Here is a 72,089-nt window from a genome sequence, read left to right on the forward strand (position 1 = left end):
ATACCTGTCCTCCCCTCCCCCACTATGTGCTCCTCCCTTAACCCAATACCTGCCCTCCCCTCCCCCACTATGTGCTCCTCCCTCACCCCAATATCTGCCCTCCCCTCCCCCTCTATGTGCTCCTCCCCCACCCCAATACCTGTCCTCCCCTCCCCCAATATGTGCTCCTCCATCACCCCAATACCTGTCCTCCCCCACTATGTGCTCCTCCCTCACCCCAATACCTGCCCTCCCCTCCCCCACTATGTGCTCCTCCATCACCCCAATACCTGTCCTCCCCTCCGCCACTATGTGCTCCTCCCTCACCCCAATACTTGTCTTCCCCTCCCCCACTATCTGCTCCTCCCCTCCCCCAATACATGTCCTCCCCTCCCCCATTATGTGACAGTGGGCTATATGAGGTGTATTATTAGTTACAGACATCAAAAATGGAAATAAAATATAAACAAAGTAACCTTTCCCCTCCTCTGCAGCCAGCACGAGCTCTGCTCTTCTCCCTTCCGCTTTCACCCTTTCCGGTCTACCACCACTTCCGGTCTCCTTTTTCCGAGGACAGCAGAGAGCGAGATTTCCCAGTGACGTCACTGCCCCACGTGACCTCCTCTGGGTGATTTGTAACGGAATCATTGGCTGCAGGACAATATACTCCACCCACCATTTTCCAGCCTTCTCATCACTTCCTCTCTGTGGTTCTGTATTTCCGGTTTCTGCGTTCCAGCTGGTGGAGGGGAGCTCGCCATCTTGTGGTCATTCAGCTAACTGCAGCCTCATTTACCAGTCATAGGAAGAGAGAGCAGCCAGGGTGTATCCGGGAGAGAGAGGGGTGTGGCCAGGTATGAGGGCGGTGACAATATCATCTGGGCGTGGTCAGTCAGATAACTGCAGCCTCATTTATCAGTCATAGGAAGAGAGAGCAGCCAGGGAGTATCAGGGAGAGAGAGAGAGGGGTGTGGCTAGGTATGAGGGTGGGGACAATATCATCTGGGCGTGGTAAGTCAGGTAACTGCAGCCTCATTTATCACTCATAGGAAGAGAGAGCAGCCAGGGAGTATCCGGGAGAGAGAGGGGTGTGGCTAGGTTTGAGGGCGGGGACAATATCATCTGGGCGTGGTCAGTCAAGTAACTGCAGCCTCATCTATCAGTCATAGGAAGAGAGAGCAGCCAGGGAGTATCCGGGAGAGAGAGGGGTGTGGTTAGGTATGAGGGCGGTAACAATATCATCTGGGTGTGGTCAGTCAGGTAACTGCAGCCTCATTTATCAGTCATAGGAAGAGAGAGCAGCCAGGGAGTATGTGGGAGATAGAGGGGTGTGGCTAGGTATGAGGGCGGGGACAATATCATCTGGGCGTGGTTAGTCAGGTAACTGCAGCCTCATTTATCACTCATAGGAAGAGAGAGCAGCCAGGGAGTATCCGGGAGAGAGAGGGGTGTGGCCAGGTATGAGGGCGGTGACAATATCATCTGGGCGTGGTCAGTCAGATAACTGCAGCCTCATTTATCAGTCATAGGAAGAGAGAGCAGCCAGGGAGTATCAGGGAGAGAGAGAGAGGGGTGTGGCTAGGTATGAGGGTGGGGACAATATCATCTGGGCGTGGTCAGTCAGGTAACTGCAGCCTCATTTATCAGTCATAGGAAGAGAGAGCAGCCAGGGAGTATGTGGGAGATAGAGGGGTGTGGCTAGGTATGAGGGCGGGGACAATATCATCTGGGCGTGGTTAGTCAGGTAACTGCAGCCTCATTTATCACTCATAGGAAGAGAGAGCAGCCAGGGAGTATCCGGGAGATAGAGGGGTGTGGCTAGGTATGAGGGCGGGGACAATATCATCTGGGCGTGGTCAGTCAGGTAACTGCAGCCTTATTTATCAATCATAGGTAGAGAGAGCCGCCAGGGAGTATCAGGGAGATAGAGGGGTGTGGCTAGGTATGAGGGGGGGGACAATATCATCTGGGCGTAGTCAGTCAGATAACTGCAGCCTCGTTTATCTCTCATAGGAAGGGAGAGCAGCCAGGGAGTATCCGGGAGAGAGAGGGGTGTGGCTAAGTATGAGGGCGGGGACAATATAATCTGGGCGTGGTCAGTCAGGTAACTGCAGCCTCATTTATCAGTCATAGGAAGAGAGAGCAACCAGGGAGTATCCGGGAGATAGAGGGGTGTGGCTAGGTATGAGGGCAGGGACAATATCATCTGGGCGTGGTCAGTCAGGTAACTGCAGCCTCATTTATCAGTCATAGGAAGAGAGAGCAGCCAGGGAGTATCCGGGAGATAGAGGGTGTGGCTAGGTATGAGGGCGGGGACAATATCAACTGGGCGTCGTCAGTCAGGTAACTGCAGCCTCATTTATCAGTCATAGGAAGAGAGAGCAGCCAGGGAATATCCGGGAGATAGAGGGGTGTGGCTAGGTATGGGGGCGGGGACAATATCATCTGGGCGTGGTCAGTCAGCTAACTGCAGCCTCATTTATCAGTCATAGGAAGAGAGAGCAGCCAGGGAGTATCCGGGAGATAGAGGGGTGTGGCTAGGTATGAGGGCGGGGACAATATCATCTGGGCGTGGTCAGTAAGGTAACTGCAGCCTCATTTATCAGTCATAGGAAGAGAGAGGAGCCAGGGAGTATCCGAGAGATAGAGGGGTGTGGCTAGGTATGAGGGCGGGGACAATATCATCTGGGCGTGGTCAGTCAGGTGACTGCAGCCTCATTTATCAGTCATAGGAAGAGAGAGCAGCCAGGGAGTATCCGGGAGATAGAGGGTGTGGCTAGGTATGAGGGCGGGGACAATATCATCTGGGCGTGGTCAGTCAGATAACTGCAGCCTCATTTATCTCTCATAGGAAGGGAGAGCAGCCAGGGAGTATCCGGGAGAGAGAGGGGTGTGGCCAGGTATGAGGGCGGAGACATTGTCATCTGGGCGTGGTCAGTGAGGTAACTGCAGCCTCACTTATCAGTCATAGGAAGAGAGAGCATCCAGGGAGTATCCGGGAGATAGAGGGGTGTGGCTAGGTATGAGGGCGGGGATAATATCATCTGGGCGTGGTCAGTGAGGTAACTGCAGCCTGACTTATCAGTCATAGGAAGAGAGAGCAGCCAGGGAGTATCCGGGAGATAGAGGGGTGTGGCTAGGTATGAGGGCGGGGACAATATCATCTGGGCGTGGTCAGTCAGCTAATTGCAGCCTCATTTATCAGTCATAGGAAGAGAGAGCAGCCAGGGAGTATCCGGGAGAGAGAGGGGTGTGGCTAGGTATGAGGGTGGGGACATTGTCATCTGGGCGTGGTCAGTGAGGTAACTGCAGCCTCACTTATGAGTCATAGGAAGAGAGAGCATCCAGGGAGTATCCGGGAGATAGAGGGGTGTGGCTAGGTATGAGGGCGGGGACATTGTCATCTGGGCGTGGTCAGTCAGGTAACTGCAGTCTCATTTATCAGTCATAGGAAGAGAGTCATAGGAAGAGAGAGCATCCAGGGAGTATCCGGGAGATAGAGGGGTGTGGCTAGGTATAAGGGCAGGGACAATATCATCTGGGCGTGGTCAGTCAGGTAACTACAGTCTCATTTATCAGTCATAGGAAGAGAGAGCAGCCAGGGAGTATCCGGGAGAGAGAGGGGTGTGGCCAGGTATGAGGGCAGGGACAATATCATTTGGGCGTGGTCAGTCAGGTCCTGCAGCCTCATTTATCACTCATAGGAAGAGAGAGCAGCCGGGGAGTATCCGGGAGATAGAGGGGTGTGGCCAGGTATGAGGGCGGGGACAATATCATCTGGGCGTGGTTAGTCAGGTAACTACAGCCTCATTTATCAGTCATAGGAAGGGAGAGCAGCCAGGGAGTATCCGGGAGATAGAGGGGTGTGGCTAGGTATGAGGGCGGGGACAATATCCTCTGGGCGTGGTCAGTCAGGTAACTGCAGCCTCATTTATCAGTCATAGGAAGAGAGAGCAGCCAGGTAGTATCCGGGAGAGAGAGGGGTGTGGCCAGGTATGAGGGCGGGGCCAATATCATCTGGGCGTGGTCAGTTAGCTAACTGCAGCCTCATTAATCAGTCATAGGAGAAGAGAGCAGCCAGGGAGTATCCGGGAGATAGAGGTGTGTGGCTAGGTATGAGGGCGGGGACATTATCATCTGGGCGTGGTCAGTCAGGTAACTGCAGCCTCATTTATCAGTCATAGGAAGAGAGAGCAGCCAGGTAGTATCCATAAGAGAGAGGGGTGTGGCCAGGTATGAGGGTGGGGACAATATCATCTGGGCGTGGTCAGTTAGCTAACTGCAGCCTCATTAATCAGTCATAGGAGGAGAGAGCAGCCAGGGAGTATCCGGGAGAGAGAGGGGTGTGGTTAGCTATGAGGGTGGGGACAATATCATCTGGGTGTGGTCAGTCAGGTAACTGCAGCCTCATTTATCAGTCATAGGAAGAGAGAGCAGCCAGGGAGTATCCGGGAGAGAGAGGGGTGTGGCTAGGTATGAGGGCGGGGACAATATCATCTGGGCGTGGTAAGTCAGGTAACTGCAGCCTCATTTATCACTCATAGGAAGAGAGCAGCCAGGGAATATCCGGGAGAGAGAGGGGTGTGGTTAGGTATGAGGGCGGGGACAATATCATCTGGGTGTGGTCAGTCAGGTAACTGCAGCCTCATTTATCAGTCATAGGAAGAGAGAGCAGCCAGGGAGTATGTGGGAGATAGAGGGGTGTGGCTAGGTATGAGGGCGGGGACAATATCATCTGGGCGTGGTTAGTCAGGTAACTGCAGCCTCATTTATCACTCATAGGAAGAGAGAGCAGCCAGAGAGTATCCAGGAGATAGAGGGGTGTGGCTAGGTATGAGGGCGGGGACAATATATTCTGGGCGTGGAAAGTAATATGAAGTCGTTTCCCAAAAATTTTATTTATTTATGTGAAATGAAATTCTTTATCCTTCTGTAGTGCTGAACAATGTAAGGAGTTAGAGTGTGAGCTCCTCTGAGGACAGTCAGTGACATGACTATGTACTCTGTAAAGTGCTGCAGGACATGTCAGTGCTATATAAATGCATAATAATAATATGGTAGGACATTAGACTATGACTATGGCAGGATTAGATTCTGAGCTCCTCTGAGGACAGGCAGTGACATGACTATGTACTCTGTAAAGTGCTGCAGAAGATGTCAGTGCTATATAAATACATAATAATAATATGGTAGGACATTAGACTATGACTATGGTAGGATTAGATTGTGCGCTCCTCTGAGGACAGTCAGTGACATGACTATGTTCTGTAATGTGCTGCAGGAGATGTCAGTGCTATATAAATACATAATAATAATATGGGAGGACATTAGACTATGACTATAGTAGGATTAGAGTGTGAGCTCTTCTGAGGACAGTCAGTGACATGACTATGTACTCTGTAATGTGCTGCAGAAGATGTCAGTGCTATATAAATACATAATAATAATATGGTAGGACATTAGACTATGACTATGGTAGGATTAGAGTGTGAGCTCCTCTGAGGACAGTCAGTGACATGACTATGTACTCTGTAATGTGCTGCAGAAGATTTCAGCGCTATATAAATACATAATAATATGGTAGGACATTAGACTATGGCTATGGTACAATTAGATTGTGAGCTCCTCTGAGGACAGTCAGTGACATGACTATGTACTCTGTAAAGTGCTGCAGAAGATGTCAGTGCTATATAAATACATAATAATAATATGGTAGGACATTAGGCTACGACTATGGTAGGATTAGATTGTGAGCTCCACTGAGGACAGTCAGTGACATGACTATGTACTCTGTAATGTGCTGCAGGAGATGTCAGTGCTATATAAATACATAATAATAATATGGTAGGACATTAGACTATGACTATGGTAGGATTAAAATGTGAGCTCCTCTTAGGACAGTCAGTGACATGACTATGTACTCTGTAATGTGCTGCAGAAGATGTCAGTGCTATATACATACATAATAATAATATGGTAGGACATTACACTATGGCTATGGTAGGATTAGAGTGTGAGCTCCTCTGAGGATAGTCAGTGACATGACTATGTACTCTGTAATGTGCTGCAGAAGATGTCAGCGCTATATAAATACATAATAATATGGTAGGAAATTAGACTATGGCTATGGTACAATTAGATTGTGAGCTCCTCTGAGGACAGTCAGTGACATGACTATGTACTCAGTAATGTGCTGCAGAAGATGTCAGCGCTATATAAATACATAATAATATGGTAGGAAATTAGACTATGGCTATGGTACAATTAGATTGTGAGCTCCTCTGAGGACAGTCAGTGACATGACTATGTACTCTGTAAAGTGCTGCAGAAGTTGTCAGTGCTATATAAATACATAATAATAATATGGTAGGACATTAGACTATGACTATGGTAAGATTAGAGTGTGAGCTCCTCTGAACACAATCAGTGACATGACTATGTACTCTGTACTCTAATGTACTGCAGAAGATGTCAGTGCTATATAAATACATAATATAATATGGTAAGACATTATACTATGACTATGGTAGGATTAGATTGTGATCTCCTCTGAGGACAGTCAGTGACATAACTATGTACTCTGTAATGTGCTGCAGAAGATGTCAGTGCTATATAAATACATAATAATAATAATATGGTAGGACATTACACTATGACTATGGTAGGATTAGATTGTGAGCTCCTCTGAGGACAGTCACAGTAAAGTGCTGCAGATGATGTCAGTGCTATGTAAATACATAATGATAATATGGTAGGAGGACATTAGACTATGATTATGGTAGGATTCGAATGTGAACTCCTCAGTGACTATGTCACTGACTGTCAGCAGTTTTCAGATCTTGCCACAGATTCTCGATTGGATTTAGATCTGGACTTTAACTGGGCCATTCTAACACATGGATATGTTTTGTTTCAAACCATTCCATTGTTGCCCTGGCTTTATGTTTAGGGTCGTTGTCCTGCTGGAAGGTGAACCTCCGCCCCAGTCTCAAGTCTCTTGCAGTCTCCAAGAGGTTTTCTTCCAAGTTTGCCCTGTATTTGGCTCCATCCATCTTCCTATCAACTTTGACCAGCTTCCCTGTCCCTGCTGAAGAGAAGCACCCCCAGAGCATGATGCTGCCACCACCATATTTGACAGTGGGGATGGTGTATTCAGAGTGAGTGCAGTGTTAGTTTTCTGCCACACAGAGCGTTTTGCAATTTGGCCAAAAAGTTCCATTTTGGTCTCATCCGACCAGAGCACCTTCTTACACATGTTTGCTGTGTCCCCCACATGGCCTGTGGCAAACTGCAAACAGGACTTCTTATGCTTTCTGTTAACAATGGCTTTCATCTTGTCACTCTTCCATAAGAGCCAACTTTGTGCAGTGCACAACTAATAGTTGTCCTATGGACAGATTCCCCCACCTGAGCTGTAGATCTCTGCAGCTCGTCCAGAGTCACCATGGGCCTCTTGACTGCATTTCTGATTAGCACTCTCCTTTTTCGGCCTGTGAGTTTAGGTGGACGGCCTTGTCTTGGTAGGCTTACAGTTGTGCCATACTCCTTCCATTTCTGAATGATCTCTTGAACAGTGCTCCTTGGGATGTTCAAGGCTTTGGAAATCTTTTTGTAGCCTAAGCCTGCTTTAAATTTCTCAAAAAACTTTTTCCCTGACCTGTCTGGTGTGTTCTTTGGACTTCATGGTGTTGTTGCTCCCAAGATTCTCTTAGACAACCTCTGAGGCCGTCACAGAGCAGCTGTAGTTATACTGACATTAAATTACACACAGGTGCACTCTATTTAGTCATTAGCACTCATCAGGCAATGTCTATGGGCAACTGACTGCACTCAGACCAAAGGGGGCTGAATAATTACGCACACCCCACTTTGCAGTTATTGATTTGTAAAAAATGTTTGGAATGATGTATGATTATTGTTCCACTTCTCACATGTACACCACTTTGTATTGGTCTTTCATGTGGAATTCCAATAAAATTGATGCATGTTTGTGGCAGTAATGTGACAAAATGTGGAAAACTTCAAGGGGGCCGAATACCTTTGCAAGCCACTGTATGTGTCGGACACTTGAAATTACCGTCAACACATGGTCCAGGTACAGATACTGTCAAAATGGAACGTATAGAAATGAATCCTATGATAACCAATGGAAACATTGCATATGACTGTTTGTACCAATGCGTAGCACATGTTATGCTGGATGAGGCACAGGTTTACTGTATTATGAAGATTAAAAACTTTTGATCACAACAGAGCACACTTTGAAAACTACTAGGCCAGTAATGGCTGACCTTGGCACTCCAGCTGTGGTGGAACTACAAGTCCCATGAGGCATTGCAATACTCTGACAGCTCTAAGCATAACTCAGGGAGGCAGAGGCATGATGGGATTTGTAGTTTTGTCACAGCTGGAGAGCCATCACTGTACTAGGTGGTTTTGTTATAATGTGAGATTGGAAGATTTTTTTTAAGTACATTGCATTAATGGGCCTAATAGGGTTACAAGCCATGGGGTCGGAGGAGGGGGACATCAGGAGTTGAATGGTGCCTTAGTATGGGTGAGGGAGGGAGTAGCAGCAGCTGGGTGGGTGGGTGGATGAGCAACTCTTAAAATATACCGATGTGAACGCTGTGCCGGTATACAGCCTTGTAGGTTACCTTATTCACAGGATGTGCAATGAGAAGGTATCCATTAAACCGTTGTAGTTTGTATGACTAGTTGCAGTGGCGTTTCTACCACAAGGCGCAGGGGGGCGTGGCGCACTGAGTGCCAGACAGCCAGGGGGGTGTCGCCACGACCCCCCATAGATCAGGCAGGAGGGGAAGAGCAGCGCTAGGAGGAGGGGTGACAGCAGGGATAGAGGCGGGGAGGGGGGACATATTCCCCCCCCCCCTCCCTCACCTGTGTCCCCTCCTTTTGCCTCTCTTCCCCCCCCCCCCTCAAAATGCGGGCAGCGGGTCGGGGGCAGTGGTCAGCGAGCAGGCGGGCGCGGAGAATACTTAGGTCACTTCCGCGTATCAGCCTGGAACGCTGCATCGCCGTCACGTGCCTCTTCTGCGCCGCCAATCATTGGAGGCGCAGAAGAGGCACGTGACAGCGACGCAGCGTTCCAGACTGATACGCGGAAGTGACGCAAGTATTCTCCGCGCCTGCCTGCTCGCTGCCCACTGCTCCCGGCCTGCTGCCCGCATTTTTTTGGGGGGGTAGGGAAGAGAGGCAGAAGGAGGGGACCCAGGTGAGGGAGGGGGATATGTCCCCCCCTCCCCACCGCTATCCCTGCTGTCACCCCTCCTTCTAGCTACACTGGGGGGAGGGCACTATACTACCTACAATGGAGAGGCACTATACTAGCTACACTGGGGGCCACCATACTACCTACACTGGGGGCCACTATACTACCTATACTGGGGGCAGCTATACTAGCTACACTGGGTGCAGCTATGGGGGCCACTATATTACCTATACTGGGGGGGGGGCACCATACCAGCTACAATGGAGGCCACTATACTAGCTACACTGGGGGCAACTATACTAGCTACCTTTAGGCCACTATACTAGCTACACTGGGGGCCACTATACTAGCTATACTGGGGGCAGCTATGGGGGCCACTATATTACCAATACTGGGGGGGGGGGGCACCATACCAGCTACAATGGAGGCCACTATACTAGCTACACTGGGGGCAACTATACTAGCTACCTTTAGGCCACTATACTAGCTACACTGGGGGCAACTATACTAGCTACCTTTAGGCCACTATACTAGCTACACTGGGGGCAACTATACTAGCTACCTTTAGGCCACTATACTAGCTACACTGGGGGCCACTATACTATCTAAACTGTGGGCCACTATACTAGCTATACTGGGGCAACTATGGGGGCGACTATACTCGAGGGCAGCTGTATGGGGCCACTATACTAGCTACACTGGGGGCAGCAACACTACCCACATTGGGGGCAGCAGCTATGCTGCCTATCCTGGGGCAACTATACTAGCTATATTGGGGCAACCATACTACCTTTACTGGGGGCAACTAGCTACCTATACTGGGGGCAGTGGCGGCACCAGGAGGAACTCTCCGAGCACCCCCCGTGTCAGTTCACCGCAGCAGCAGAGCAGGGCTATAGTAAAATGTCCGAAGCCCTGCTCTGGAGACTTTGGGAGTTTCAGTTGCTGGCTGCAGAGGATCGTGGGAGCTGCGCACCGGACGGAGGCCGGAACAGGAGCTCTGCTGCAGGTGAGTAAATGTTTTTTTTTTTTTTTTTTTTTATTTATATTAGCAGCCAGGTGTATCATTTATGTTCTGGTCAGGTCTGCTACACGATTGAAGTGTTTTCTGGACAGGTCTGCCACACGATTGCATGTATTTTCTGGGCAAATCTGCCGACATGATTGCATGTATTTTCTGGGCAAATCTGCACACATTACGTGTATTTTCTTGATAAAACCTGCACAAGTATGTGAATTTTCTGGGGAAAGGGTCACCAAAACTTGGGTCCACTGTCTTTGCGTTGCACTTTTAAAGGGAACCCGAGGTGAGAATAATATTGAGGCTGCCATATTTTTCTCCTTTTAAGCAATACCACCAGTTGCCTGGCTGCCGTGCTGGTCCTCTGCCTCTAATTCTTTCAACCATAGACCCTGAACAAGCATGCAGCAGGTCAGGGGTTTCTGACAATATTGTCAGAACTGATGAGATTAGTTGCATGCTTGTTTCTGGTGTGATTCAGTTCACTACTGCAGCCAAATAGATCAGCAGGGCTGGCAGGCAACTGGTATTGTTTAAAAGAAAATAAATATGGCAGCCTCCATATCACTCTCACACCAGGTTCAAGTTAAATGAAAGTTAGCTCCGCCCTCATCCGGTCATGGCCACGCTCATTTTTTCTTGCCGCGGCGCACCGGGTGTCAAATACGCCACTGACTAGTTGTCCTGCTTTAAATGTGTTGTTGGTACGAGTGGTTAGTATGATGTAATTGTTATACTTACCTTTTTTTCAGGAAACTCCGGATACCCTTGTTTACATTGGCTACTTACACCAGTTCTTATGGTGGTCACTAATGATCCAATCTTTTTCATCCAATCTTACAATTTCTGTGTAATATAAGTCACTGCCTAAATGATCCATTCTATGTATTCACTCCATTTACCCATCTACTACATAGATTTGGTAAAGTTGGATGAAAAGCAATGGATCGTTAGTGGCCACCTTAAGTCCCAGCAATGCAGCAGAGTTCACATATAACGCTGCTCTCAGCAAAACGAGGGTGGTGGTCGAGAGAACATTTGGAGTTTTGAATAGCAGATTTCGGGCAGTGTCAGCATCTGATGGTTATCTTCGTTACTCACCATCAAAAGTCAGCAAAATATTCCTTGCATGCTGTGTTCTGCACAACATGGCAGTAAAGCAGGACTCGACTTACATGAGGATTTTGTTGAAGGTGACAACATGCCGATGGCTCCTGTAGAGTCCGCTTCCCGTGGGAATGCAGCAAGGACCCAACTGATCAATAGCTATTTTTCCTGTAAGTATGTATTGGTATATCTATGTATATGTATTCTGAATATCACAGTGTATTGCAGTGGTGCTCGGATAATCTCCACGATCCCGGAATAGCCATGATTCACCAGCACTTTTCCACTATTCAACTGCCGAATCTGAATTCGTGATCGATTCTGGATCACAGAAACCGGCCACGGAAATTCCATGATTGCAAACATTCGGAATTTGGTCACGGCCGTGATTCTGGTGGAAATCCTTGATTAGGTTGTGATTGGGCGAAAATAGGCAGAATTGACATCCCTGGGCCAATCAGAGGCCCCCAGCCAGGCACTAGCAACCAATCATAGGAGGAGAGGCTCTGCCCTCCCCTCCTGTATATAAAGTGGGGGCCATTTCCAGAGCTCAGTCCTTGCTAGACTCTGTGGCACTGAGAGGATCATCTCCAGGCCATATTGTGCAGCAGCAAGAGAGTTTTCAGTCCTTACATTGCCCTTATACTGTATCTGATACTTGTATTCAGCTAGCTAGCCAGTGAGTGATTACTGAAGTCCTTACATTGCCCTTATACTGTATGTGATACTTGTATTCAGCTAGCTAGCCAGTGAGTGATTACTGAAGTCCTTACATTGCCCTTATACTGTATCTGATACTTGTATTCAGCTAGCTAGCCAGTGAGTGATTACTGAAGTCCTTACATTGCCCTTATACTGTATCTGATACTTGTATTCAGCTAGCTAGCCAGTGAGTGATTTCTGAAGTCCTTACATTGCCCTTATACTGTATCTGATACTTGTATTCAGCTAGCTAGCCAGTGAGTGATTACTGAAGTCCTTACATTGCCCTTATACTGTATCTGATACTTGCATTCAGCTAGCTAGCCAGTGAGTGATTTCTGAAGTCCTTACATTGCCCTTATACTGTATCTGATACTTGTATTCAGCTAGCTATCCAGTGAGTGATTACTGAAGTCCTTACATTGCCCTAATACTGTATCTGATACTTGTATTCAGCTAGCTAGCCAGTGAGTGATTACTGAAGTCCTCACATTGCCCTTATACTGTATCTGATACTTGTATTCAGCTAGCTAGCCAGTAAGTGATTACTGAAGTCCTTACCAATGTACCCTTACCAATGTACCCTTACCAATTACCCTTATACTGTATCTGGTACTTGTATTCAGCTAGCTAGCTAGTGAGTGATTAAGTCCTTACATTGCACTTATACTGTATCTGATACAGTATAAGTATTCAGCTAGCTAGCCAGTGAGTGATTACTGAAGTCCTTACATTGCCCTTATACTGTATCTGATACTTGTATTCAGCTAGCTAGCCAGTCAGTGATTACTGAAGTCCTTACATTGCCCTTATACTGTATCTGATACTTGTATTCATCTAGCTAGCCAGTGAGTGATTACTGAAGTCCTTACATTGCCCTTATACAGTATCTGATACTTGTATTCAGCTAGCTAGCCAGTCAGCGATTACTGAAGTCCTTACATTGCCCTTATACTGTATCTGATACTTGTATTCAGCTAGCTAGCCAGTCAGTGATTACTGAAGTCCTTACATCGCCCTTATACTGTATCTGATACTTGTATTCAGCTAGCTAGCCAGTCAGTGATTACTGAAGTCCTTACATTGCCCTTATACTGTATCTGATACTTGTATTCATCTAGCTAGCCAGTGAGTGATTACTGAAGTCCTTACATCGCCCTTATACTGTATCTGATACTTGTATTCAGCTAGCTAGCCAGTGAGTGATTACTGAAGTCCTTACATTGCCCTTATACTGTATCTGATACTTGTATTCATCTAGCTAGCCAGTGAGTGATTACTGAAGTCCTTACATTGCCCTTATACTGTATCTGATACTTGTATTCAGCTAGCTAGCCAGTGAGTGATTACTGAAGTCCTTACATTGCCCTTATACTGTATCTGATACTTGTATTCATCTAGCTAGCCAGTCAGCGATTACTGAAGTCCTTACATTGCCCTTATACTGTATCTGATACTTGTAGTCAGCTAGCTAGCCAGTGAGTGATTACTGAAGTCCTTACATTGCCCTTATACTGTATCTGATACTTGTATTCAGCTAGCTAGCCAGTGAGTGATTACTGAAGTCCTTACATTGCCCTTATACTGTATCTGATACTTGTATTCATCTAGCTAGCCAGTCAGCGATTACTGAAGTCCTTACATTGCCCTTATACTGTATCTGATACTTGTATTCAGCTAGCTAGCCAGTGAGTGATTACTGAAGTCCTTACATTGCCCTTATACTGTATCTGATACTTGTATTCAGCTAGCTAGCCAGTGAGTGATTACTGAAGTCCTTACATTGCCCTTATACTGTATCTGATACTTGTATTCCGCTAGCTAGCCAGTCAGTGATTACTGAAGTCCTTACATTGCCCTTATACTGTATCTGATACTTGTATTCCGCTAGCTAGCCAGTGAGTGATTACTGAAGTCCTTACATTGCCCTTATACTGTATCTGATACTTGTATTCATCTAGCTAGCCAGTGAGTGATTACTGAAGTCCTTACATCGCCCTTATACTGCATCTGATACTTGTATTCATCTAGCTAGCCAGTGAGTGATTACTGAAGTCCTTACATTGCCCTTATACTGTATCTGATACTTGTATTCAGCTAGCTAGCCAGTGAGTGATTACTGAAGTCATTACATTGCCCTTATACTGTATCTGATACTTGTATTCAGCTGGCTAGCCAGTGAGTGATTACTGAAGTCCTTATATTGCCTTATACTGTATCTGGTACTTGTATTCAGCTAGCCAGTGAGTGATTACTGAAGTCCTTACATTGCCCTTATACTGTATCGGATACTTGTATTCAGCTAGCTAGCCAGTTAGTGATTACTGAAGTCAGCCCCCGGCTTGCTGTGACCTCCACCCGCCAGGTGCCATTGGGACTCACCTTCACCTCTGTGATTGCTTAAAGTGTATTTCCCTGTTTAAAACCACTTATTACCAATTAATAGCCACATTTAAAGTGTTGATTTCACTTTAAAATCCATTTTCTCAAAAACTAAAAGTTCTTTCTGAAATTTTGTTGAAGTTGTAGCCACTTATCGCCATCATAATCCATGCAATTTGGGGGATTGTAGCATGTATGTGGGTTTTAATAATAGCTTAAAGTGGACCCAAATTAAAAATACAAGATTTTAGAAATAAAATCTATTTTCTAACTTATAATAATAAATAGCAGCCTTTTTCAGCTGCATGATGAAAAATATAAAATATTTTACATTTATTGGAGGAACCCCTCCCTTCCTTTCAAATTGCCGGGACAAAATCCGGCAAACTGGAGGAGTAGATGGTGTCCGGCAATGGAGAAATTGCTAATGGCTGCCACCTGTATAACCCTAGTTATGAAAAGAGAAGGGTGAAAAGCATGCACTGAAATGCTCATAGGTTTGAAGGAGTGTTTATTTATCTTTGTATGCGTCACAGTGGTGCAACCAAATATTTTTAATTTAAAAAAAAATGTTTGGTTTGGGTCCGCTTTAAAGTGAATGTTTACCACTTTAAAAATCAAAAAGTCATATACTCACCTAAGGAGAGGGAAGGCTCGGTCCTAATGAGCCTTCCCCCTCCTCTCCCGGTGCCCGGTCCCGCGCAGGATCCCCCGTAGCAGTATTCAACCAGTTCGGTCAAATACCGCCACTTCCGCAGCCGAAGGGAGCTTTCGGAAGCCTTCGGGAGCACTCGGGCTCCCAAAGACGGGCCGCTCCATACTACACATGTGCGAGCGCCCTCTATGACGCACTCGAGCGTGCGTAGTATGGAGCGGCCGTCTTCGGAAGCCTGAGTGCTCCCGAAGACCTCCGAAGTCCCTGCGGCGGCGCACGTGAACGGGGGAGCCAGCGCAACACCGAGGGCCCCGGGAGAGGAGAGGGAAGGCTCATTAGGACCGAGCCTTCCCTCTCCTTAGGTGAGTATCTGACTTTTAAATTGGTAACCACTGGCTTTAAACGCTTTTCCGTGATCACGGCCGTGAATTTCCATGATTGCCTCATTCACGGAAAAAATCTGAGTCGAATTCGTAAGTCCGATTCAAATCCGCAAATCGTGGAATTTCCGGATTTTTTTTCAATCACGCCCGAATAGTCGAATCCGCGATGGGGGGGGGGGGGGGGGGTGTTTATCCAAGCAGCACTGGTGTATTGAGAAGAATGTGGAGGCTTCTTTTGGATACCGTTTTAAAGAGTACAAGTTGCCAGTCACTCCTACAGCTTCATAAGAAGGTCCAGAGAAAGAATGCTATTTGTACTTTTAAATTGCCACTTCTAGGAGAACGTTACCTGCATGCTTGTCTCTGTTTATCATTCTATAGTATTTCAGTACAAGATCTGCAGGCCTGACAGGCAACTAGTATAGTTAAAAAGTAAATATATATGGTACCTTCAAAAAAGGAGTGGCAAGACAGTTGTACTGTAAGTGTTGGTGTTTGAACTTCCCTGTGTGAATTGAAAGCTTTACACTCATGTATAGGTGAGTTCTATGTTGCTTTATCCCAATTATCAATACAAAAATATGGTCAGTAAGAGGTGAGAGTTTTCTTTTAGTACACTTGGGTCAATAAGAAAGCATAAGATTGTAGTCCATTTAGGCCTGACATAAGGGCATTCACTAACATACATAACAGGATTAACCTGCTCTTGCTGTCGCTATTGAACTCTGCCCACCTTAATGCACGCTAACCACAATCTTGGCAGGATAGCGTCTATTATTACCTCTTGTTACAACACTCACTATGGGCAGCATACCGAGTGCTTGTAGGTAAGGCTGGGTATTATTTGTAAAGTTACTCCTGCTATTTATGTAACTTAATTCAACCATTAGGTGTTTGTATGATTTTGCACAATGGACGTTTGCTCTGGTATTTCAAATAAAAAAAAACAACAAATGATACAATCCATGCTTAAACTTTCCTTTTATTGTACTACAAGCAAATTTTTGAAATCAAACTTGTAAGGAATTCTTTCCCATTTTTAACTTTCAGGAAACATGGAGTGGTAAAGCACCTCTTCTGGATTGACACATACATGTACTACATGTGGACAATTACTACTAGAGATGGCTCGAACCTCAGATTTTGGATTTGTGAACGTGAACTTCTGCAAAGGTCCGCGAACTGGCGAACCGCAATAGACTTCAATAGGCAGGCGAACTTTCAAAACTACAAACAATGTTTCTGGCCACAAAAGTGATGGAAAAGATGTTTCAAGGGGTGTAACACCTGCAGGGGGGCATGGCGGAGTGGGATACACGCCAAAAGTCCCCGGGATAATTATGTACTGTATTTGACGCAGAGCAGGGTTATAATCCCTAAATGGCAGAAACCACATTGCATTCCTAAATTGAAGGCGTAAAGTGTTGAAAACATGCTGCGTGTGTATACATGGATCAGCAGGTAGTGTAATGCTTCACACTGACAGACCAAACTCACTGTGTAACACACCACAAACAGCTGTTTGTGTAGGGACGGCCGTGCTGGACTGGTGCGCACCATGGCAAGAGTACAGGCAAAGGCGGTTTTCCAGCCCATATGGTCGCAGGGCTGAGGTAGCTCAATGATAGAACAACTGTGACTGTTCAGCTGATCAAATGTGGTCTGTCCACAATGAAGCAACAACCTTATTATCGTGGGTGTTTGGGTGTGCCCCCCCCCCCCGACACACTCATATAGCCGTCGGTCATTGCTTCATTGTGATACGCAAGCCCCTTCACTGCGGCAAGGTAATGATCACGAAGGGGAATGGGCACATGTACATGCCTTTTGTTTTGTTATGGCAGCCCCAGTGTAGCCAGAAAAATTAGGCAGGCATGTACACGCACCAGGAAAATTATTATAGCAGCCACTGCAAGCAGCGGCCTTAAAAATTCAGGAATCCACATGGAGTCCTGGACCCTGTTGGTGGTGGCAGAAAAGCAGTCAAGCGGCCTGCAGGCATAGAGGCTGTGTGGGGACCGACTTAGTCTTGGGGCAGGCAGTCACACGGCGTGCAGGCAGAGATGCTGTGTGTGAGGACTAACTTAGTCTTCGGGCAGGCAGTAGCCCTCTGGGATCCATGCCTCATTCATTTTAATAAGGTTGAGGTGCTGAACACTTTTGTGACTTAGGCGACTTCTCTTCTGTGACAATGCCTCCTGCTACGCTGAAGGTCATCTCCGACAGGACGCTTGAGGTGGTGCAAGCCAGAAGTTTGATGGCAAATTGTGACAGCTCTGGCCACAGGTCAAGCCTGCGCACCCAGTAGTCCAGGGGCTCATCGCTGCTCAGAGTATCTACATCCACACTTAAGGCCTTGTATGGCCAGAAATAGTTCATGTATGTTTTAAAATTTGCCTGCCCATTGAAGTCTACGGCGGTTTGCGTGAATTTAAACTTTTTGAGTACGTTTTACAAAATCTGATGTTCAGGCCATCTATAATTGTGTGTCTGTGTGTGCCACACTAAACATGGACAACAGCAAGAGAAGAAAACTGAGTCTCAGGTCTTGAGACCCAAAATTGTGGAAAAAGATCAACAATCTCAAGGTTACAAGTCCATCCCCAGAGATCTAGATCTGCCTTTGTCCACAGTGCAGTGCGCAACATTATCAAGGAGTTTGCAACCCATGCCACTGTAGCTAATCTCCCTGGGCATGGACGGAAGGGAAAAACCGATGAAAGGTTGCAACTCAGGATAGTCCGGATGGTGGATAAGTAGCCACAAACAAGTTCCAAAGACATTCAAGCTGTCCCGCAGGCTCAGAGAGCATCAGTGTTAATGCAAACTATCCATTGACATTTAAATGAAACACTATAGCAGGAGACCCAGGAGGACCCCACTGCTGACACAGAGACATAAGAAAGCAAGACTACAGTTTGCCAAAATGTACTGGAGTAAGCCAGAATCCTTCTGGGAAAGCATCTTGTGGACAGATGACACCAAGATAGAGCTTTTTGGTAAATCACATCATTTACTGAAAACAAAATGAGGCCTACAATGAAAAGAACACAGTACCTACAGTGAAATATGGGGGAGGTTCAATGATGATTTGAGGTTGTCTTGCTGCCTCTGGCACTGGGTGCCATGATTGTGTTCAAGTCATCATGAAATCTGAGGATTACCAAAGGATTTGGGGTCACACTGTAGAGCCCAGTGTCAGAAAGCTGGCTCTGCGTCCGAGATCTTGGGTCTTCCAGCAGGACAATCACCCCAAATATATGTCTAAAAGCACCCAGAAATAGATGGCAGCAAAGCACTGGAGAGTTCTGAAGTGGTCAGCAATGAGTCCAGATCTAAATCCCATTGAGCACCTGCAGAGAGATCTTAAAATCTGTTGGGAAAAGACGCCCTTCCAATAAGAGAGACCTGGAGCAGGTTGCAAAGGAAGAGTGGTTCAATATTCCAGGTAAGAGGTGTAAGAAGCTTATTTATGCTTATAGAAAATGACTGATTTCAGTTATTTTTTTTCCAGTGTGTGTAATCAAATATTAAGTTAAGAGTGCCAATAATTTTCTCCAGACCATTTTTGGAGTTTTGTGCGACATTATGTCCAATTTGCTTTTTTTCCCTCCCTTTTTTGTTTTGCTCCAATACACACAAAGGCAATAAACATGTGTATAGCAAAACGTGTTACTGCAATACTTTTCTGTGACAAATACTTGATTTTCTGGAAAAATTTCTGGGTGCCAAGAATTTAAGCCATGACAGTACATAGTTAAAGTGGTCTGAAACTCTTACATAACATTCAATAAAAATGTGTTTTCCTGCTTTTTATTACTCATACAGTTATCATATTTGCTCTGAAAGCTGCCATTGCATTTTATTCTTTTTCTATTATAACTGCTTTTTATTATATATGAAAATCTTCTAATGAGCTGTTCGGTGTGTACCTGAACCAGAGACAGTTTCTCAGAGAGTGTTTGTTTACATTCCAGTGTTGATACATTTGTATTTAACAAGTAAAAAAAGATCCTGTTATCTGCAGTTTGGATGCGGATTTGAAGCTGAATAGCAGGACAAAGTGCTTTGTTTAACAATTTCAGTGATGTTCTGCTAGAATTTTTTTTTTTGGGATAGTAGCTTTCAAGCTCTGAGGAATTTTTTAGAGCAAAGTAGAAAAATGCTGACTTTCCGACCATTTTAAAGCAGAACTGAATATTTACCTAAAACAAAGAGTTTCACTTACCTGGGGCTTCTGCCAGCCCACTGCAGCTGTCCTGTCCCGAGCCGGTTGTCAATGATCCTCTGTTCTCCAGCCGCGGTGCAATTTCATTACCGCCGACTTATACGTCAACAGCAACTGCGCCTGCACAGCCCTCGCCACGCGTATTCTTCTTCGCATCCCCGTGCTATTGGGGACGAGAACGCAAAGAAGGATACTAGTGGCAAAGGCTGCGCAGGCGCAATTGCCGTCAACATACACGTCAGAGGCAATGAAACTGCACTGTGGCAGGAGAAACGCAGGATCATGGAGTACCAGCGCGGGACAGGACGGCTGCAGGGGGCTGGCAGAAGCCCCAGGTAAGTGAAACTCTTTGTTTTAGCTGAATCTTCAGTTCTGTTTTAATGTATGGATTGAAATGTCACTAAAATTGGCACACATTCATGTGGTAAATAAACAGCAAAATAAGAAACAATAGGAGGCGATCCCTGCCCTTGCGAGCTCACAATCTAGAGGGTAGTGGGGTGGAAACAATAAGGAAGGTAACATAGGGAATGGGGCAGTAAATTTCCAATGCTACCTATAGCAAATTATAGGCTTCTCTGAATAGGTGTGTTTAAAGGTTTCCAGGCTTGGAGCATGGCAGACAGGATGTGGGAGAGAGTTCCAAAGGAGAGGGACAGCCCATGAGAAGTCCTGGATGTGAGAGTAGGTGACCAGACTAGAGGAGAAATGGAGAGCAACAGGATGGGGTGGGGGAAGCTTCTGGGTCCTAACGAGGCTTCCCTGTCCTCCGCTGTCCATGTAATCCAGCGCAGCCCCCCCCCCCCCCCAAACAGCGGCGGGGTAAATATTTACCTACTGTGATTCTGCGCAGGCGCACTAGTGGCTCTTCGTTTGAGCTAAGGTGGAAATAGCCGAACCCGATGGTATCCGGTCTACTGTACAAGCGCGAGTCCTTTGTGCCTGCGCGAGTCCTTTGTGCCTGCGCGAGTCCTATGTGCCTGCACGAGTCCTTTGTGGCTGCGCGAGTCCTTTGTGGCTGCGCGAGTCCTTTGTGCCTGCGCGAGTCCTTTGTGCCTGCGCGGGTCCTTTGTGCCTGCGCGGGTCCTTTGTGCCTGCGCGGGTCCTTTGTGCCTGCGCGGGTCCTTTGTGCCTGCGCGGGTCCTTTGTGCCTGCGCGGGTCCTTTGTGCCTGCGCGAGTCCTTTATGCCTGCGCGAGTCCTTTGTGCCTGCGTGAGTCCTTTGTGCCTGTGCGAGTCCTCTGTGCCTGCGCAGTAGAGCGGATCAGACTCAGCTATTTCTGCCTTTCCCACAATGCGCAGGATCCTGGTGGGTAAATATTGCCCGCGCCTGCGTACCGTTGTCAGCCTTTGTCGAGGGACTTTCAGGGGAGCCAGCGCTGGATTCCCCCGAGCTACAGAGGACGGGGGGAAGCCTAATACGGACCAGGAGGCTTCTCCCTACTGAGGTAAGTATCCCCAGAGAGGTTTGTGTCTGTTACAGGGTCTCTTTACTGTACAGAAAGTTGTTAGTAGGGAGGAGGTTTCTTTTTCATCAACCAAAAGTGTTTATTGAAGAATTGAACAGTACAGAATAAATTGCAGACACAATAATAAATACAAAGTAATATCACGTATGCTCAGTTGGTGAAGTTGACAAACATAACAGCAGAAAATACAGTATAACAATACACAGAGTACACAAAATCCCATCATAACAGCATTGCGGCATGAGGAGGGGTGGAGCCATCTGTCCCAAACTTGGTTACATTCTGTGGAGCATTTTCTGTGGGAATAAAGAATTTGTTATAAGACAAATGTTTCCTAACTCTAGTCTCCCCGGCCTCTAATGTAGGGGGATTGGGGATAACCAGCAGAAAGTAATACACTGCTTGTTATAAGGCAAATGTTTCCTAACTCTAGTCTTCCCGGCCTCTAATGTAGGGGGATTGGGGATAACCAGCAGAAAGTAATACACTGCTTGTTATAAGGCAAATGTTCCCTAACTCTAGTCTTCCCAGCCTCTAATGTAGGGGAGATTGGGGATAACCAGCAGAAAGTAATACACCGCTTGTTATAAGGCAAATGTTTCCTAACTCTAGTCTTCCCGGCCTCTAATGTAGGGGGATTGGGGATAACCAGCAGAAAGTAATACACTGCTTGTTATAAGGCAAATGTTTCCTAACTCTAGTCTTCCCGGCCTCTAATGTAGGGGGATTGGGGATAACCAGCAGAAAGTAATACACTGCTTGTTATAAGGCAAATGTTCCCTAACTCTAGTCTTCCCGGCCTCTAATGTAGGGGGATTGGGGATAACCAGCAGAAAGTAATACACTGCTTGTTATAAGGCAAATGTTTCCTAACTCTAGTCTTCCCGGCCTCTAATGTAGGGGGATTGGGGATAACCAGCAGAAAGTAATACACTGCTTGTTATAAGGCAAATGTTCCCTAACTCTAGTCCTTCCGGCCTCTAATGTAGGGGGGATTGGGGATAACCAGCAGAAAGTAATACACTGCTTGTTATAAGGCAAATGTTTCCTAACTCTAGTCTTCCCGGCCTCTAATGTAGAGGGATTGGGGATAACCAGCAGAAAGTAATACACCGCTTGTTATAAGGCAAATGTTTCCTAACTCTAGTCTTCCCGGCCTCTAATGTAGGGGGATTGGGGATAACCAGCAGAAAGTAATACACTGCTTGTTATAAGGCAAATGTTTCCTAACTCTAGTCCTCCCGGCCTCTGATGTAGGGGGGATTGGGGATAACCAGCAGAAAGTAATACACCGCTTGTTATAAGGCAAATGTTTCCTAACTCTAGTCCTCCCGGCCTCTAATGTAGGGGGGATTGGGGATAACCAGCAGAAAGTAATACACTGCTTGTTATAAGGCAAATGTTTCCTAACTCTAGTCTTCCCGGCCTCTAATGTAGGGGGGATTGGGGATAACCAGCAGAAAGTAATACACTGCTTGTTATAAGGCAAATGTTCCCTAACTCTAGTCTTCCCGGCCTCTAATGTAGGGGGGATTGGGGATAACCAGCAGAAAGTAATACACTGCTTGGCAGCGAGAAGAGTTTCAGCAAGAAAGACTTTGTCAAATTTAGGGACCTCTTCATCCATCAAATTTAGCACACAAAGCGTAATATCTAGAGCTGCTGGAGAGCCCATTGCATCATGTACCAGATTGTTCAGACTATAAGACGCTCCTGACCATGAGACGCACCTAGGATTAGAGGACAAAACCAGGGGAAAAATAATATAGACTAAACCTGGTGCATCCATGGGGAAGGGGCATCTTGTGGATTATGAACCCCTTTGTACCTCAGGCCCCCTTGTACCACTTGTGTCCCTATGTCCTCCTCTGTCCCCCATGTGTCTGCCTCTGTCCTCCTTGTTTCCTCCTCTATGCCCCTTTGTGTCCCTATGTCCTCCTCTGTCCCCCATGTCTGCCTCTGTCCTCCTTGTATCTTCCTCTATGCTCCTTTGTGTCCTCCTTGTATCCTCCTCTATGCCCCTTTGTGTCCTCCTTGTATCCTCCTCTATGCCCCTTTGTATCCTCCTTGTGTCCTCCTCTATGCCCCTTTGTATCCTCCTTGTGTCCTCCTCTATGCCCCTTTGTATCCTCCTCTATGCCCCTTTGTGTCCCCTTGTGTCCTCCTCTATGCCCCTTTGTATCCTCCTTGTATCCTCCTCTATGCCCCTTTGTGCCCCCCTTGTGTCCTCCTCTATGCCCCTTTGTGTTCCCGTGTCCTCCATTTGTCCCCCTGTGTCCCCCTCTATATGGGCACAGTACAGGGAGTCCCGGACATTGCGGCGGGTTGGAGGGTCGTTTTGGCAGGCGTTCACAAATCAGGAACTCCCTGCATTTGGACTATAAGATGCAGTGACTTTTTTTGCCTAATATTGGGGGAGAAAAAGTGAGTGTTATAGTCCAAACAATACAGTAGGTAGTCAGTCACCTGCTTCCAAAAATCTGCCGGGGGAGGGCACTGCCACATAAGGTGGATAAAAGAGGGACTAGGAACAAAGCATTTAGGACATAAAGCAGCGGCTGGGGGAGAAAATGTGGCTATTGGAGATGGAGTAAGAGAACTCTGGTGCAGTGTGTAAATCTGGGTGAGCCTTTCATCGAGCCAGGGAGAGACCAGAGGAGGGGTAGAGGGACAATCCTCCCACTCTTCCTCATCTAGTGGGATACCCATCTGGGCCCATTTGCATAAAGAGTTTTCTATTGCTGGAGCAGTGTAATGTTCCAAAAGTAATGAATATACACAACCAATGTGCTGCTTTATGGGACTGTCCTTAAAGTGTAACTGTCTGGCATAACATCAAAAATCACTTCTATATTTTTATCTGGTAAACAAGTAATAAGGATGCAGACCAGGCAATCCAAAAGTTAAAAATCTCTATTACTTTTCTTGTTAATAAATGATCATTCCCCAGTTTACCTGACTCATATTTGGTACATTGCCGCACAGAGGAAGTTGCAGGGCATGCTGGGTTGTCCTTTTTTACTTCTCTACTTTCTCATTAGACTTAACTAATGCAGCCTGATTGGCTGAAGCCACTTTCCCTCCTGTTTTCCCCTCCCACACCTCTGTAGGTATAGGAGCAAGTCATTCGCATATTGGCTGACTGGCCTTTGGCTCCAGCACGTTTACCTGTTTATCTCTGTACATTGTTGGGTCTAAGGTTCCATATGCAGATAAGGCGTACAGTAGAGGGGAAAGGGGACATATGAATGGCAAAGGGTTCAGAAAAGGAGGAGTTAGTACATACTTGTGCCATGGGTTGGTTGTATGGAATCTGAACCCAATTAATAAGGTTGTCTAGCAAATAATATCTGGTGAACAGGTTCTTATGAATGCATTTACCCCTTGATAGGAGGAGCAATTGAATACCAATTTCATATGCAAAACACTAGGGAACCAATTTGTCACAAAGCATATCAATAAACAACCCCCTAAAAACAATGCCTGTATGGATTGGAGAACTCCTTATCCACACACCTACACATGCATCCAAAAGTCATTGGCCAATAACCTGTGGTAACCTGTTGGATATAGCAGCAGATCCTCATAGGACTCAGCCTCTCACACTAAAGTCTGTTAGGAATGTTTCCATATCACAGGTCTATTAGAGTGCCTAGGCCCTTTAAAGGGGGGGGGGGGGGGTGCAAACTTCCATAGACAATATCAAGTCTGTTCTGATGGATACTACGTTCTCATAAACGCTTGCATGCTAATTTTTAGACTTCACATTTGAGCACAGTCTGCTTTGTTTAATTCATCCAACGCTGCACAGCAGCACTCGCCACCGCCTCATAAATCACACTATTCCATCTACACACAACAGTCCTGGACTTGTATCCGCAGCGTCCCGTGGTTCCCGCTGTCATCACTTGCTGTGCCGAGGAGTGCTGGTGCTGAGTCTTCCCTGGCCGGCCAGACTGTAGTGTCTCCATGTGTGGGTAGGACGACGCTGTCATCACTTGCTGTGCCGAGGAGTGCTGGTGGTGAGGCTTCCCTGTCCGGCCAGACTGTAGTGTCTCCATGTGTGGTCAGGACGATGCTGAGCATCACACGCTCTCGCTCCGGCGGCATGTAGCCACGCCTGCATACGCGTTACGCCCACTCACATCACGTGGGCTTCTTCAGTGCATCTGCTGTGGACCTAGACTTTTGGTTGCATGTGTAGGTGTGGGAATGAGGAGTGCTCTAATCTATATAGGCATTGTTTTTAGGGGGGAGGGGGTTGTTTATATTGGGGTGATTGTGCTTTTTAATAAGGTTGTCTCCAAAGCCAAATTGGGCTAGGGTCGCCAGAAGAAACGGCCTCTCAACGGCGTCAAAAGCCTTAGTGGCATCAAGAGACACCACTACCCATTGACCCTTGTTAGTATGGTCAGCCTGGTGATTGGCAAACAGGCGTCTAATATTTGAGGAGGTTTTCTTTGCAGCCATAAATCCTGTCTATTCATTGTGGATCAATCTAAGGATAACTTGATTTAGGCAGTTGGTTAGGCTTATGCTATGGTTTTAAAGTTTTGTGGCAATAGGGAGATAGCCAAGTAGGAATCTGAGGAACAGATTGTACGATAGTTTCTGCATAAGTGTGTTGGCTGCAGTACTGAGGCTGGAGGAGGCAGGGAGGGGCAGATTGTACGATAGCTCCTGCATAAGCGGGTTGGCTGCAGTATTGGGGCTGGAGGGGGCAGAGAGGGACAGATTGTACGATAGTTCCTGCATAAGCGGGTTGGCTGCAGTACTGGGGCTGGAGGGGGCAGGGAGGGACAGATTGTAGGATAATTCCTGCATAAGCGGGTTGGCTGCAGTACTGGGGCTGGAGGGGGCAGGGAGGGACAGATTGTATGATAGCTCCTGCATAAGCGGGTTGGCTGCAGTATTGGGGCTGGAGGGGGCAGGGAGGGACAGATTGTACGATAGCTCCTGCATAAGCGGGTTGGTTGCAGTACTGGGGCTGGAGGGGGCAGGGAGGGACAGATTGTACAATAGTTCCTGCATAAGCGGGTTGGCTGCAGTACTGGGGCTGGAGGGGGCAGGGAGGGACAGATTGTACGATAGTTCCTGCATAAGCGGGTTGGCTGCAGTACTGGGGCTGGAGGGGGCAGGGAGGGGCAGATTGTATGATAGTTCCTGCATAAGCGGGTTGGCTGCAGTACTGGGGCTGGAGGGGGCAGGGAGGGACAGATTGTATGATAGCTCCTGCATAAGCGGGTTGGCTGCAGTACTGGGGCTGGAGGGGGCAGGGAGGGACAGATTGTATGATAGCTCCTGCATAAGCGGGTTGGCTGCAGTACTGGGGCTGGAGGGGGCAGGGAGGGACAGATTGCTACGATAGCTCCTGCATAAGCGGGTTGGCTGTAGTACTGGGGCTGGAGGGGGCAGATTGTACGATAGTTCCTGCATAAGCGGGTTGGCTGCAGTATTGGGGCTGGAGGGGGCAGGGAGGGACAGATTGCTACGATAACTCCTGCATAAGCGGGTTGGCTGTAGTACTGGGGCTGGAGGGGGCAGGGAGGGACAGATTGTATGATAGTTCCTGCATAAGCGGGTTGGCTGCAGTACTGGGGCTGGAGGGGGCAGGGAGGGACGGATTGTATGATAGTTCCTGCATAAGCGGGTTGGCTGCAGTACTGGGGCTAGAGGAGGCAGGGAGGGACAGATTGTATGATAGTTCCTGCATAAGCGGGTTGGCTGCAGTACTGGGGCTGGAGGGGGCAGGGAGGGACAGATTGTATGATAGATCCTGCATAAGCGGGTTGGCTGCAGTACTGGGGCTGGAGGGGGCAGATTGTATGATAGTTCCTGCATAAGCGGGTTGGCTGCAGTACTGGGGCTGGAGGGGGCAGGGAGGGACAGATTGTATGATAGTTCCTGCATAAGCGGGTTGGCTGTAGTACTGGGGCTGGAGGAGGCAGGGAGGGACAGATTGTATGATAGTTCCTGCATAAGCGGGTTGGCTGCAGTACTGGGGCTGGAGGAGGCAGGGAGGGACAGATTGTATGATAGTTCCTGCATAAGCGGGTTGGCTGCAGTACTGGGGCTGGAGGGGGCAGGGAGGGGGCAGATTGTATGATAGTTCCTGCATAAGCGGGTTGGCTGCAGTACTGGGGCTGGAGGGGGCAGGGAGGGACAGATTGTATGATAGTTCCTGCATAAGCGGGTTGGCTGCAGTACTGGGGCTGGAGGGGGCAGGGAGGGACAGATTGTGAAAGTTATAAGAGTGAGATCTGAAAGGGGGAATGGAGAGGTATTAAAGAGCGAGGTAAACACAAGGTCCAGAGTGTGGCCATCATTGTGGGTGGGAGGACCACTGGGAGAGGTCACAGGAGGAGGGGAGTGGGAGGAGTTTAGTGGCATTGGAGCAGTTGGTGTCTATGAGGACACTGAATTCCCCAATGATGATAGAAGGTAGGTCAGTGGAGAGAACATGGAGAAGCTACGCAGAGAAGTGGTGTATAAATGTGGAGGCCGGTCCAGGAGGGCGACAGATGACAGCGATCTGGAAGTGGGGAGGAGAGAAGACGCGGCAGCATCAGCCTGAAAAGAAGAGAATGCCACAGATTGTGACACAAGCGGTGTATAGAAGCAGCATTCAGAGAGGGGAGCTCAGACCCCGCCCCCATGTTTACCATCCCATCTAGCAATGTGGCTGAATAGAAGTCCCCCGTATGAGAGGATTAGCATCAGATGTGCAACAGACACCAATTCACAGAAACAGAGACCGCCCACAAATTGTATTATGTGTGAAATCACAAACTGCACATCGCACATGAAAAGTGCAAATGCAGAATCGCAAGCAAACACAAAAACATGCAAGGTGACTGAAATACCACCCGTGTCACAACCGTGTCCTCTTACAGCTGGAAAATGCCAACAAACTGTGATCACTGTGAATAGTTACTCAACGTCCCCAGCACCACACACACCCACATCATCGAATTTCCCGACAGATTGCCCATTTTCTGAGAATCCTGCCGATCTCCTCCGGCTTTAGAAGGAAACTGCATCTACTTAAAAGGCTGGAGACAGTTCTGCACGATTTCTAGAAACCTACTAAGATCTTCTCTCAGACACTACTGATAATCTGCCCCACTGACCCTTATTTATCGCCCATGTGAGATCTCTCATGTCTGACAAGCTGCGACCTCCATACAAAACATTTCCCACACTCAGCACATGAATAGGGCTTCTCACCAGTGTGAGATCTCTCATGTGTGACAAAACTTGATTTCTGTCCAAAACATTTCCCACACTCTGCACATGAATAGGGCTTCTCACCAGTGTGAGTTCTCTCATGTGTGACAAGGTTTCCTTTCTCTCTAAAACATTTCCCGCACTCAGCACATGAATAGGGCTTCTCACCAGTGTGAGATCTCTCATGTATGACAAAACTTGATTTCTGTGAAAAACATTTCCCACACTCAGCACATGAATAGGGCTTCTCTCCAGTGTGAGATCTCTCATGTATGACAAGATATGATTTCTGTGAAAAACATTTTCCACACTCAGCACATGAATAGGGCTTCTCTCCAGTGTGAGATCTCTCATGTGTGACAAGGTTTCTTTTCTCTCCAAAACATTTCCCGCACTTAGCACATGAATAGGGCTTCTCACCAGTGTGAGATCTCTCATGTATGACAAAACTTGATTTCTGTGAAAAACATTTCCCACATTCAGCACATGAATAGGGCTTCTCTCCAGTGTGAGATCTCTCATGTATGACAAGATATGATTTATGTGAAAAACATTTCCCACACTCAGCACATGAATAGGGCTTCTCTCCAGTGTGAGATCTCTCATGTATGACAAGATATGATTTCTGTCCAAAACATTTCCCACACTCAGCACATGAATAGGGCTTCTCACCACTGTGAGATATCTCATGTGTGACAAGGCTTCCTTTGGTTCCAAAACATTTCCCACACTCAGCACATGAATAGGGCTTCTCACCAGTGTGAGTTCTCGTATGTATAACAAGCTTTGATTTACATGAAAAATATTTCCCACACTCAGCACATGAATAGGGCTTCTCTTCAGTGTGAGATCTCTCATGTATAACAAGACTTCCTTTAGCGCTAAAACATTTCCCACACTCTGCACATGAATAGGGCTTCTCGCCACTGTGAGATGTCTCATGTGTGACAAGGTTTCCTTTAGTTCCAAAACATTTCCCACACTCAGCACATGAATAGGGCTTCTCGCCACTGTGAGATGTCTCATGTGTGACAAGGTTTCCTTTAGTTCCAAAACATTTCCCACACTCAGCACATGAATAGGGCTTCTCACCAGTGTGAGATCTCTCATGTGTGACAAGGTTTCCTTTAGTTCCAAAACATTTCCCACACTCAGCACATGAATTGGTCTTTTCACCAGTGTGAGTTTTCTCATGACTGACAAGGTGTGATTTGTTTACAAAACATTTCCCACATTCAGCACACGAATAGGGCTTCACACCAGTGTGAGATCTCTCATGTCTGACAAGGTTTGATTTCTGTCCAAAATATTTCCCGCACTCAGCACATGAATAGGGCTTCTCACCAGTGTGAGATCTCTCATGTGTGACAAGGTTTACTTTTTGTCCAAAACATTTCCCACACTCAGCACATGAATAGGGCTTCTCACCAGTGTGAGATCTCTCATGGATGACAAGGTTTGATTTGAGTCCAAAATATTTCCCACACTCTGCACATGAATAGGGCTTCTCACCAGTGTGAGATCTCTCATGAATGACAAGATTTGATTTCTTTGAAAAAACTTTCCCACACTCAGCACATGAATAGGGCTTCTCACCAGTGTGAGATCTCTCATGGATGACAAGGTTTGATTTGAGTCCAAAATATTTCCCACACTCTGCACATGAATAGGGCTTCTCACCAGTGTGAGATCTCTCATGAATGACAAGATTTGATTTCTTTGAACAAACTTTCCCACACTCAGCACATGAATAGGGCTTCTCACTAGTGTGAGATTTCTCATGTGTGACAAGATGTGATTTCCGTACAAACCATTTCCCACACTCAACACATGAAAAGGGCTTCTCTCCAGTGTGAGATCTCTCATGTCTGACAAAATGTGATTTCCATGCAAAACATTTCCCACACGTGGAACAGGAATGAGACCCTCGAGCAGGGGGAGAGCTGTGCTGGGTAGGAGGCCCCTCAGGGTTAGACAGGTGAGGGGAGTCTGGGGGAATATTTGGGGTCACCAGGATATCTGCAGGAGACTCTTGTCCAGTGACATCATCATCCGTTGTGCAGTCTGTGGATGCAGAGAGACGAGTCTCTGAGAGGTTCCTGATGCCGGGACTCCGCGCTGCAAATAGAGAAACATCATCACTTCCTGTTAGAGAATTCTGAGGGGAGGAGCAATTATCATTAGGTAGGGTCAGTGAGTTGCTGATAATTCCAAGTTGGTGCAAAGTTTATGCAGATTAGGAATGGACCAGATGCACCAGATACATAACTGGGTATATAATTAGCAGGGCTGTGGAGTTGGTACAAAAATCCACTGACTCCTCTAATTTGCATATCACAATCTTATTGATTGAAAGTATGTAACATAAAATGCATCTCTTAACTGCCAACGCTTAGGAATTTTAAAAGACAACTGAAGTGAGAAGGATATGGAGACTGCCATATTTATTCCCTTTTAAACAATACCAGTTACCTGGCTATCCAGCTGATCTTCTGCCTCTAATACTTTCAGTCATAGACTCAGGCCTCGTTCACATAATACGCACTTCCGTGCGCATCTGGAACCACGTATGACATGGTAACATGCAAGAGAGGCAGAAGGGTATAGACAGCCCTTCTGCCCTTCACATCATATGCGCTGCGCAGCAGTACGATGTGCTATGATGCGCTTGTGCACTGCTGCATGCATTCTGCCCGCAAGCACAGAGCTGACCCATTCACTGTCAATAGATGGGATCAGCAGTGCAGCGGGTAGAAGCGCAGATGGCGTTACATTCCGATCACATGGCCATCTCCGCTGCATAGATGTGACCGAGGCCTAAAACTAGTCCTTGGTAAGAGTACTTGTAGAAGGTACAGACAGGAACAAAGAGCATCTATCAGGCCCTAGGCAATGTAACTGTGGGTACATGTAAGAGTGATGTGCAGGTACTCTGCAGGGGAATGAGGGGATTCTTCCTCTATTACACATTCTTCATGCACAATCTGAACATGGATCAGGCCATAGACAATGTAACTGTGGGTACATGTAAGAGTGATGTGCAGGTACTCTGCAGGGGAATGAGGAGATTCTTCCTCTATTACACATTCTTCATGCACAATCTGAACATGGATCAGGCCCTAGGCAATTTAACTGTGGGTACATGTGACTGTCAGGCTTTATTCTTAAAGCATAGATGTTATTTAGTATATATAAGAGATTCCTGTGTACACATCATAAATACAGTCACAATCAGATGTGTATATCTGACTTTAAAAATACGGGGACTGCTTTATTGAAGCAGCACAAGTAACTAATTTTGATTGGTTTATTTCATTTTTGTGGACTAAGCACAGCTATTACTGTATATATAAATTATTTATGATGACTATTATCTGAGAAATAGATCATTTTATCATATTTTCTATTTTATTTACAGCTTAAATACATTAGAAGTCGGTGCATTTTTTTCAGACTCCAAATCCAGTTACCAAAAATTGCCCTGACTTCGACTCCACAGCCCTCATAATAGCAATGCTGGGGGACATTACATACTGGAGGATAATGGCAATGCTGGGAGACATAGGGAGGACATGGCTATACTGGGGGAGAAATGGCATTACTGGGGTGGGGGACATTACATACTGGGGATAATGGCAATGCTGGGGGACACAGGGGGGGACATGGCTATACTGGGGAAGAAATGGCATTACTGGGGTGGGGACATTACATACTGGAGGATAATGGCAATGCTGGGAGACACAGGGGGGACATGGCTATACTGGGGGAGAAATGGCAGTACTGGGGTGGGGGACATTACATACTGGAGGATAATGGCAATGCTGGGGGACATGGCTATACTGGGAAAGAAATGGCATTACTGGGGTGAGGGGCATTACATACTGGAGGATAATGGCAATGTTGGGGGACACAGGGGGGATATGGCTATACTGGAAAAGAAATGGCATTACTGGGGTGGGGGACATTACATACTGGGGGATGATGGCAATGCTGAGGGACACAGGGGGGACATGGCTATAATGGGAAAGAAATGGCATTACTGGGGTGGGGGACATTACATACTGGAGGATAATGGCAATGCTGGGGGACACAGGGGGGACATGGCTATATTGGGGGAGAAATGGCATTACTGGGGTGAGGGACATTACATACTGGAGGATAATGGCAATGCTGGGGGACACAGAGGGGACATGGCTATACTGGGGGAGAAATAGCATTACTGGGGTGGGGGACATTAAATACTGGGGATAATGGCTATGCTGGGGGACACAGGGGGACATGGCTATACTGGGGGAGAAATGGCATTACTGGGGTGGGGAAAATTACATACTGGAGGATAATAGCAATGCTGGGGGACACAGGGGGACATGGCTATACTGGGGAGAAATGGCATTACTGGGGTGGGGGATATGACATACTGGAGGATAATGGCAATGCTGGGGGACACAGGAGGGACATGGCTATACTGGGAAAGAAATGGCATTACTGGGGTGGGGGACATTACATACTGGAGGATAATGGCAATGCTGGGGGACACAGGGAGGACATGGCTATACTGGGGGAGAAATGGCATTACTGGGGTGGGGGACATTACATACTGGAGGATAATGGCAATGCTGGGGGACACAGGGGGGACATGGCTATACTGGGGGAGAAATGGAATTACTGGGGTGGGGGACATTACATACTGGAGGATAATGGCAATGCTGGGGGACACAGGAGGGACATGGCTATACTGGGGGAGAAATGGCATTACTGGGGTGGGGGACATTACATACTGGAGGATAATGGCAATGCTGGGGGACACAGGGGGGACATGGCTATACTGGGGGAGAAATGGCATTACTGGGGTGGGGGACATTACATACTGGAGGATAATGGCAATGCTGGGGGACACAGGGGGGACATGGCTATACTGGGAAAGAAATGGCATTACTGGGGTGGGGGACATGACATACTGGAGGATAATGGCAATGCTGGGGGACACAGGGGGACATGGCTATACTGAGGGAGAGATGGCATTACTGGGGTGGGGGACATTACATACTGGAGGATAATGGCAATGCTGGGGGACACAGGGAGGACATGGCTATACTGGGAGAGAAATGGCATTACTGGGGTGGGGGACATTACATACTGGAGGATAATGGCAATGCTGGGGGACACAGGGAGGACATGGCTATGCTGGGAAAGAAATGGCATTACTGGGGTGGGGGACATTACATACTGGAGGATAATGGCAATGCTGGGGGACACAGGGGGGACATGGCTATACTGGGGGAGAAATGGCATTACTGGGGTGAGGGACATTACATACTGGAGGATAATGGCAATGCTGGGGGACACAGGGGACATGGCTACACTGGGGAGAAATGGCATTACTGGGGTGGGGGACATTACATACTGGAGGATAATGGCAATGCTGGGGGACACAGGGGGGACATGGCTATACTGGGAAAGAAATGGCATTACTGGGGTGGGGGACATTACATACTGGAGGATAATGGCAATGCTGGGGGACACAGGGGGACATGGCTATACTGAGGGAGAGATGGCATTACTGGGGTGGGGGACATTACATACTGAAGGATAATGGCAATGCTGTGGGACACAGGGGCGACATGGCTATACTGGGAAAGAAATGGCATTACTGGGGCGGGGGACATTACATACTGAAGGATAATGGCAATGCTGGGGACACAGGGAGGACATGGTTATACTGGGGGAGAAATGGCATTACTGGGATGGGGACATTACATACTGGAGGATAATGGCAATGCTGGGGGACACAGGGGGGACATGGCTATACTGGGGAGAAATGGCATTACTGGGGTGAGGGACATTACATACTGGAGGATAATGGCAATGCTGGGGGACACAGAGGGAATGTGGCTATACTGGGGGAGAAATGGCAATACTGGGGCAAGGGACATTACATACTGGGGGATAATGGCAATGCTGGGGGACACAGGAGGGACATGGCTATACTGGGAAAGAAATGGCATTACTGGGGTGGGGGGCATTACATACTGGGGGATAATGGCAATGCTGGGGGACACAGGGGGGACATGGCTATACTGGGAAAGAAATGGCATTACTGGGGTGGGGGACATTACATACTGGAGGATAATGGCAATGCTGGGGGACACAGGGGGACATGGCTATACTGAGGGAGAGATGGCATTACTGGGGTGGGGGACATTACATACTGAAGGATAATGGCAATGCTGTGGGACACAGGGGAGACATGGCTATACTGGGAAAGAAATGGCATTACTGGGGCGGGGGACATTACATACTGAAGGATAATGGCAATGCTGGGGACACAGGGAGGACATGGTTATACTGGGGGAGAAATGGCATTACTGGGATGGGGACATTACATACTGGAGGATAATGGCAATGCTGGGGGACACAGGGGGGACATGGCTATACTGGGGAGAAATGGCATTACTGGGGTGAGGGACATTACATACTGGAGGATAATGGCAATGCTGGGGGACACAGAGGGAATGTGGCTATACTGGGGGAGAAATGGCAATACTGGGGCAAGGGACATTACATACTGGGGGATAATGGCAATGCTGGGGGACACAGGAGGGACATGGCTATACTGGGAAAGAAATGGCATTACTGGGGTGGGGGGCATTACATACTGGGGGATAATGGCAATGCTGGGGGACACAGGGGGGACATGGCTATACTGGGGGAGAAATGGCATTACTGGGGTGAGAGACATTACATAGTGGGGATAATGGCAATACTGGGGGACACAGGGGGACATGGCTATACTGGGGAGAAAAGTCATTACTGGGGTGTGGGACATTACATACTGGAGGATAATGGCAATGCTGGGGGACACAGGGGGACATGGCTATACTGGGGGAGAAATAGCATTACTGGGGTGGGGGACATTACATACTGGGGATAATGGCAATGCTGGGGGACACAGGGAGGACATGGCTATACTGGGAAAGAAATGGCATTACTGGGGTGGGGGACATTACATACTGGAGGATAATGGCAATGCTGGGGGACACAGGGAGGACATGGCTATACTGGGAAAGAAATGGCGTTACTGGGGTGGGGACATTACATACTGGAGGATAATGGCAATGCTGGGGGACACAGGGGGGACATGGCTATACTGGGAGAGAAATGGCATTACTGGTGTGGGGGGCACTACATACTGGAGGATAATGGCAATGCTGGGGGACACAGGGGGGACGTGGCTATACTGGGGGAGAAATGGCATTACTGGGGTGGGGACATTACATACAGGGGATAATGGGGCAATGCTGGGGAACAAAGCGGAGGACATGGCTATACTGGGAGAGAAATGGCATTACTGGGGCGGGAGACATTACATACTGGAGGATAATGGCAATGCTGGGGGACACAGGGGACATGGCTATACTGGGAGAGAAATGGCATTACTGGGGTGGGGGACATTACATACTGGAGGATAATGGCAATGCTGGGGAACACAGCGGAGGACATGGCTATACTGGGAGAGAAATGGCATTACTGGGGCGGGGGACATTACATACTGGAGGATAATGGCAATGGTGGGGGACACAGGGGACATGGCTATACTGGGAGAGAAATGGCATTACTGGGGTGGGAGACATTACATACTGGAGGATAATGGCAATGCTGGGGGACACAGGGGGGACATGGCTATACTGGGGGAGAAATGGCATTACTGGGGTGGGTACATTACATACGGGGGGATGATGGCAATGCTGGAGGACACAGGGGGGACATGGCTATACTGGGGGAGAAATGGCATTACTGGGGTGGGGACATTACATACTGGAGGATAATGGCAATGCTGGGGGACACAGGGGGGACATGGCTATACTGGGGAGAAATGGCATTACTGGGATGGGGACATTACATACTGGAGGATAATGGCAATGCTGGAGGACACAGGGGGGACATGGCTATGCTGGGAAAGAAATGGCATTACTGGGATGGGGGACATTACATACTGGAGGATAATGGCAATGCCGGGGGACACGGGGGACATGGCTATACTGGGAGAGAAATGGCATTACTGGGGCGGGGGACATTACATACTGGAGGATAATGGCAATGGTGGGGGACACAGGGGACATGGCTATACTGGGAGAGAAATGGCATTACTGGGGTGGGAGACATTACATACTGGAGGATAATGGCAATGCTGGGGGACACAGGGAGGACATGGCTATACTGGGAGAGAAATGGCATTACTGGGGCGGGGGACATTACATACTGGAGGATAATGGCAATGCTGGAGGACACAGGGGGGACATGGCTATACTGGGGGAGAAATGGCATTACTGGGGTGGGGACATTACATACTGGAGGATAATGGCAATGCTGGGGGACACAGGGGGGACATGGCTATACTGGGGAGAAATGGCATTACTGGGATGGGGACATTACACACTGGAGGATAATGGCAATGCTGGAGGACACAGGGGGCACATGGCTATGCTGGGAAAGAAATGGCATTACTGGGATGGGGGACATTACATACTGGAGGATAATGGCAATGCTGGGGGACACAGGGGGGACATGGCTATACTGGGGAGAAATGGCATTACTGGGGTGAGGGACATTACATACTGGAGGATAATGGCAATGCTGGGGGACACAGGGGACATGGCTACACTGGGGAGAAATGGCTACACTGGGGTGGGGGACATTACATACTGGAGGATAATGGCAATGCTGGGGGACACAGGGAGGACATGGCTATGCTGGGAAAGAAATGGCATTACTGGGATGGGGGACATTACATACTGGAGGATAATGGCAATGCCGGGGGACACAGGGGGGACATGGCTATACTGGGAAAGAAATGGCATTACTGGGGCGGGGGACATTACATACTGAAGGATAATGGCAATGCTGGGGACACAGGGAGAACATGGTTATACTGGGGGAGAAATGGCATTACTGGGATGGGGACATTACATACTGGAGGATAATGGCAATGCTGGGGGACACAGGGGGGACATGGCTATACTGGGGGAGAAATAGCATTACTGGGGTGGGGGACATTACATACTGGGGATAATGGCAATGCTGGGGGACACAGGGAGGACATGGCTATACTGGGAAAGAAATGGCATTACTGGGGTGGGGGACATTACATACTGGAGGATAATGGCAATGCTGAGGGACACAGGAGGGACATGGCTATACTGGGGGAGAAATGACATTACTGGGGTGGGGACATTACATACTGGAGGATAATGGCAATGCTGGGGGACACAGGGGGGACATGGCTATACTGGGGGAGAAATGGCATTACTGGGGTGGGGGACATTACATACTGGAGGATAATGGCAATGCTGGGGGACACAGCGGAGGACATGGCTATACTGGGAGAGAAATGGCATTACTGGGGTGGGGGACATTACATACTGGAGGATAATGGCAATGCTGGGGGACACAGGGGGGACATGGCTATACTGGGGGAGAAATGGCATTACTGGGGTGGGGACATTACATACTGGAGGATAATGGCAATGCTGGGGGACACAGGGGACATGGCTATACTGGGAGAGAAATGGCATTACTGGGGTGGGAGACATTACATACTGGAGGATAATGGCAATGCTGGGGGACACAGGGAGGACATGGCTATACTGGGAGAGAAATGGCATTACTGGGGCGGGGGACATTACATACTGGAGGATAATGGCAATGCTGGGGGACACAGGGGACATGGCTATACTGGGAGAGAAATGGCATTACTGGGGAGGGAGACATTACATACTGGAGGATAATGGCAATGCTGGGGGACACAGGGGACATGGCTATACTGGGAGAGAAATGGCATTACTGGGGTGGGAGACATTACATACTGGAGGATAATGGCAATGCTGGGGGACACAGGGGACATGGCTATACTGGGAAAGATATGGCATTACTGGGGTGGGGGACATTACATACTGGAGGATAATAGCAATGCTGGGGGACACAGCCCTGATAATTAGGAAGAGAAGAAAGGAGGTCCGCACTTGTCAGTAGAACGTTAACCTTTAATAATGGACATATCCAGAACAACCACGGCAAGCATCAAGTAGCTGACATGTTTCCTGCTAGCATTCCTACATCATAGCTAACATAAAAATGACAGCCTGTATCACTGCCAAGTGTCTTCCGGTTCTGCAAGCAGACAATGGCCTTTCACAGGTTTTGAAGGATGGGGTGAGATTTGCAGGTCGAAGTGCTCCAACCATAGGACAGATTTAGTCCCCGAGTCAGTTTAGTTCGGGGTCTACTGGGAAAACTTAGTTGACTGCCATTGGTTGCCATAAATGCGGTGTCTCTACTTGCAGGTACTGTCACGTCCATATTAGGTCTAAAATTGCTGTCTCTGTCACAAATGGCCGGGGCTACTGTTATAATTTAAGTAGGCCTCAGTTACTTGGCCTGAGTTTAGGTAAAAGGCTTGTCCGCAGAGTATACCTTTAAAATAGAGTTTCTTGTGATGCAGGCAGAAGCATCTCAGTGTCTGCTTGAAGCAGATGAATAACAAGCAGATACTGAGAACATGTTCCTGAAGGAAGGCCACAGGCCTACACTGCCCCAGACAAATGGACTACGAGAACAATCAACATAGGCCATATTTACAAAATATCACATTCTTGTAAGTAAGTGAAAGTTGGCATTGAATATTAATCGAGTAGGTGGGTATTATGACACCACGAGGGGTCTAAGCCAATAGTCGGGTCTGGGGGATGGCTAAGATGAGGTCACATTTAACTCTTTCCTAGTCAGTATTAAAGGGCCGGATGGGCTGACGGAGCGCTCTCTGATTCCTACTTTCATGCTCTTTATCTGCTGACTGGAACACCTAATAATTTCCTCTCTTTATGTAATCTGATATAATGTATGCTGTACATAGTTAGTCTAGATGTAACATAGAGTAGATATAAGAAGACCTGATTACCCTCAGCAGGAAGGTAATCACGCAGCTGTAACTCAACATGGAAATCTGCTTGGCTAGGATATGACGAACTGTATCTGTATAGCTGTGTACTTAATAAACTCCATCAAACTTTGAAGACGATTGAGAAAGTCTATCTCCTGCTTGCTGTGATGAGTCGTGTTTGCAACTCTTGCTGATGAGTTTGCTGGTGCCGGAGCAAAAGGGGATTTATAACAGCTACCAAATCAAACAATTTATCAATTGTGGTACAAGATATGAAGTGTATTTCATTGCTTGTGGTGCATGTTCAAAGCAATATGTAGGCTGCACGACCAGGCCTTTGAGACAGAGAATAGCAGAGCAGACTGGCAGACCTCCAACATAACTAATGTAGCCAAACATTTCCCTGAAGTTCACGGGGGTGACATGACGAGTTTCTCGTCCTGCAGGAATGAGAGAATTGTACCGTCCAAGAGAGGAGGGAATCTCTATAAGAGAGTGTTGCGTAGAGAAGCCAGGTGGATTTTCCAATTGAATACCAGAGTTCCACAGATGGGATCTGGCTATTATCACATGATTCCCTATTTGGGGTCTCCCTTCCTCTCTTTTACATCACGCACACTACCTCGATCCATCGTTTCTGGTGAATTGGCAGGCTTCCTTCCCCATTGCTTGTCTAACTATTGCATTGGTTGTTATTGCCCCATGCTTTCCATTCGCTTATTCTCTGCTCTCCCTTTCCATTGGGGAGATTCAGGGTTCTTTGCTCCTTCTTTGTTTCCTTTCAATTTGTACATTTACAATTTGTCATGTTTGTATTTTGCATGTATACATAGGACTGCATGTTAGGTGGAAGTGGGTGTTTTGTACACCTCCCCTTGACAATGTGACCACTCCTCTTTCTAGGGGTGGAGTTGGGGTGGGTACTTTGTACTGACATCCCTACTTATATGTCCAGGCTGTCATTTTTATGTTAGCTATGATTAAGGACTGCAAGTCCGAAACATGTCAGCTACTTGATGCTTGCCGTGGTTGTTCTGGATATGTCCATTATTAAAGGATAACGTTCTACTGACAAGTGCAGACCTCCATTCTTCTCTTCCTAATTTATGGATTTGCTGACCAGGTCGAGCACTGTAGTGGAACTTGGTGGAGGGGAGCGTTGTTCACCCTGTTGTATGCGCCTGATAATTAGCATACAATTTGCACCAACTCAGAGTTCTCTGCATGTCACTAACCCTCCCTACAGCTAAAGCATTGGCCATACATGGAAAGCAGTAAATTGAAGAGCTTGATGAGATAATGGAAGCAATGAGTCACCCTTTACCGAGACTAATTTGTGTACAGTAATGTACAGTGACCATTATCAGCTTATTACAGGCCAGTAACACTAAGTCACCCCTACTGTGACCAATCTGTGTACAGTAATGTACAGTGACCATTATCAGCTTATTACAGGCCGGTAACACTAAGTCACACCTACTGTTACCAATCTGTGTACAGTAATGTGCAGTGACCATTATCAGCTTATTACAGGCCAGTAACACTAAGTCACCCCATACTGTGACCAATCTGTGTACAGTAATGTACAGTGACCATTATCAGCTTATTACAGGCCGGTAACACTAAGCCACCCCCTACTGTGACCAATCTGTGTACAGTAATGTACAGTGACCATTATCAGCTTATTACAGGCCGGTAACACTAAGTCACCCCTACTGTGACCAATCTGTGTACAGTAATGTGCAGTGACCATTATCAGCTTATTACAGGCCAGTAACACTAAGTCACCCCTACTGTGACCAATCTGTGTATAGTAATGTATAGTGACCATTATCAGCTTATTACAGGCCAGTAACACTAAGTCACCCCTACTGTGACCAATCTGTGTACAGTAATGTACAGTGACCATTATCAGCTTATTACAGGCTAGTAACACTAAGTCACCCCTACTGTGACCAATCTGTGTACAGTAATGTACAGTGACCATTATCAGCTTATTACAGGCCAGTAACACTAAGTCACCCCTACTGTGACCAATCTGTGTACAGTAATGTACAGTGACCATTACCAGCTTATTACAGGCCGGTAACACTAAGTCACCCCTACTGTGACCAATCTGTGTACAGTAATGTACAGTGACCATTATCAGCTTATTACAGGCCGGTAACACTAAGTCACCCCCTACTGTGACCAATCTGTGTACAGTAATGTACAGTGACCATTATCAGCTTATTACAGGCCGGTAACACTAAGTCACCCCTACTGAGACCAATCTGTGTACAGTAATGTACAGTGACCATTATCAGCTTATTACAGGCCAGTAACACTAAGTCACCCCTACTGTGACCAATCTGTGTACAGTAATGTACAGTGACCATTATCAGCTTATTACAGGCCGGTAACACTAAGTCACCCCTACTGTGACCTATCTGTGTACAGTAACGTACAGTGACCATTATCAGCTTATTACAGGCCGGTAACACTAAGTCACCCCTACTGAGACCAATCTGTGTACAGTAATGTACAATGCCCATTATCAGCTTATTACAGGCCGGTAACACTAAGTCACCCCTACTGTGACCAATCTGTGTACAGTAATGTACAGTGACCATTATCAGCTTATTACAGGCCAGTAACACTAAGTAACCCCTACTGTGACCAATCTGTGTACAGTAATGTACAGTGACCATTATCAGCTTATTACAGGCTGGTAACACTAAGTCACCCTTACTGTGACCAATCTGTGTACAGTAATGTACAGTGACCATTATCAGCTTATTACAGTCCAGTAACACTAAGTCACCCCTACTGTGACCAATCTGTGTACAGTTATGTACAGTGACCATTATCAGCTTATTACAGGCCAGTAACACTAAGTCACCCCTACTGTGACCAATCTGTGTACAGTAATGTACAGTGACCATTATCAGCTTATTACAGGCCGGTAACACTAAGTCACCCCTACTGTGACCAATCTGTGCACAGTAATGTACAGTGACCATTATCAGCTTAATACAGGCCGGTAACACTAAGTCACCCCTACTGTGGCCAATCTGTGTACAGTAATGTACAGTGACCATTATCAGCTTATTACAGGCCAGTAACACTAAGTCACCCCCTACTGTGACCAATCTGTGTACAGTAATGTACAGTAACCATTATCAGCTTATTACATGCCGGTAACACTAAGTCACCCCTACTGTGACCAATCTGTGTACAGTAATGTACAGTGACCATTATCAGCTTATTACATGCCGGTAACACTAAGTCACCCCTACTGTGGCCAATCTGTGTACAGTAATGTACAGTGACCATTATCAGCTTATTACAGGCTGGTAACACTAAGTCACCCCTACTGTGACCAATCTGTGTACAGTAATGTACAGTGACCATTATCAGCTTATTACATGCCGGTAACACTAAGTCACCCCTACTGTGACCAATCTGTGTACAGTAATGGACAGTGACCTTTATCAGCATATTACAGGCCAGTAACACTAACTCCCCCCTACTGTGACCAATCTGTGTACAGTAATGTACAGTGACCATTATCAGCATATTACAGGCCAGTAACACTAACTCCCCCCTACTGTGACCAATCTGTGTACAGTAATGTACAGTGACCATTATCAACTTATTACAGGCCAGTAACACTAACTCACTACTACTGTGACCAATCTGTGTACAGTAATGTACAGTGACCATTATCAGCTTATTACAGGCCGGTAACACTAAGTCACCCATACTGTGACCAATCTGTGTACAGTAATGTACAGTGACCATTATCAGCTTATTACAGGCCGGTAACACTAAGTCACCCCTACTGTGACCAATCTGTGTACAGTAATGTACAGTAACCATTATCAGCTTATTACAGGCCAGTAACACTAAGTCACCCCTACTGTGACCAATCTGTGTACAGTAATGTACAGTGACCATTATCAGCTTATTACAGGCCAGTAACACTAAGTCACCCCTACTGCGACCAATCTGTGTACAGTAATGTACAGTGACCATTATCAGCTTATTACAGGCCAGTAACACTAACTCCCCCCTACTGTGACCAATCTGTGTACAGTAATGGACAGTGACCTTTATCAGTGGTAGAATGAATATAAACCACACACATGGTAGATTTCTATCACGTGAAATGATCGGTGATTATAGCTACATGTGACAATTTAGTGGCTGTCACAGTTGGAAAGTCCTCGGCTGATCAGCATTGTATTGCTGCTGTGAGATGTAGCCGGATGCTTCTCCCTCCATCACCCCCTCCCCTCTCCACAGAACAGAACAGGGAACTCCAATCAGGGTGTCTGTACTGTTATTGTTAGTAAGCTGTCACCAAACACAATCACAATATCTGAGTACAAATAACAGCTCCTAACATGGCCAGTCTGTGAGCAGCAATACAGCCACACCAGCAATATACACTCACCTAAAGGATTATTAGGAACACCTGTTCCATTTCTCATTAATGCAATTATCTAATCAACCGATCACATGGAAGTTGCTTCAATGCATTTAGGGGTGTGGTCCTGGTCAAGACAATCTCCTGACCTCCAAACTGAAAGTCAGAATGGGATATAAAGGTGATTTAAGCAATTCTGAGCGTGGCATGGTTGTTGGTGCCAGACGGGCCGGTCTGAGTATTTCACAATCTGCTCAGTTACTGGGATTTTCACGAACAACCATTTCTAGGGTTTACAAAGAAAGGTGTGAAAAGGGAAAAACATCCAGTATGCAGCATGTCGAGATTTCCATATGGCGGAATATCGTTTTTCCCAATAAACTGAACCACGTATGATCAAATGGAATAAATCTAATATTTCCTTTCCTTAGGTTACAGAAGACAAAGACTTTCTGATGATCATGGTTATTATAGGTTAATATAGGTGCATTAATGATTAAGACATGTATAGCATATTTTAATATTGCCATGTAATGCGAATTGTCCAGTCTGTGGGTCTCAAGGGAGATCAGATGTCTAGTTAGCAAGTAGTCAGATGTTCAGAGATGTTTGTGAATAGAAAGTAGACCACAATCTGACTAATAGTTAACACAGTTACCTTGCTTGGCCAAACAATTGCCAAACAAGAAAAGTTAAGTAACAATGAAAGAGACCTCTCAAGAGGCGAGTATATTTGCTGAATAAATGGACCTCTGAATACAATCTCTAAGGCTTGTAGATTTCAGAAATTAACCATTGTTTAGACCAAAACACTTGGTGACATAGCAAATAAAGTGTGGACACATGCATCCCTAACCTTTGGACAAAGTACAAGTTGGGAAAAACACATCTGAGTGCACGAACACTCTTATTTAAAATGAATATATATATATATATATATATAAGGTTATGGCATTTATATGTATGCCTTATGCGTAGAAATGTATCACACAAAGAGTAATACAGCTATTTTATGATCAAATCTTATATAATAGTTACAATCAGATTATGTTTTATCAAGAGTTAATACAAATTAGAAATAATATGAAAATGTATATGTATTAATATAAAGATTCTTTGAATGAATATATCCAGAATGGTATGGAAATGTTATGCTTACCCGTGTTGCATGTTAGACAATAATGTTAATGGTTAGACATATAAAACTCTGCTAACATGCACAATGTTTTATATAAGGAGAGATCCATGGTGATTTTAAATATGCCACTATAATTTTTGTCTTTAGTTTTTCCAAATATCCCATTAAGAATGTGATTAGTTAGCCAACAGCACCTCTAGAGGGTGAGATCCAGTATTACACTTGGGTTAAAAATTAGTCACAGAAAACTCCCATTGATCATTCCCACTACCTTGTGATAGGCTGGGAGATTTGATCTCCTGGGCAGGACTAGAGGTAGTGAGGAGTTTAAGAAGAGGGAGTGCATTCAATGAGGATGATCAGATCACCAGCTGAGGAAAGCAGATCTGAGCAGACCAGAACATAAGGGATCCATGCCATCTGAATGATCGCAAGCAGCCACGCCTAAAGGAATACGCCCCAGAGGCCATCTTGGTAACTATTAATAACCAATTTTTTTAGTTATATGGCTTATCACAGCATAGATATCTGAACTTTTGATTTATTGACAATTGTCTTTCTTAGTTTATAGTCATTTATAGCCAAAGGGAGTGGGCTCTTCCAGTGGACAGGAATTGCCCATTCCGTATATTTGATAAAACCCATTCAGTGGGTATATTTTTCTTTAGATTAACACAATCAATAGTTCAAGAATCGCTGGCTGTGAATTCCATAACTTGTTTTTGGATAGAAGCTAGATATTTCAAGCTACCTCCTCTAAACATTGATATGTTGGTATTTTGCCGCAGCATGTGCAGGCCACACCTAGCAAGGTTTAGGATGACTCAATAGATATTTTATTCCAAAATTATATATATGTTACCCGCTTGCTCTGTGTAGTAACACAGGCCAGCGGAGGTTAAAGTGTAGACAGAAGTAAAATTCCTGTCATTTATAGTTGATTGCATATTAATTGTGGGGCAACGCCCAGTCGTTATATCCACTGAGTCATCCTAAATTTGTCATAGTGAATGGTATAGCTGACATCAACCATTTTATGTTGGATAGCGCATTTTTTATTTTGACTGCGCAATTTTGATTTTGATAGCAGCCATTTTGATTTTGATAGCAGCCATTTTGATTTTGATAGTAGCCATTTTGATTTTGATAGTAGCCATTTTGTTTCTGGTCAATTCAGCCATTTTGTCTCCAGGAATCCTGTGGTAAATTGGGTAACATGGCCGGTGGCCATATTTGATGAGTCATAGCTCTGCACTGTATTTGAATTGACTGCTAAATGGTTTAAGCCTTTTGTTATTGATTAATGCATATGATAACATTTTGATTGTATCACTGAAACTGTGTTATCCAGCTCATTGCTCATTATAAGAATAACCTTACGCGTTTTGTTTTAAATCAGAAGTGCAATTTTATATTGTTCTGATATTGTGATATTTATTTGATATTAAATAGATATTTTTACAAATTGATCTACGTTTATTTACATGTTTAAACCAGTACTGTAAAACCTTGAATAACGAACTCATACAGTTAGGCGTGTGTTTGTATTTTTAGCTCCTCCCATTTTTTTCCAGGAGCATTACATTTACAGTTTGATTTTATATTTATTTTTAACAATTTATACAAACATTGACAAAACGCCCGACAAGCAGTCCTGTGGGGGAAAATGCCTTGTTAATGCTAGAGGTCAGAGGAGAATGGGCCGATTGATTCAAGCTGATAGAAGAGCAACATTGACTGAAATAACCTCTCGTTACAACCGAGGTATGCAGCAAAGCATTTGTGAAGCACAACCTTGAGGCGGATGGGCTACAGCAGCAGAAGACCCCACCGGGTACTACTCATCTCCACTACAAATAGGAAAAAGAGGGTACAATTTGCACAAGATCACAAAAATTGGACAGTTGAAGACTGGAAAAATACAACCTCGATAATTAAACCAGTGAACAAGTCCCTTTAAAAATCAGTTCACCTCTATTGTCTTAGAGGGAGGGCAGGTTGATTCCTTTCTCAAAGACAACCATCAATAAATTCAACCGCCACTCAACGAACTGTATGCAAAAATACTTTATTTTTAGAAAAAGTGGTACAGAAAACCCTAAAACCCCAAACCCCATATAACCAGAATAGCTGGGCACTTGCTACTGGAGAACTCCATGAGACACACCCCACACACCACATGCACTCTGGATCGGCCGATCCTATCTTGCCGTGTGTGGCTAGTGCAAACACCTTGCTGAGATAGTAATCAATGTAACTCTCTGCTATCGATTAGTTAATGGGTTAACTCCTCCGTCACACAAGGCATCCCCAATGTTTTGGGTGGGCCCCACAGTTCAGTCCTTTAGACAATGGCCATGATGTTATATCAATCAGGCTTACAACCTGCATACTTTAGATCATCATAGTCCATTCAAGGCACATGTTATTAAGCAACTTGAAGGCAATCCTGGCTATCCGCCCAGCGCTCCGCTACTTAGCTTTACCTTCTCAACGCTGCTTTCTTGTTGCTCTGCACCGCGGCGTCCCGCGGGCTACAGGTACCTGTATACCTTGATGCAGCCGGTGTCTGCTTCAGCGTGTAATCCGCATTTAACTCACGGACATAGCTTCGGCCCAGCGTCACTCCGCCACGCCCACATACGCGTTACGCCCACTATACCATGGGCTTCCTCAGTGTGAAGATGCGCTGTCAGTCCGTGGGACTTCCCTTCATTTTAACCTACTCCATCTCCACCAAGCCTCGTTCTGGATCTCTGCATTTGATCTATGCCCTCCATCCTCACCCAGCCTCTGGCCGAGTTCATTGCATATACTGACAACTCATTAGACATTTGTGTTGCAGTAACTCATTTAAAGAACGGGTCACATCATGAGAGCATAAGTCACAGAGTGCAAATGTCACAGCCAATTCTTCATCCAAAGCTGGAAACATTCCACTGCGTTCCAAATTGCAGTCTTAAAACAGACTCAACCTAAGAGACTCCATGTGTGGTCTACAGCCTATCAGAGCATTCCTAAACGTTCATGTTTTTATTCAATTCTCTCATCAATCAACCTCCATTCACATCCTCATATATCCAGCCCAGTCAGTTACTGCCCCCTCACTCAAAATCATAATTGGATAGAACTCATTTTATGTTCAATCACTTATATATCCGGGCCAGGGGACTGATAGCCATAATATATAGCAGCTAAAGGGGAACCCCGTATCAATCCATTAAGAGTATATGAGTTATGGATTATAGTCCACACCCCATAGACCTGTTATCCCTTCAGACATCAGATCTCATGCATAGTAACAGTACTGGAGTGTCGCCATCCATTTTAATATTCCTTTAAAAAATGCCCCAAATTCAATTCCGTGTTTAACCCATGCGGGACCAGGGTTCCCAATCTGTAGATCCACCTATCCTCTATTTGGTACAACAGTCTCTCATGGTTCCCACCCCTCCTACTTTTTTTGGCCTTAAAGAGAACCCGAGGTGGGTTTGAAGAATATTATCTGCATACAGAGGCTGGATCTGCCTATACAGCCCAGCCTCTGTTGCTATCCCAAACCCCCCTAAGGTCCCCCTGCACTTTGCAATCCCTCATAAATCACAGCCACGCTGCTGACAAACAGCTTGTCAGAGCTGGCTGTGTTTATCTCTATAGTGTCAGTCTACTGCTCTCCCCGTCTCCTGCAGAACTCCTGTCCCCGCCTGCCTCCCTTCCCTCCCTGCTGATTGGAGGGAAGGGACGGGGGCAGGGACCGGAGCTATGCAGGAGGCGGGGGAGCAGCTGAGACTGACACTACAGATGTAAACACAGCCTCACAGCACGGCTGTGATTTATGAGGGATTGCAGAGTGCAGGGGGACCTTAGTGGGGTTTGGGATAGCAACAGAGGCTGGGCTGTATAGGCAGATCCAGCCTCTGTATGCAGATAACATTCTTTAAACACACCTCGGGTTCTCTTTAATGATTCCTTTGAATCTAAGACATTCTGGGTCACAATTATGAAAGAGTGCAAAATGAGCACCTAATGGGCTCTTCTCATCCTCTCCATTTATATTGGTGACATGCTCCCCAATCCGTTCCTTTAGTGCCCTCTTGGTCTTCCTAATAATTTTAGCCCACAAGGGCAAGTAATCATGTAGATGACACCCTCTGAGTTGCAGTTTATAAAACTCCTAATCTCAAAATCTTTGTCACCCTTGGCATTTTGGAACGTGTTGGTTTTATCCGCCAACCTGCAATATCTACATTTTCCACAGGAATTCATTCCAGTTGGGATTGGGCCTAACAAAAAACCCTCCCTTTGTTGGCATCCTGGGTGTCTGAATACACTTCTGTTCTAACCAGGGCATCCCTTACATTTGGTGCTCTCCTGGGTGTCAGCAACGGGTATGGTCCAACTACACTCAGGAGTTCTGGACCCAGCTTCAGGACGTACCAATGACGTTCAAGCACCTTCCTTAACTGGGGTCAGTGTGAGCCGCACGTGGTGATGAGTCTTACCCCATCACCATTATTTTTCTATCTCTTAAGACTTTCTTCCCGCATTAAATCCGACACGCGCTCCATAGTGCCCTCTAGTACCTGCTCTGATTAGCCTCTCTTCTTGAAACAATCACACATTTTCATCTGCTCGATTTGAAAGTCATCATCTTCCGAGCAATTTCGTCTAACCCTGACTAGTTGTCCATACGGTATCCCCCCGTTTCTGACACCCAGGGTGGAAACTAGAACCATGCCAGCAGTTTCCTTTCTGTAAACCGAAGTCTGTAATCTATTCCCTTTCTTTTTGATCAATACATCCAGAAAAGCAATTTTTTCCAGATCTATTGGGCTTGATTCAGTAAACGGTGCTAACCCAGTTAGCACGCCTAAAGACTTTGGGCATGATAACTAGGGTGCTAACTGGGTTACCACCGTTTACTAAATTCACATCGCACGCAAAGTCCCACACTGAAAACTTTGCGTGCGCACAGCATCGTGGTGCGACGAAAACAGCGCACCCGATGCACCTATAAGGTCGCATTGGGTGCGACTTTAACGTCACATGGTGCGACGTTAAGGTTGCACCCAATGCGACCTTATAGGCGCTTCGGGTGTGCTGTTTTCGCGGTGCACGCACAAAGTTTTGCGCATGGGACTTTGCGCGCGATGTGAATTTAGTAAAGGGTGATAACCCAGTTAGCACCCTAGTTATCATGCCCAAAGTCTTTAGATGTGAATTTATCAAGCCTAAACTAACTTTAGGCGTGATATAGGGCTTTTCACAGGCGTGCTAACACTTAGCACGGTTTACTGAATCAAGCCCATTGTGTATGTCACCCTCAGGTTACGAAAATTCAATCAGCGTCTCCTGGGGACCCCTCCAGACGAGGAAGACGTCGTCCACATAGCAAAGCCACAGGGCCGCCTGCGCACCAAATGCCTCCTGGGGATAGACATCCTGTCTCTCCCAAGCACCCAGGTGCAAACATGCACTCATATACCCTTAATGGGTTGATACGGGGTTCCCCTTTAGCTGCTATATATTATGGCTGTCAGTCCCCTGGCCCGGATAAATAAGTGAATGAACATAAAATTAGTTCTATCCAACTATGATTTTGAGTGAGGGGGAAGTAATTGACTGGGTTGGATATATGAGGATGGGAATGGAGGTTGATTGATGAGAGAATTGAATAAAAACATGAACGTTTAGGAATGCTCTGATAGGCTGTAGACTACACATGGACTACACATGGAGTGTCTTAGGTTGAGTCTGTGAGTTGTCAGTATATGCAATGAACTCGGCAAGCGGCTGGGTGAGGATGGAGGGCATAGATCAAATGCTGAGATCCAGAACGAGGCTTGGTGGAGATGGAGTAGGTTAAAATGAAGGGAAGTCCCACAGACCGACAGCGCATCATAACACTGAGGAAGCCCACGGTATAGTGGGTGTAACGCGTATGTGGGCATGGTGGGGTGACGCTGGGCCGAAGCTATGTCCATGAGTTACATGCAGATCACACAAGCATACACCGGCTGCATCAAGGTATATAGGTACCTGTAGCCCGCGGGACGCCACGGTGCAGAGCAACAAGAAAGCAGCGTTGAGAAGGTAAAGCTAAGTAGCGGAGCGCTGGGCGGATAGCCAGGATTGCCTTCAAGTTGCTTAATAACATGTGCCTTGAATGGACTATGATGATCTGAAGTATGCAGGTTGTAAGCCTGATTGATATAACATCATGGCCATTGTCTAAAGGACTGAACTGTGGGGCCCACCCAAAACATTGGGGATGCCTCGTGTGACGGAGGAGTTAACCCATTAACTAATCGATAGCAGAGAGCCACATTGATTAATATCTCAGCAAGGTGTTTGCACTAGCCACACACGGCAAGATAGGATTGGCCGATCCACAGTGTATGTGGTTGCGTGTGGGGTGTGTCTCATGGAGTACTCCAGTAGCAAGTGCCCAGCTATTCTGGTTTTATGGGGTTTGGGGTTTTAGGGCTTGACTCACAAAAGAGTACTAACTGTTAGAACGGCAGTTTTCGCGTGAATTAACCGTTTTTGCGCGCAAACGGGAATTTTTGCTCAAAATCGGTATTGCATGAAAATTTGCGTTTGCGCGCGAAAACTATAATGATTTCATGTGAAAATTCACGTTTGCGCGCGAAAACGGTTAATTGCGCACGAAAATTCGCGATCGCTCGCAACCGCGAAAATTTGTGCAAAAACGGCCGTGCTAACAGTTAGCACTCTTTTGTGAATCAAGCCCTTAGGGTTTTCTGGACCACTTTTTCTATAAATAAAGTATTTTTGCATACAGTTTGTTGAGTGGCGTTTTAATTTATTGATGGTTGTCTTGAAGACTGGAAAAATGTTGCCTGGTCTGATGAGTCTCGATAGAGTCAGAATTTGGCATAAACAGAATGAGAACATGGATCCATCATGCCTTGTTACCACTGTGCAGGCTGGGGGTGGTGGTGTAATGGTGTGGGGGATGTTTTCTTGGCACACTTTAGGCCCCTTAGTGCCAATTGGGCATCGTTTAAATGCCACGGGCTACCTGAGCATTGTTTCTGACCATGTCCATCCTTTCATGACCACCATGTCCCCATCCTCTGATGGCTACTTCCAGCAGGATAATGCACCATGTCACAAAGCTCCAATCATTTCTAATTGGTTTCTTGGACATGACAAGGAGTTCACTGTACTAAAATGACCGCCACAGTCACCAGATCTCAACCCAATAGAGCTTTGTATCCTATCAATATGGGCCAACATTTCTAAAGAATGCTTTCAGCAACTTGTTAAGTCAATGCCACATAGAATTAAGGCAGTTCTGAAGGTGAAAGGGGGTCAAACACTGTATTAGTATGGTGCTCCTCATAATCCTTTAGGTGAGTGTACATACACATTTATTCTATATTACTGCTGACTACTCACCTGTTCTGCCCTCTGTAACATTGTCCTCCTCTTTACTTGTCCTCATCATGTCACCCTCCTCTATAGACTGCTGATCACTCCTCACATACGTCTCTTCTTCTTCCTCTTTACTTGTCCCCATCATGTCACCCGCCTCCATAGACTGCTGATCACTCCTCACATACGTCTCTTCTTCTTCCTCTTTACATGTCCTCATCATGTCTCCCTCCTCCATAGACTGCTGATCACTCCTCACATACTTCTCCTCTTCTTCCTCTTTACATGTCCTCATAATGTCACCCTCCTCCATAGACTGCTGATCACTCCTCACATATGTCTCTTCTTCTTCCTCTTTACTTGTTCTCATCATGTCACCCTCCTCCATAGACTGCTGATCACTCCTCACATACGTCTCCTCTTCTTCCTCTTTACATGTCCTCATAATGTCACCCTCCTGCATAGACTGCTGATCACTCCTCACATACGTCTCTTCTTCTTCCTCTTTAATTGTCCTCATCATGTCACCCTCCTCCATAGACTGCTTATCACTCCTCACATACGTCTCTTCTTCCTCTTTTATTGTCCTCATCATGTCACCCTCCTCCATAGACTGCTGATCACTCCTCACATATGTCTTTTCTTCTTCCTTTTTACATGTCCTCATAATGTCACCCTCCTCCATAGACTGCTGATCACTCCTCACATATGTCTCCTCTTCTTCCTCTTTACTTGTCCTCATCATGTCACCCTCCTGCATAGACTGCTGATCACTCCTCACATACGTCTCTTCTTCTTCCTCTTTACATGTCCTCATCATGTCACCCTCCTCCATAGACTGCAGATCAATCCTCACATATGTCTCTTCTTCTTCCTCTTTAATTGTCCTCATCATGCCACCCTCCTCCATAGACTGCTGATCACTCCTCACATATGTCTCCTCTTCTTCCTCTTTACATGTCCTCATCATGTCACCCTCCTCCATAGACTGCAGATCAATCCTCACATATGTCTCTTCTTCTTCCTCTTTAATTGTCCTCATCATGCCACCCTCCTCCATAGACTGCTGATCACTCCTCACATACGTCTCCTCTTCTTCCTCTTTAATTGTCCTCATCATGTCACCCTCCTCCATAGACTGCTGATCACTCCTCACATATGTCTCTTCCTCTTTACTTGTCCTCATCTTTTCACCCTCCTCCATAGAGTGCTGATCACTCCTCACATACGTCTCTTCTTTCTCTTTACATGTCCCCATCATGTCACCCTCCTCCATAGACTGCTGATCACTCCTCACATACAACTCTTCTTCTTCCTCTTTAACCACAGCAGCACTTACATGTGTCAGTTCTCCACCCTAAGTTCACAAAAAGAGGAGCTAATTGAAATTGTGAACACAGATAACAGCATACGCAGAAGGAAAAATGTAATACAATTTAGAGTCTCTGGAGACCCTCATGCCCACCTACCTGATAATGGTGGGGGGTGGTGTGACATTTCTGTGGACAATTCCAGGAATAAAGAGGACCTGTACATCTCTCTGGTGGGTTTCTGTTACTGGATACATCTGTAGGAAACACGCACACTGATTGAATACATTGTCTCTATGTGATTATCAGATGATGGGGGATCTAGGTGGACCCCAAGTACTGCTCTCTCCAGTACAAGTAATGAAAGTCTCCTCTTACCCGGTGATGTGAGGGGCGGCTGACTCTCCATCATGGCGTCCTTGTAGAGGTCCTGGTGTCCTTCTATATACTGCCCCTCCTCCATGGAGAAATAGATGAGACAATGAGCCTCCTTATAGGAACCTGACACACAGAATGATACAGTCACCACCATACAAATCACTGGCTGTCACTGGATACTGTCCCATAATTCCTGCTAATGCTCAACTCACCCCGACAGCAGATCAGTGAGGATGTTGTGGGCTTCTCGTGTCTCTCAGATATCAGGGGGTGAGGTGGGGGCACCGCGATGGTCAGCAGACTTCACAGAAGGGAAACTGTATGGAGAGACTGAAGGTAAGGTCATGTGACACTACCAGAATCCTCCTCACCTCTCCAGTTATGTGACACCCCCAGAATCCTCCTCACCTCTCCAGTCATGTGACACTCCCAGAATCCTCCTCACCTCTCCAGTCATGTGACACTCCCAGAATCCTCCTCACCTCTCCAGTCATGTGACACTCCCAGAATCCTCCTCACCACTCCAGTCATGTGACACCCCCAGAATCCTCCTCACCTCTCCGGTCATGTGACACTCCCAGAATCCTTTTCTCCAATCATGTGTAAGTCTGCAGGGGTGTCTATTCTCTTTGTGTGACAAACAGGAAGTGCACAGAATGTCCTCTACACTTCCCCATCCCCCATGTGCTCCTCCCTCACCCCAATATCTGTCCTCTCCTGACCACTATGTACTCCTCCCTTGCCCCAATACCTGTCCTCCCCTCCCCCACTATGTGCTCCCCCCTCACCCCAATACCTGTCCTCCCCTCCCCCACTATGTGCTCCCCCCTCACCCCAATACCTGTCCTCCCCTCCCCCACTATGTGCTCCTCCCTCACCCCAATACCTCCCCTCCCCTCCCCCACTATGTGCTCCTCCCTCACCCCAATACCTCCCCTCCCCCACTATGTGCTCCTCCCTCACCCCAATACCTCCCTTCCCTCACTATGTGCTCCTCCCTCACCCCAATACCTGTCCTCCCCTCCCCCACTATGTGCTCCTCCCTTCACCCCAATACCTGTCCTCCCCTCCCCCACTATGTGCTCCTCCCTCACCCCAATACCTGTCCACCCCTCCCCCACTATGTGCTCCTCCCCTCACCCCAATACCTGTCCTCTCCTCCCCCACTATGTGCTCCACCCCCACCCATATTCCTGTCCTCCCCTCCCCCACTCCAATACCTGTCCTCCCGTCCCCCACTATGTGCTCCTCCCTCACCCCAATACCTGTCCTCCCCCCACTATGTGCTCCTCCTCTTACCCCAATACCTGTCCTCCCCTCCCCGACTATGTGCTCCTCCCCACCCATATACCTGTCCTCCCCTCTCTCACTATGTGCTCCTCCTCCACCCCAATGCCTGTCCTCCCATCCCCCACTGTGTGCGCCCCCCCCCCCCCCCCCCCCGGTGGCTTCAGCTCTCAGGCACTGAGTGTGACAGGAGGAAATGTTACAGTCTGGTCTCCCTATGACCCGAACAGCCCCACTGCAGTCCATCATGAATGCGTCAGCCAGAATTATCCACTACTCCAATCGCTCCACCACGGCGGATCCCCTCCTTGAATCCCTCCACTGGCTTCCTATCCAGTCCAGAATCAGATTCAAGATACTGTGTCTGACCTACAAATCTGTCCACAAAACATGTCCAACCAACATTTCTGATCTTACTCAGAGGTACACACCTAGTCACTCACTCCGCTCTTCCCATGAACTGCGCCTGACCGTCCCCCGCATCACCCAGTCCCATGCACGCATCCAGGACTTCTCAAGAGCTGCTCCAACACTATGGAACTCCCTACCTCCCCCCATTAGGGCAGCCCCCTCCAACATCTTCAAGAAGGCCCTCAAAACTCACCTTTTCACTCTGGCCTACTACCCCTCACAAGTGCTCTAAACCCACAGCTGAACTCTGGTCCCCTACCTTTTGTGTCCTTACCACTCCCTCTAGATTGTAAGCCTTTGGACAGGGTCCTCCTCCTGTTCATGCACCTCCATTACTGTGCACCCATGCTATGGATCTGAGTGAACCTAACTTGCCTAATCTCCATGCTCCATCCAGTGACTAAGCATTACCTTGTACTCATACTGTGCTGTGTGATCTCCATGCTCCCCTCCAGTGACTAAGCATTACCTGGTACTCATACTGTGCTGTGTGATCTCCATGCTCCCATCCAGTGACTAAGCATTACCTGGTACTCATACTGTGCTGTGTGATCTCCATGCTCCATCCAGTGACTAAGCATTACCTGGTACTCATACTGTGCTGTGTGATCTCCATGCTCCCCTCCAGTGACTAAGCATTACCTGGTACTCATACTGTGCTGTGTGATCTCCATGCTCCATCCAGTGACTGACTAAGCATTACCTTGTACTCATACTGTGCTGTGTGATCTCCATGCTCCCCTCCAGTGACTAAGCATTACCTGGTACTCATACTGTGCTGTGTGATCTCCATGCTCCCATCCAGTGACTAAGCATTACCTTGTACTCATACTGTGCTGTGTGATCTCCATGCTCCCCTCCAGTGACTAAGCATTACCTTGTACTCATACTGTGCTGTGTGATCTCCATGCTCCCCTCCAGTGACTAAGCATTACCTTGTACTCATACTGTGCTGTGTGATCTCCATGCTCCCCTCCAGTGACTGACTAAGCATTACCTTGTACTCATACTGTGCTGTGTGATCTCCATGCTCCCATCCAGTGACTAAGCATTACCTTGTACTCATACTGTGCTGCGTGATCTCCATGCTCCCCTCCAGTGACTAAGCATTACCTTGTACTCATACTGTGCTGTGTGATCTCCATGCTCCCATCCAGTGACTGACTAAGCATTACCTTGTACTCATACTGTGCTGTGTGATCTCCATGCTCCATCCAGTGACTAAGCATTACCTTGTACTCATACTGTGCTGTGTGATCTCCATGCTCCATCCAGTGACTAAGCATTACCTTGTACTCATACTGTGCTGTGTGATCTCCATGCTCCCCTCCAGTGACTAAGCATTACCTTGTACTCATACTGTGCTGTGTGATCTCCATGCTCCCCTCCAGTGACTGACTAAGCATTACCTTGTACTCATACTGTAATGTGTGATCTCCATGCTCCCATCCAGTGACTAAGCATTACCTTGTACTCATACTGTGCTGTGTGATCTCCATGCTCCCATCCAGTGACTAAGCATTACCTTGTACTCATACTGTGCTGCGTGATCTCCATGCTCCCCTCCAGTGACTAAGCATTACCTTGTACTCATACTATGCTGTGTGATCTCCATGCTCCCATCCAGTGACTGACTAAGCATTACCTTGTACTCATACTGTGCTGTGTGATCTCCATGCTCCCATCCAGTGACTGACTAAGCATTACCTTGTACTCATACTGTGCTGTGTGATCTCCATGCTCCATCCAGTGACTAAGCATTACCTTGTACTCATACTGTGCTGTGTGATCTCCATGCTCCATCCAGTGACTAAGCATTACCTTGTACTCATACTGTGCTGTGTGATCTCCATGCTCCATCCAGTGACTAAGCATTACCTTGTACTCATACTGTGCTGTGTGATCTCCATGCTCCATCCTGTGACTAAGCATTACCTTGTACTCATACTGTGCTGTGTGATCTCCATGCTCCATCCAGTGACTAAGCATTACCTTGTACTCATACTGTGCTGTGTGATCTCCATGCCCCATCCAGTGACTAAGCATTACCTTGTACTCATACTGTGCTGTGTGATCTCCATGCTGCATCCAGTGACTAAGCATTACCTTGTACTCATACTGTGCTGTGTGATCTCCATGCTCCCATCCAGTGACTAAGCATTATCTTGTACTCATACTGTGCTGTGTGATCTCCATGCTGCATCCAGTGACTAAGCATTACCTTGTACTCATACTGTGCTGTGTGATCTCCATGCTCCCATCCAGTGACTAAGCATTATCTTGTACTCATACTGTGCTGTGTGATCTCCATGCTGCATCCAGTGACTAAGCATTACCTTGTACTCATACTGTGCTGTGTGATCTCCATGCTCCATCCAGTGACTAAGCATTACCTTGTACTCATACTGTGCTGTGTGATCTCCATGCTCCCATCCAGTGACTAAGCATTACCTTGTACTCATACTGTGCTGTGTGATCTCCATGCTCCATCCAGTGACTAAGCATTACCTTGTACTCATACTGTGCTGTGTGATCTCCATGCTCCATCCTGTGACTAAGCATTACCTTGTACTCATACTGTGCTGTGTGATCTCCATGCTCCATCCAGTGACTAAGCATTACCTTGTACTCATACTGTGCTGTGTGATCTCCATGCCCCATCCAGTGACTAAGCATTACCTTGTACTCATACTGTGCTGTGTGATCTCCATGCTGCATCCAGTGACTAAGCATTACCTTGTACTCATACTGTGCTGTGTGATCTCCATGCTCCCATCCAGTGACTAAGCATTATCTTGTACTCATACTGTGCTGTGTGATCTCCATGCTGCATCCAGTGACTAAGCATTACCTTGTACTCATACTGTGCTGTGTGATCTCCATGCTCCCATCCAGTGACTAAGCATTACCTGGTACTCATACTGTGCTGTGTGATCTCCATGCCCCATCCAGTGACTAAGCATTACCTTGTACTCATACTGTGCTGTGTGATCTCCATGCTCCCCTCCAGTGACTAAGCATTACCTGGTACTCGGTGCTGCATGATCTGGTCTATCTTGTATTCTTGTATTGTCATATTGCTGTATGTCACCCCTAAATATTGTCTGTAACCTAAACTAATGTCCAGCGCTGCGTAATATGTTGGCGCTTTATAAATACAATAAATAAATAATTATTAATTATAGTTACAGGCGGCAAATAATGGAAATATAAAATAAACAAAGTAACCTTTTCTCTCCTCCTCTGCAGCCAGCACGAGCTCTGCTCTCCCCACTTCCGCTCTATCACCACTTCCGGTCCCTACCTTCCAATGACAGCAGAGGGCGGGGATTCCCAGTGACGTCACTCCCACTCGTGACCTCCTTTGGGTGATTAGCTACTATCAGTGGATGCCGCACAATATGCTCCACCCACCAACCTCCAGCCTCTCTTTTCACTTCCTCTCTGTGGCTCTGTGTTTCTGGTTTCTGCGTTCCAGCTGGTGGAGGGGAGCTCGCCATCTTGTGGTCAGTCAGCTAACTGCAGCCTCATTTATTAATCAAACTGCAGCTATGCTGGGTGTGGTTTGCCTTCTTAAATCAGAAGGAGATTTGGAATAATTCAGCTATAAGTGAACATTTGTGGTTACCCACAATGCACTGCTACTGAATATGCAAATGATCTCTTTTTGCCCCAGTAAGCAAAGCTAGCATGCTTACAGGGGCAAAAAGAGACAATTTGCATATTAAGTAGTGGTGTATTGTGGGTAACCACAAATGTTCACTTATAGCTGAACTATTGCAAATCTCCTGTTTTAAGAAGGCAAATCACACCAAGCATTGATTTTTAGTAGGAGGTCTTTCAGTCTCTTTTATCTCCCTATATATTACATAGTCCCCAACAGTCCCGATTTGATCGGGACTGTACCGATTTGGGGGGCCCCTCCCGCCATCCCGCGCTGCCCCCCTTCTGTCCCGGCCGCTGGGCAGAGAGAAGGAAAAAAATTGATCGAGGCACCAGCCCCGGGGATCTGCATGCGGGATGGATTGCCGCCGCTATTTATTTCTCCCTCCCTCCCTCCTAATGTGTCCCCCAGTGTCCCCGGCTTCCCCCCGCACAGTAATATGGGCAGCGGAGCGGGCAGTGAGTCTTACCACTGCCTCTCCGCTGCGTACCGGGATCTCCTCTGATCTTCTCGCTTCCTGTGACGTCACGACATATTAGGAGGGAGGGAGAAGGATAATGATGGCGGCGGCGGCCATCCATGCCGCATACCGGGCGGGCTGGTGCCTCGATCGGCTTTTTTTTCCCCCTCTCTCTGCCTGGCCACCCCCCTCCTCCTCCTCACCACCACCACCCCGGCACCCTCCAAAATTATTTAAAAAAAAACAAAACTTTTTTTTCCCCTGGGGTGGGCGTGACTAGGGGGTTGGGGGCGTGGCCAGGGGTGTGGCCTAATTGTCCCGTATTGGGACATTGAAATGTTGGGAGGTATGTATATTGGTTTGGGTCACCCCGAGCTGCTTGACTGCTCTGTTAAACTGTAGGAAGAGAGAGCAGCCAGGGAGTATGTGGGAGATAGAGGGATGTGGCTAGGTATGAGGGGCGGGGACAATATAATCTGGGCGGAAGTTTCAAGTAATTGGAATACCTGAGGAAATAACAGGGATTGTGTTTTGGGAGATGCAGGTGGTTTTCCAGGGCATTACATACTTAACCACTTGAGGACTCAGCCTTTACCCCCACCCCCCCACCCCCCCTTAAGGACCAGCGTGATTTTTTATGATCTGTGCTGGGTGGGCTCTGCAGCCCCCAGCACAGATCAGGTTGCAGGTAGAGCAATCAGATCACCCCCCTTTTTCCCCCCCTATGGGGATGATGTGCAGGGGGGGTCTGATCGCTCCTGCCTGCCTGGGTGTTGCGGGGGGGCACCTTAAAGCCCCCCTCCGCGGCAAAATTCCCCCCCTCCCTCTCACCCCTGGTGATCGGGGCTGCACAGGACGCTGTCCAAAATAATTGTAATGCAGAAATGTTTCACCAGAAAATAATCGTAATGCAGCAATGTTTCACTAGAAAATAATCATAACACAGCAGTGTTTCACCAGAAAATAATCATAATGCAGCAATGTTTCACTAGAAAATAATCATAATGCAGCAATGTTTCACCAGAAAATAATCATAATATGGGCAGCGTTTCACCAGAAATTAATGTGCATCTTTAAAAACAAGCATTTCAAGTCAAGAAGTATGTGGTTTGCCGGCAGTATAAGGATTATAGTACCTTTATAAGCTGATCAAGTATGAGGGTAGTGAAAAAGGAGGTTCAAATATCAAGCCCTTACCTCAGTTATGATAACTGCTTGCTCTTGATGTTGATAGCAGTTGCAAAACATTGATCAACAAAGAAAAAAGCAGGTTTCATCAGGCATCGGAAGCAGGTGGATCAGCCTCGGAAGGAACACAGCCGAGCGAAACGGCCGTTAGGCTACCCCTTACTGCCCTGCACCCACCTCTGATATGGTAGGACATCTATCTTATCCAGAAATATTCATCTTTGTCACTCTAGCACGAGTGATTTGCCTGTGACTTATGCACCTGCCTTTGAATACAGCAAGTCCACATGTTGTTGTGGTTCACACTATGGTTGGATATTGAATACATGTTGAAGCAGCTGTAGTGCCTGATGAAACCTGCTTTCTCCTTTGTAGATAAAAAAAAACCATTTACTCCTCTGCGGAATACTCTTCTCCTGGCGTTCAGCTCCCCCGATGAGCTTCCTGCAGCCAGCCGCTGCAAAAGTCCAGCACTGACAGGCAGAGAGCAGGGCTACAGGAAGATGGAATCCGAAACCCTGTACTGGAGACACAAATAGTCTCCACAGCAGGGGCTTCAGACGCAATCTTCTTGTAGCCCTGCTCTGCCTGCCAGAAGACTCTGCAGACTGAGGTGAGCTGCAGGCTGCGGGGAGTTAACTGGTGCGGCGTCTATTAGAAGCCACAAGCCAGTTCACCACAGGGGGTCCCACAATCTGGTGGGGGGGCTACGGTCCTCCCTCCCCGCACGGCACGAGGTGACCGCTTGGTTGGCCTGGTGGACCAGGAACCCCTTAATACATAATAATATGGTAGGACATTAGTCTATGACTATGGTAGGATTACATTGTGAGCTCCTCTGAGGACAGTCAGTGACATGACTATGTACGTCAAGATGTGCAGAGGCGCCGAAAGAGTAAAAATGGCTAAAACGCTAAAATGTTATGGTCGCGGTGGTGGACCGGCCGACCATCAACGGACAACAAGGCTGTTGTTTCACAATAAATACAAAATTTATTAAGATAGCTCCCAGCGAATAGTCGCTGGGAGCTATCTTAATAAATTTTGTATTTATTGTGAAACAACAGCCTTGTTGTCCGTTGATGGTCGGCCGGTCCACCACCGCGACCATAACATTTTAGCGTTTTAGCCATTTTTACTCTTTCGGCGCCTCTGCACATCTTGACGTATCCAGAAGTCCACCCTTGGTGGAAGGGTGTTCTGCCCTACAATTCTTCTATCCACAGAGAGCGACGTTTTATTCCTGAGTGGGGACAGGCTTGTTCTCCCCACCTGCGTTTTCAGTGGTTGCGCTTGGGCAACCCTGACTTGTGAGTATATTACTTACTTTCATTATTCCCATCCCCCACTAATACATACTACACTATATTGGGCTCTCGGTCTTCTATCTTTTCATGACTATGTACTCTGTAAAGTGCTGCAGGAGATATCAGTGCTATATAAATGCATAATAATAATATGGTAGGACATTAGACTTTGACTATGGTAGGATTAGAGTGTGAGCTCCTCTGAGGACAGTCAGTGACATGACTATGTACTCTGTAAAGTGCTGCAGGAGATATCAGTGCTATATAAATGCATAATAATAATACGGTAGGACATTAGACTATGACTATGGTAGGATTAGACTGTGAGCTCCTCTGAGGACAGTCAGTGACGTGACTATGTACTCTGTAATGTGCTGCAGAAGATGGCAGTGCTATATAAATGCATAATAATAATATGGGAGGACATTAGACTATGACTATGCTAGGATTAGATTGTGAGCTCCTCTGAGGACAGTCAGTGACATGACTATGTACTCTGTAATGTGCTGCAGAAGATGTCAGTGCTATATAAATGCATAATAATAATATGGTAGGACATTAGACTAGGACTATAGTAGGATTAGATTGTGAGCTCCACTGAGGGCAGTCAGTGACATGACTATGTGCTCTGTAATGTGCTGCAGAAGATGTCAGTGCTATATAAATACATAATAATAATACGGTAGGATATTAGACTATGACTATGGTAGGGATTAGAGTGTGAGCTCCTCTGAGGACAGTCAGTGACATGACTATGTGCTCTGTAATGTGCTGCAGAAGATGTCAGTGCTATATAAATGCATAATAATAATTTGGTAGAACATTAAACTATGACTATGGTAGGATTAGACTGTGAGCTCCTCTGAGGACAGTGTGTGACATGACTATGTACTCTGTAATGTGCTGCAGAAGATGTCAGTGCTATATAAATACATAATAATAATATGGTAGGACATTAGACTATGACTATGGTAGGGATTAGAGTGTGAGCTCCTCTGAGGACAGTCAGTGACATGACTATGTGCACTGTAAGGTGCTGCAGAAGATGTCAGTGCTATACAAATACATAATTTTATTATTATTATTAATTAGTATTTATATAGCGCTGACATATTACGCAGCGCTGTACAGTGTATATATATATTGTCTTGTCGCTAACTGTCCCTCAAAGGAGCTCACAATCTAATCCCTACCATTGCCATATTGTAACGATCGGTGTCAGCATGCAGAGAGACTCTGATTATTGGTGATCTGCAGTGTCACCAAGAATGCAGATATATACCTGATTATTGATGATCTGCAGAATCACCAATAGCACAGATATATTGCTCACCTCTGGACACCTATATATATATCGTGAGTGTTTGGTGTAACAGTAATACTTTGAGTAACACACCTGATGACTGAGCAGGTGAGCTTAGACAGTATGGACAATACTGCTCTAGAGAGTACAGAAACCTTCCAGAAGCCTGAGACTCTCCAAGGGGTGGAGTCAGGCTGGAGGTAGGAAGGACCAGTGAGTGAGTGACACCTGAAGGTGGATGTCACTGACTGATCTGGAGACTATCTCTTAAGAGGAGAGATAGCTCTCGAGGTCGGGCAAGGCAGGTCGGCAACACACGGACAGACAAAGTACAAAGACAGAATGCTGATTCGGTATCCAAGGCATGCAGGGTTTGGCAACGGAATATCAGATATGCAAGGTACCGAATCAGAGATCAGATGAATAGTCAGGAAAGCAATAAGTCATAACAGATATCAAACAATGCCTAGTCTTGGGTGTGAGGTCCGTGGTCTCTACAGTAGAGTCTACACCCTGGAACTAGTCTGATGTATAACAGAATGATAACACAAGTTCCCTAGTCTGGGTGTGAGGTCCGTGGTCTCTACACCCTGGAACTAGTCTGAAGCATAAGCAGAATGATAATACAAGTTCCCTAGTCTGGGTGTGAGGTCCGTGGTCTCTACACCCTGGAACTAGTCTGAAGTATAAGCAGAATGATAACACAAATTCCCTAGTCTGGGTGTGAGGTCCGTGGTCTCTACACCCTGGAACTAGACTAAGTATAACAGAACAATAATACAAGTAATCTGGCTCAGTGTGAATTCCCAGGTCCTCCTGGTTCAAACACACTGTAGGATCTGACTAAGGTCTGAGTGCTTCCACGTAGTGTTCGCAACGGCAGACAACTTGTGAGTGGCCAGCAGTAACTATATATGGAGTAGTGCTCACCGGCGCCACCCCTAAGTGATCAACCAATAGTTACCAGCTCTGGGGTCAGCTGATCGGCTTGGTCAGCTGATCCCCCCCTTGACCATCATAAAAGTTCTGCCTCTCAGCACGCGCACGCGTATTCCTAAGCCTGTGTGAACTAACAGACTCAGCCACACCAGATGCACGCTGCTGCGTGCAAACCGCCGCGCTGGACGCGGAACCAGTCGCCTTGCTGTCAGTACATGCGGCGGCCTTTCTGCGTTCTGCCATGTTACAAGACGCACGCTTCCGCGTGCAAACCGCCACGTTAGACGCGGAATCAGCCGCCTTGCTGTCAGCACACGCAGCGGCTTTTCCGCCTTTTCTCACACATATGTCTATATTATGTAGTGTAAGTACTGTAGTCTAGGGCCAATTTTTGGGGGGAGCCAATTAACTTATCCGTATGTTTTTGGAATGTGGGAGGAAATCTGAGTGCTCGGAGGAAACCCACGCAGACACGGAGAGAACATACAAACTCTTTGCAGATAGTGCCCTGGCTGGGATTCAAACTAGGGACCCAGCGCTGCAAGGCGAGAGAGCTAACCACTACGCCACCGTGCTGCCCATAATAATAATAATAATAATAATATGGTAGAACATTAGACTAGGACTATGGTAGGGATTAGAGTGTGAGCTCCTCTGAGGACAGTCAGTGACATGACTATGTACTCTGTAAAGTGCTGCAGAAGATGTCAGTGCTATGTAAATACATAATAATAATATGGTAGGACATTAGTCTATCACTATGGTAGGGATTAGAGTGTGAGCTCCTCTGAGGACAGTCAGTGACATGACTATGTACTCTGTAATGTGCTGCAGAAGATGTCAGTGCTATATAAATACATACTAATAATAATATGGTAGAACATTACACTAGGACTATGGTAGGGATTAGAGTGTGAGCTCCTCTGAGGACAGTCAGTGACATGACTATGCGCACTGTAACGTGCTGCAGAAGATGTCAGAGCTATACAAATACATAATAATAAAAATAATATGGTAGAACATTACACTATGACTATGGTAGGATTAGAGTGTGAGCTCCTCTGAGGACAGTCAGTGACATGACTATGTACTCTGTAACATGCTGCAGAAGATGTCAGTGCGATATAAATACATAATAATAATAATATGGTAGGACATTAGGCTATGACTATGGTAGAATTAGATTGTGAGCTCCTCTGGGGACAGTCAGTGACATGAGTATGTACTCTGTAATGTGCTGCAGGAGATGTCAGTGCTATATAAATACATAATAATAATATGGTAGGACATTAGACTATGACTATGGTAGGATTAGAGTGTGAGCTCCTCTGAGGACAGTCAGTGACATGACTATGTACTCTGTAATGTGCTGCAGAAGATGTCAGTGCTATATAAATACATAATAATAATATGGTAGGACATTAGACTATGACTATGGTAGGATTAGAGTGTGAGCTCCTCTGAGGACAGTCAGTGACATGACTATGTACTCTGTAATGTGCTGTAGAAGATGACAGTGCTATATAAATACATAATAATAATATGGTAGGACATTAGACTATGACTATGGTAGGATTAGAGTGTGAGCTCCTCTGAGGACAGTCAGTGACATGACTATGTACTCTGTAATGTGCTGTAGAAGATGTCAGTGCTATATAAATACATAATTATAATATGGTAGGACATTCGACTATGACTATGGTGGGATTAGAGTGTGAGCTCCTCTGAGGACAGTCAGTGACATGACTATGCACTCTGTAATGTGCTGTAGAAGATGACAGTGCTATATAAATACATAATAATAATATGGTAGGACATTAGACTATGACTATGGTAGGATTAGAGTGTGAGCTGAGGACAGTCAGTGACATGACTATGTACTCTGTAAAGTGCTGCAGAAGATGTCAGTGCTATATTAATACATAATAATAATATGGTAGGACATTAGTCTATCACTATGGTAGGGATTAGAGTGTGAGCTCCTCTGAGGACAGTCAGTGACATGACTATGTACTCTGTAATGTGCTGCAGAAGATGTCAGTGCTATATAAATACATAATAATAATATGGTAGGACATTACACTATGACTATGGTAGGATTAGAATGTGAGCTGAGGACAGTCAGTGACATGACTATGTACTCTTTACAGTGCTGAAGAAGATGTTAGTGCTGTATAAATACATAAACTGTGGTTGGCATGACAGCCGGGGGCCCCGGGCTATACAAATTAGAGATGGGCCGAACGGTTCGCCGGCGATCGGTTCCAGGCGAACTTCGGGAGGTTTCCCGGAAGTTTGATTCGCCCCATAATGCTCTATGAGGGTCAACTTTGACCCTCTGCATCACAGTCAGCAGGCGCATTGTAGCCAATCAGGCTACGCTAAGCCCTGGAGCCCCACCCCCCCTTATATAAGGCAGGCTCCGGCGGCCATTAGCCTCACTCGTGTGCCTGCTAGAGACAGAATAGGGACAGCTGCTGCAGACTTGTTCTCCTAGGGACAGATTAGTCAGGCTCTTGCCTTCTTAGCTTGCTTAGCTGAATCTTATTGCTATAATAGCGCCCCAGAAAAGCTCTTTTCAGAGCTCATCCTGCTCGTGTGATCAATTTTTTTTTTCTGTGTTTGAAACTGACACTTGTGTTGTTTAGACAGCATTGCTAATTCATACTGTGTGTCCCACTGCCAGCAGCAGCAGCGCATTCAGTGACTACTGCCTGTGTGTGTGAGACACTTGTGTTGCTTAGACAGCATTGCTAATTCATAATGTGTGTGTCCCACTGCCAGCAGCCCACCAGCATTCAGCAGCACATTCAGTGACACCTGTGTGTGTGACAGGGAGCTGCACATTGTACTACCTACCCAGTACTGCATTTACCTACTACTAGTACCTGTTGTGTTTAGTTAACCCACCTCATCACTGCATACACCTACGTTTGTGTTGAGTGAACCCACCTCGCTGCACATAACAACCTTTTGTGTTGAGTGAACTTGCGTCACTGCATATAACTACCTTTTAAGTTGAGTGAACTCACCTCACTGCATATCTACCTTTTCTGTAGAGTGAACTCACCTCACTGCATATAACTACCTTTTAAGTTGAGTGAACTCACCTCACTGCATATCTACCTTTTCTGTAGAGTGAACTCACCTCACTGCATATATAACTTCCTTTGGGTTGAGTGAACTCAGCTGACTGCATCTAACTACCTGTTGTTTTCAGTGAACTCACCTCACTGCATATATAACTACCTTTGGGTTGAGTGAACTCACCTCACTGCACATAGCTACCTTTTGTGTTCAGTGAACTCACCTCACTGCATATATAACTACCTTTGGGTTGAGTGAACTCACCTCACTGCACATAGCTACCTGTTGTGTTCAGTGAACTCACCTCACTGCATATATAACTACCGTTGTGTTGAGTGAACTCAGCTGACTGCACATAGCTACCTTTTGTGTTCAGTGAACTCACCTCACTGCATATATAACTACCTTTGGGTTGAGTGAACTCACCTCACTGCACATAGCTACCTTTTGTGTTCAGTGAACTCACCTCACTGCATATATAACTACCGTTGTGTTGAGTGAACTCAGCTGACTGCACATAGCTACCTTTTGTGTTCAGTGAACTCACCTCACTGCATATATAACTACCTTTGGGTTGAGTGAACTCACCTCACTGCACATAGCTACCTTTTGTGTTCAGTGAACTCACCTCACTGCATATATAACTACCTTTGTGTTGAGTGCACTCAGCTGACTGCACATAGCTACCTTTTGTGTTCAGTGAACTCACCTCACTGCATATATAACTACCTTTGGGTAGAGTGAACTCACCTCACTGCACATAGCTAACTTTTGTGTTCAGTGAACTCACCTCACTGCATATATCTACCTTTGGGTTATGTGAACTCAGCTGACTGCATATAGCTACCTTTTGTGTTCAGTGAACTCACCTCACTGCACATAACTACCTTTGGGTTGAGTGAATTCACCTCACTGCACATAGCTACCTTTTGTGTTCAGTGAACTCACCTCACTGCATATATAACTACCTTTGGGTTGAGTGAACTCACCTCACTGCACATAGCTACCTTTTGTGTTCAGTGAACTCACCTCACTGCATATATAACTACCTTTGTGTTGAGTGCACTCAGCTGACTGCACATAGCTACCTTTTGTGTTCAGTGAACTCACCTCACTGCATATATAACTACCTTTGGGTAGAGTGAACTCACCTCACTGCACATAGCTAACTTTTGTGTTCAGTGAACTCACCTCACTGCATATATCTACCTTTGGGTTAAGTGAACTCAGCTGACTGCATATAGCTACCTTTTGTGTTCAGTGAACTCACCTCACTGCACATAACTACCTTTGGGTTGAGTGAATTCACCTCACTGCACATAGCTACCTTTTGTGTTCAGTGAACTCACCTCACTGCATATATAACTACCTTTGGGTTGAGTGAACTCACCTCACTGCACATAGCTACCTTTTGTGTTCAGTGAACTCACCTCACTGCATATATAACTACCGTTGTGTTGAGTGAACTCAGCTGACTGCACATAGCTACCTTTTGTGTTCAGTGAACTCACCTCACTGCATATAACTACCTTTGTGTTGAGTGAACTCAGCTGACTGCATCTAACTACCTGTTGTGTTCAGTGAACTCATCTCACTGCATATATAACTACCGTTGTGTTGAGTGAACTCAGCTGACTGCACATAGCTGTAAGGAATTCTAAGCATAAGTATATACACTGTCAGCCATTTTGTCCCTTCTGCAGTCATCTTAGAATCCATGTATAATGCACTAAGCTTCTATTTCTCTCTCTGGGTCTAGCTACAGTTTAAAAACTGTACCTGTCATGCAACACTGCATTCCTACTTCTGCTTTCCTGTTCTATCTTTGCCTATCTCTTCAAGTATACAGGAAAATGTTAAACCGCATCAGCCGAATGAAACCGAAAGTAACTTTGAATGTACCACTCTAACTGTCAATGACACCTGCAGAGATATGTCATATGTTTATGCTGGGAAATTCCTATCATGTAAATGTGCCAGAATTTCTATGTCTATTGAGTTTGCGCAGCTTATACAAATTTGTGTATAAATATAATGTTCAAAGGCAATACACTCGATCTGCTTGTCAACCACAAACTGTCTGTGTGTCTTTTATTGTGGTTGATCAGATTCAATGCTAGTACTAGCGAAGAAATCACAGAGTATTATTTCTAGGTCATCACTGATGGTCAAGTGGGTCTGAAAACTGACCACTCCTTTCAGCTGGGATCTCGTCCTGGATTCTTCGAACACTTCACTTCTTCAGTTTACGTAAGTAATAATTATGTCTTTGTTTTAAGGACCTTTATTACTTATGTGAATTGTCGTGAATGTCGATGCAGGCAACTCAGGTTTGAATAGTATTCAGACTTGGGGTCTAAATTTTTTGATAGTATAGTTTAAATATATAGACCTTAATTTGAAAAAAAAAAACAAAAAAAAAACGGGGGACAGGGAATAGGTTTGACTTTTGATAAGTCTAAATTTTAACATTTTTGGGACTTTTTAGGTAAAAGTCTAAACGAATTGGGTGTCAAGTTTTGGGAAATTTGACAAAGTATATGTTCTGGGTTTGATCAACTCAGTAAATAGCTTCTTTAGGGAAGAAGAACATTTTCTATAGATATAGAAATAATTCCTTTTGGTAAGGAATATAGGCAATAGAACTAATAAGGGTTTTGATAGGCGCCATAGTACATATTGATTATGTGGGTTCAAATACTTTGTGATTTCTAAATATATGTTTTGTCTACTTGTCTGTTTATCTTACATCTGTTACATAGATTTATAAGATAATTTGTTGTTTTTCATTTGTGTGGAACTTCAAACCCCAAATCATTATATCGAGTGATTTTGGCTCCACTGTATTGTGTTGTTTACACGTAGACATCTACATTGATTATGTAACTTTAAATGAGTCTGTGATTTCTATTATGTGTTTTGTGGTGTGAAATTTGTCATATATATATTTGTGTTTCTTCTTGTCCGGTTGGTTTTCTGTAATAATAAATTTGACAAATTACAAATAATAGATTGGGTTTAAAAAGAATCCCTAGACTTGAATAATATATTTCTCTATTAATACAGTAACCTTAATAAATGGCCAAGAAAGTATATTATAAACTTGAATTGGGTCCAATGGGCCAGGACATTGTTAAAGTGAACCTCCGAACTAAAAATCGACTCAGAAGCACTGAAAAGGCTTTGTGTTTCTTTAACAGTTTCACAGCATCAGAACTTTGTTTCTCTTATACAAGCCTCATTTTTAGCTGCACAGAAGAAAACTGCCCGGGCTTTTTTCCCCTGATGCTGTGCAAAGCATGATGGGATTTCTGATTTTGTTGTTCTCGTTCTGCTGTTTTGGTGCAATTTTTTTTTTTTACATTTTGAATTTGACATTTGAAGCCTAGCGTGTGCAGCTGGGAGGGGTAATCAGGGCACAGGATAGTTGGAACTGTGTCTCCTGCTCCTTGTCACCTCCTTCCAACCAAAAAGATGGCTGCCCCCATGACAAAGATGGCAGCCCCCATGAATCACAAACATTTGCCTGTTCTTTTAAAACAGGGTGGGTAAGAGATTATATTACCTATCTATTCTAATTAACCTAACTAATGTAACTTGATGACAGTATTTTTGATTAGGCTGAAGTTCCCCTTTAAGTTAATTCCTGTCCCTATGCCTATGAATTTTGAGTCATGTGTAGATTTTGTTATAAGGGTATCTGGAAAAAAATATTTAGTTCATCCTTGGATAGAAAATATAGTGAAGAGGACCATAGAAATAAATTTTAGTCCACAATTTCCTTTAATTGGGAGTATGTGAGAAAACGCGGAAGAGCCGCCGCCATGAGCCAGCGGCAGGCGGCTCTTTCCGCGCACGGTGGCCCCACACACAGAGAGGCAGCCGCCTCCTCTCAGCATGAGGCAGCTGTCTCCGTGCAGGGGGATACGGAGCGCGGAGAAACCGCCGCGTTGGACGCGGCGGTTAGCGCGCATGCCCCCGCTGCGGAGGTACCGCAGAGCGGGGCTGGTGTGGCTGGGACATGTAGTCCCTCTGGATTTAGAGTGACGCGCGCGCGCGCACTCAGGCAGAGTTTATATGACAGCCAGAAGTAGTCAGCTGACCAGGCTGGTCAGCTGACTCTGGCTTCACTCCTCATTGGTCCAGCACTTTGGGAGGTGCTGGAGAGGGATATGTGTATTTATACTGCTGGCTGGTCATTTCTCGGGTGTCTTGCGTTGCGATCACATATGTGGGAGCACCCAGATTTGTAGTCAGATCTGCAAGTGTGCCGGGACCAGCTGGAGCTGTAATCCTACACTTAGCTAGATTCTGTTGATAGCTAAAGTACTAGTTTGATTGTGATTATCTGTTATGACCTATTGCCTGCTCGACTATCCTCCTGAACTCTGATCTTGTACCTCGATATTTCTGATACTCTGTTGCCGAACCCCGGCTCGTTCCTAGACTCTGCTTCTGCCTCCTGATTTTGTACCTCGATATATC

General features: G+C 46.2%; 1 protein-coding gene across 1 annotated transcript; it reads right to left on the reverse strand.

Annotated features, from left to right (window-relative positions):
* Window positions 1-27,164: 27,164 nt before the first annotated feature.
* On the reverse strand, window positions 27,165-58,953 carry LOC137535594 (zinc finger protein 585A-like). The gene is made up of 6 exons (XM_068257443.1): window positions 58,885-58,953; window positions 54,171-54,275; window positions 53,959-54,081; window positions 53,740-53,837; window positions 52,295-53,627; window positions 27,165-30,502 (listed from the first exon to the last, which is right to left on the reverse strand). The coding sequence occupies exons 3-6, from the start codon at window positions 54,041-54,043 to the stop codon at window positions 28,290-28,292; spliced, it is 3,729 nt and encodes a 1,242-aa protein (XP_068113544.1). The 5' UTR covers window positions 54,044-54,081; window positions 54,171-54,275; window positions 58,885-58,953; the 3' UTR covers window positions 27,165-28,289.
* Between the last annotated feature and the right edge of the window lie 13,136 nt (window positions 58,954-72,089).

This window comes from Hyperolius riggenbachi, chromosome 10 (genome assembly GCF_040937935.1).
Source record: "Hyperolius riggenbachi isolate aHypRig1 chromosome 10, aHypRig1.pri, whole genome shotgun sequence".
In the NCBI taxonomy this organism is placed as follows: domain Eukaryota; kingdom Metazoa; phylum Chordata; class Amphibia; order Anura; family Hyperoliidae; genus Hyperolius; species Hyperolius riggenbachi.

Bases quoted from the DNA above. Each gene is read 5' to 3' on its own strand.
- LOC137535594 (XM_068257443.1), bottom strand. From the start codon at position 54,043: ATGGAGGAGGGGCAGTATATAGAAGGACACCAGGACCTCTACAAGGAC. The intron at 53,838-53,958 runs GTAAGAGGAGAC...TGTTTCCTACAG, and splicing joins GCCGCCCCTCACATCACCGG to ATGTATCCAGTAACAGAAAC. The intron at 53,628-53,739 runs GTAGGTGGGCAT...TTGTGAACTTAG, and splicing joins CCACCCCCCACCATTATCAG to GGTGGAGAACTGACACATGT.